Below are 67,316 nucleotides of genomic sequence, written 5' to 3' on the forward strand. Positions count from 1 at the left end.
TTAAAAATAATGTCAAAATTTTACATGAAATTATATTTTTTTCACTACGCTACTAAATATGAAGACAACGTCAATTTTATTTTAGTTTATTTTAATATCAGGCCTACATATTTCTTTTATTTTTTTTTCACTTAATTCACTACTTTACTACTAAATTATGGACGCGTTTAATTTTCTTAAATAACTAAAAAAATATTTTAATTTGACATTACCTCTATATTTCTTCCACCTTAGTCAAAATAAAATAAAGGTCAATGTCATGGCACTAATTAATTATTATCGAATGAACCATCCCCATGCGAGGCCAGGGCAAATTCAACCCCCCTCTCTCTCTCATTCAAATCTCAATCCCACATTTTTATTAATTTTTAATTCGTTTTAGATAGTGTGTATTTATATATATATATATAACCAAAAAAGTATAATACACACACACGAAATTGTCTGGTAAAATGATCATGGTCTTGATAGTATACATGTTTGAAAACCGAACGTATATCTTTCACCAGGTCATCACTATATTTTGAAGCAAATTGCCAGCAGCTTTGCTTCTCGTCCCACTCAATTTTCTTTTACTGTCAAATTACTCGTGTTATCATTGTCCTAGCTTTTGCCCTAACCAAACACCCTTCTTTCTCTTAGGCCATCTCCAACCGATTCGGTCAGAGGATCATTGGGCTAAAAATAGTTCAAAACGACATGAAAGCTGTCTATAACCGAGAACTTGGCCAAATGGCTCGTGGGCCCCACTAGGCCAACACCAAATCAGGCCAACCGGCTGGCTCAAATGAGCCAACCAGCCAGCCCTGGGCTGGCCCGAAATTCAAATGTCAACGGCTAGCTTACGTCATGCTGATGGCAGTAGTTGTTGGATTTGAATTTTATTTTTTTTTGGGTAAAAGTTTTTAAAAAAGTAATAAAAAATTCCAAATGTTGTAGTCTTTAATATTTAAGTTGTAGTTTTTAAATTGAAGTTGTTGTAGTATTTAAATTGAAATAATAAATTATGTTTGACTTATAGCCCTTTGGCCCTCTCGGTTGAAGATGGTATGAAATATGGTACGACACTGTTCATTAAAATATAATTTATTGGAGGACTATAGGGCTAAAGAGAGTCATCTGGCCCTCCTTCGATTGGAGATGGTCTTAATTTAAGTTTCCTTACGCCTTCATAAAATTTAGAGTTTTTATTTTAAACACGACGCGTTGCATAATTCAAAATTTGCATAATTATAAGACTCAATTTATATACGATTAACATATATATGGATAAGCCCATACATGATCTATTGTTCGCATTATGTGGGAAAGTTGGACACAATACGCCATGACTAACTCCACCATACTCGCCATGACTAACTACACTACACCATAGTCATGGCGATGGATCCAACCATGTGAGAATGACATTTTCTAACACAACTTGTAAGGCATCATTTGGACTAGGGTACAATTTTGACCTGGGCTTTGAACTGAAAGCTTAAAACAAAGATCGGTTTATGATTGTATGTTTGGTGTAACAGAAAAATACATGCTCAGAGACTTAGGAAGCTTCCTGAAGAAGAGTTTAGACAAATAATGATATATTAATCTAACCAATTAAAATTAATTAAACATGAAATAATCGCCAGCAAATCCACTAATTGCAGACGTTAAGGGATGTGACATTTGATTTGACCGAGTGCCGCCGCGCATTTTTTCGGAATTGACTCGCCGCCTGCAATTTGTGCTACCTGCCGTTGCAAGCCATACGAATATCGGACCGGTTCTTCCTGCCACGGTCCATGCATGGATATGTATATGGACAACTAGCTAGGGTTTTGCATGTCCACGCATGGAGGAGTATATTTATATCCGTTATATATAATTAATATGATTACCTCCACGTCTGCGAGTTCAACTCTTGATTCTTAAATTATTTTAGCAAGAAAAAACATATTCTTAAAGAGAATATAAAATGCAGATTAATACTTTCAATTAGAATTCAACCCCTCATTTAGAAGACGATTATCAAGTATGTCATATCCCTCTTTTCTGTAGGAAGCATGCAGTTGTCAACTTGGTTGAGTGTGGGTTTAGGTGTTGGTGTTCAGCTGGTGTGGGTTTACTTAGAGTAACAGCTACCTGTATACATATGCCATAAAAGGATTAAAAATTTCAAATCAGATAAATTAGGAACACCTAATCCTTGACTAATTCATAACTTATTGCCTTCTTTTATGCTATATCTGAGTAACGTTATTGATAGAGTTAATTTGTACAACTCACTTTCATATTGGTATTCTCTATGCATTGACCCATATATCCTTCTCCTTTTTAATATATAAAGGGAAAATACATTAGAAATATAGGAAAACAAATGAAAATAGCTTGAAAACTTTGAGTTTTAATCAAAATGACAAAAAATGTGTTGTAAGTGAATAGTATCAGGCGTGACTTTTTAGAGTAAAATTGTATTTTTTTCGTTAAAATGAACAATATCGACAATATTTCGTTAAAACTCCCTAGATTCTTGTTTCTATAATTTCTATAAAAGAAATAGGTTATGGACACTCATTTTGGTTACAAAAGAAAAAGAGCTTGTTTGGTTACAAAAGTTATTGATTTTTTGAGTTCAAAAGTACTTTAAAGTTATTTTTCAGGATTTACTTGTATTTTTATTATGAATTGATTTCAAAAACATTTTCATCAAAACATTTTCAGTCATTTTTAAAACACTTCTAAACGAGCCCCTATTGTGTTGTTTGATACTTCAACAGTTGTACTATTAAATCATATATTATAATACGAGTGAATAATAAATTTATACTTTAGGTTACTCATGCCTTGCTCAAAAGTATTGGAATAGAAGAACAATAGATTATTGAAATAACAAGTGATTGAGTGTTGATATTAGGTTCAAATCCTACTTATCACTTTATACCTAAATAATCAAAAACCCTAAGCATAACCTGCATCAACCACTGCACTGTATATAAATGCATGCGCCAGTTCCTCCTCATCCCAAATAAAAATAATTAGGTTAAAAACGATGGAACAACACTCGGCAATTGTGGCAGGGGAAGCAGCTGCAAATATATCAAAGTTCAAACCAAACCGGTAGTTCTCTCTCTCTCTCTCTCTCTCTCTCTCTCTCTAAAAAAAGAATGGTTTGTGAATCTTGACATTTCCAAGGGAAAAAGTTCATGGTAGATATTTTAGGTTTTGCTACACTTCCTATAGTTTTGGGGTGTTTTTGTACCATACGGAGTGTACTATGTAAAATAACTTTAACAGTATATCAAAATTCTATGTAACTTACTAATTTCAACATTAATGAAAATGCAAAATCGGCACAAATTGCTAAAAATCTAGAATGACATACAAGGTTAGAGAAATAAAAAAAATCCAAATTGGGTAAGAACATTATCACCCTTCCTAATTTGTATTTGGACACAAAAATTTCAATGTGAATTGGGTCTGCATGTTGTGTGATTAGATAGCAAAATACCTCACTCATCTTTTTTATTTTCTTTTTTCCACTTTTCCATATGTGGCATATAATATCATGGTGTTCACTAAAAACAAGTGCACAATATATAATTGAAAATGGATGTAATATCCACATATCTCATTTTACTTCTCACACATCTTTTTAATTTTCGGTCGTCAAATCGGATGAATTGATGAAAATCAACGAACAGAAATTATCAAAGAGTGTGTGAAAAGTAAAATGAAGTGTGTGGATAGCATACCCCATTGAAAAATATATGCCGACAACCAAATATTTTATTTCAAAAATGGACTATTGCACACACAAAAATAAAAAATAAAGAGGTTAAATTTTTAAATAAAAAACTAAACAATATATTATTAATAGAAAATAAATACGTTAATCAACATTTAAATAATTATCTGATTATAAAAAATATATCATTTAATTACATAATTTAATCTAAAAAATATAATCCGATCGTGGATAAAAATATCCATTTATATCGAACGAGAAAAAAGATCTAATGACTTCAAAATAATTGAACGAGAAGCCATATGAGGTGGCATTCCAAAAATCTTATTTTGCATTCTAAACTTTTTATAATTAGAAAGAAATAACATTTGTAAAGAATGTAAAATAAAAATTTTAAAATATAATTAACCGCTAAAAAATAATGAAAATTAATTTGTACACATCATATACCGGGCAAGAACGACAAAGAAAAACAAAAAAAATACTCACTTGAGGAATAAAAAACAAAAGCGGTCCCATTTCACCACCAACCGAAACAAAGGAGAACAAAAATCCAAAGAATTTATAATCCCGGCCGAGTAAAAGACGGAGAAACGCGGGGGCCAATCGTGTAGGGCCCACTGCATAAGTCCACAAGACCAAGCTTCCCACTCGGTGTTTCCATTCTCTCTCTCGCTCTCATCACCCCAAAACCCCGGCTGCTCACTCTCTCTCTCTCCTCCCAGCGCAGTAACAGCTAAAGCACAGACGATGATCTCTCTCTTTCTCTCCTAACCATGTTACTGAGGAATTCTTATTGCTATGAAACAAAAGCAGAAAGAAAAAAAAGCAACAAAAATACCTTCTTTTAATTCCCAAACCAAAAAAGCAAACGCTATCTGTCTGTGTTTCTCTCCCTCTCCCTCCTCTCTACTTTCTCCATTAAAACCACTCAACATTCTCTCTCTGTCTCTCTGTCTCTACTTTTTCTAGAGAGAGAAAGTGGAAAAAGATCGAAGCTTTTGATTCGGCGGAGGCCAAGAGGGCTATTTCCCAGCTATCCATTTTCTTATATTTTATTTTACAAGTACCCATTTCATTAGATTTGTCTGAATTTTACATCGAACAATGTCGGCTCCGGCGCCGTCGACCAACACAACCTCGCCACCACCACCCACCGCTCCGGCGCCTTCTGCGACTCCGAGCGCACCGCCTCCATCGACTCCGAGTGCACCGCCACCAGCGACACCGAGCGCGCCACCACCAGCCACTCCGTCGTCACCACCACCACCGTCTTCGACCACACCCACACCACCATCGACAACTCCACCTCCAGCCTCTTCTGCATCTCCGCCGCCGCCGACATCAACCACTCCCTCTCCTCCACCGCCGAAATCAACCACCCCATCTCCTCCACCGCCGAAATCAACCACACCATCTCCTCCGCCGCCGACTGGTTCGGGTTCTACGCCATCTACCCCGTCAAAGAGTCCTCCGCCTCCGCCACAATCGTCTTCGTCGCCGTCGCCACCATCTTCAGGCTTGGACACGGGGGTTATAATCGGGATTGCCATCGGGGCTGTGGCGATCTTACTGGTGCTGAGTCTTCTCTGCATTTGTTGCAGTAAGAAGAAGAAAAGGAGAAGAAGTGATGAAGAGTATTATATGCCTCCGCCGCCGCCTCCTGGGCCCAAAGGTATCAACTTTCCGTTGGTGTTTTTTTTTACATTTTCGATCTGGGTTTGTTGTTTCTTTTGAGTTGGGTTTAAATTTAATTTCATTTGGAACGTTTTGATTGCTCTGCATGTAAAATTTGATGGATATGATTACTTGATTAGACTTTTTGAGTTTTGAAGTTTCGATTGAGTGAAAATTAAGAACTAAAACCAAAATGGTTATCAAACGGGGCCTTCGTGAAGTGGTTTTTGACTAAGATTTTTCGCGATATTGGATCTGGTCATTGGATTAAAAAATGCTCTTCTGCATTTCTCCCTCAAAGGTTGTCATTGATTTGCATTGTTGTTGATGTTTTTCGGCGAATATCTGAATTCGTGACATCTGCATGTCTGATTTTATGAACTACTATAAAGTACCGGGGAATCTGGTAAAGCATGATTTTATTGTCGTTACCATATCGTGTTAAGTAGCCGACCCCACTTAGTAGAAAAAGGCTTTGTTGTTATTACCATATCGTGTTAAGCATCAATTAGAAACATTTCCAGCCTGTTGTACTCTGACTTGAGTTATGAATTTTAGTCTCAAACTTTATAATATGTTGTGTTCTTTTATGGTTTTTCTTTTGTGGTTTGTCTTGTTGTTTTTGTTTCTGGCACTCATTAACTTATTCGAGTTTGAAAGAATGTGTTTCTGAGGAAGGTTTGCCTTTGACTGCCAATGAATCCTCCGTAAATTATTATTGCTGTGAATTATCCAGCTCGAATTGAATACTGATATCCCAGTGTTTGTTGGTATTTTCCAGTTGACCCATACGGTGGTCCGCCGCATGAGTGGCAACAAAATGCTCCTCCGCCTGGTAATCATGCAGTCACAATGACGCCAAAGCCATCTCCGCCACCACCAGTAGCAGCACGGCCACCACACTCACCACAATATAATCCAAGTCCGGGAGCAGCAGCACCACCACCTTTCACAAGCAGCAGTGGAGGTTCTGGTTCCAATTATTCAGGGGGTGATCTACCCCCACCACCACCTCCACCAGGCTATACCTTGGGATTTTCTAAAAGCACATTCGCATATGAGGAACTAGCATTGGCAACTGAAGGCTTCTCGGATTCCAATCTTCTTGGTCAAGGTGGATTTGGATACGTACACAAAGGAGTCCTTCCAAATGGGAAGGAAGTAGCAGTCAAGCAGCTGAAAGCCGGAAGTGGGCAAGGGGAACGTGAATTCCAGGCAGAAGTTGAAATTATTAGCCGTGTACATCATAGGCATCTTGTTTCACTGGTTGGATATTGCATGACTGGATCCGAGAGACTACTGGTTTATGAGTTTGTTCCCAATAATACTATGGAGTTTCACTTACATGGTACGTTTGTTTTTGCAGCACATAATATTGAATTTGTGATTATAAACAATTAAATACCTTTATAATCAAAATTAAAACAGTGAATCTATTATGTCTTTGTAGTTTGTAGTTAGGGTGCGCACACACACACATATAATATTGAATTTCGCATGTGGTCCAATATCCTAGTGGATAGGGTGTTATAGGGTGTTGGGTTTCCATCCATGTGTTCTGGGTTCGAAACTCCCCTTCCCCTAAATTATTATAATAGTTTCGACCCCTCTCCCCTCCCCTTAATAATAATAATAAATAAAAAAAGGTAGTTGATAGACCGTTGCTTGATTGTTTTTACCATGGCGATGTTGGTGCATACTTCTGGTTACAAGGATCTGATAGAATATTCATACTGCAGGAAAAGGGCGACCTACCATGGATTGGTCAACAAGACTAAAAATTGCTTTAGGATCTGCCAAAGGAATAGCATATCTTCATGAAGACTGTAAGTTATCCATGTTCGTGCACACACACAAGTGCACTTGAAAATAATTACTTTAAATTGGTCCTTGACATCTGAACTCTGGATTTTACATCATAATAATCTGTAAATGTTATGCAGGTCATCCAAAAATCATTCATCGTGATATTAAAGCAGCTAATATACTTTTGGATTTCAAGTTTGAGGCAAAGGTATGGACTGCATCAGTGAGGGACCAGCCATTACTATGCCTCGTCAATTTGACGGTTAAATTATGTTGACTTAGATATATCGTGCTCAGATTTGATCTGTACTATATGATTTATTTTAAGATGATTGGGTGATCATGTGAAGGAATTTTTAGTTCTATATAAACTGAGATTCACTGTCTTTGGCTCAGGTTGCGGATTTTGGACTTGCCAAGCTTTCATCCGATGTTAATACTCACATTTCCACCCGAGTGATGGGAACGTTTGGGTAAGAGTTGTGAAACCCATTCCTTTCATATTGATATTCCCAATGGACTTAGTTATCATAATGATTGTAGTTTAAGATTGACCCAAAGTATGACCAGGATTTTATCAAGATTGAGAGGTCTCAGGTTGAGACTCTTGTAAACGTTGTTTGGTGTGGTAACCAGATATCGTATTATTCATGTTCTTACATGCTTGCTACCTTCAGGTATCTAGCTCCGGAATATGCTTCAAGTGGAAAACTCACTGACAAGTCAGATGTTTACTCCTTTGGTGTTATGCTTTTGGAGTTGATTACTGGACGCCGGCCTGTTGATGCATCTCAAACTTACATGGAGGATAGTTTGGTAGACTGGGTGAGTAATAAGTCACTTTGTCTGTGAATAACTTGTGAACTGTGGTTGGTTTTTTTAGAGAATGACGACTAATGAGAGAGTTGTGGAATTGCAGGCAAGGCCTGTGCTAAATCGAGCGTTGGAAGAAAGAAACTTTGATGAACTGGTTGACCCTAAGCTTCAAAACAGTTACGACCCCAATGAGATGGCTCGCATGGTTGCTTGTGCTGCAGCTTGTGTACGTCATTCTGCACGGCGTCGACCTCGAATGAGTCAGGTAAATTTTCTTAAGTAAGAGCTTAATCTTTCATGTTCCGCAAGTGAATCTTCTAGATGTCATGGATCTTAGTTGATCTGCATCCATTGGACAAGCAAGGTTTTCAAGACCCACCAGCGTTCTGTAATGTGTCATCTGACCATATTTACTTGATACACGCAGGTTGTCCGAGCTTTAGAGGGCGACGTGTCTCTTTCCGATCTCAACGAAGGAATCCGGCCTGGGCAGAGCAATGTCTATAGCTCTTACGGGAGCTCAGACTACGACACAAGCCAATACAAGGAGGACATGAGAAAGTTCAGGAAGATGGCATTGGGAAGCCAGGAGTACGGTGCTAGTAGCGAGTATAGCGCGCCCACAAGTGATTACGGCTTGTATCCATCCGGCTCAAGCAGCGGGGAAGGCCAAAGCCGCCAAACCACCCGAGAAATGGAGTTGGGAAGGATAAAGAAAACCAACCACGGTTTTAGCAGCGGAACCTCTTAACGGCCAGTGCACAATTTTTTTTCCTGTAAAGAGTTACCACTTCCCATATTCTTAACACACCTCTTTATCAACATTGATTTCAAGAACACAGCGTGTTTTAGCGCCAGTTCAATCTATTTTTTCCCCTCTTCGAAATAATCGAGTTTTTGGTTTTCGGTTTTACAGAGTATATAGCAGCGCTTATGCAGCAGTCAACAAAAGATTCTTTACCAATTCTTTTATTTGTGGTTAATCTTCCTTCTTTCACATATTGTTCCCAAACATCTCTTATAACAGTTTCTTAGCATTACAATTTTTCCAGACACCAATGGTTTCAAGTTATGTTCCGAATTTTCCTTGATTACCTTTGTATACTCAATGTCGATGCATATTTAACTGTTGAGTTTGATCTAACGGTATTTTGCCCGTTTCTATTGGATAAAATTCAGTTGTCGAACACTGAGTTTTGTTCTTCAAGATAATTGGGACAATAAAAACCCTACCACCATGAGTTTTGTTGTCGTTCAAGAGAATTGGGACCTTAAAAACCCTACTACAACCATGCGTGCAAGGTTTTGAATGATGGGTTTGGTTTGCTGAATGCCATTCATCATGAAAGTTGAAAGCCGAACCCTAACCCTAAACCCTAGTGGAATCTCGCAGCCCACTGTCCAACAAAGCAAAAAGTTGATCATCTGAACCCATTCAGCCTGGTGGGGACTGGCTAGGTTGTAGGGGCCTCCCTACTTGTATTCGGTATTCCTATAGGGGGCGTTTGTTGCACTGGACTATCTCAGACTAGATTAGCTTCAAGGACTAAGCTAGACTGACTTAAACTAGATTAAGCTAGGCTAACTTAGTGAAGCATTTGGTGCAGTGTCGGATTAAAAAGTAGGATAATGAAAATAATCTTGTAGTTTATTGTCAAAATTAATCTATTATTAATTTCTTCACATAATCTCTCTCTCAGCTTCCCTTCTCGATCTTGAGTCCACCAGCAAGCTGCTCCACTTTCCTCATTAACTTCACAATTTCACCATCTCTCCACTCATCGCCCTCTCAATTTCAAACTTTATCTCACATCATTTGCTCCATCTGGGTCAGAACAAAAACACCACAAACACTCTTCTCCAACTCTAACCCAATATTTTCCTTGCTCTACTCACTCAACTCGCTCACAAGGGGCTCAATCTCCACGGCGGAACCGACTCAGCTCGGACTCCAAATCTGCCTTGCCCTGCACCAGCGACTCCACCTGCTGCTGGCGGTCCTTGGTTTCCTTGAGCAGCAGAAAATTCAGCGACTTGAGGTTCTGGTTCTGGAGCTACACTATCTCGCAAGTCGCAACTAAAGATAGTTGTAACATGATATCTTTAATTATAAAAGAGTACGAATTTTACAAGAGAGCTCTTCTCATATACAAGAGGTTTTTGTCGACGCATAACCACCAGTGTCTCGGTTGTACAAAAATAGGGAGGGAGTCGCGAGTGTAGAGAAATTCTAGAGTCCCGACACTCAACCACGTGTTTGTACAAACCCTAGTCACAAAAAAAATTTACACGTTCACCCGGCCCCACTTTTTGTCACCGCCCTCTCACACCGCACCCACAGCCCACCACATCCGGTGGCCTCACACAAGAAGCTATGTAGCTGTACAGACGTGTTCCAAAGGTCACACGTATATTTTCTGCATTTGAAAGGCAGCTTTCACAAGTTTGGGGTTGGTGTGACCAAAATGCAGGAAATCCCAACAAGAAAGGTTATCAAAATTCTTGCCTAATACTCTTGATTAGCATAAATACAGTCGATTAAAGGAAAGCAAAATTTGTTGTATCAAATTCCTTACAAATACAAAATCATTTCCTGTGATCCGACAAGACTCTTGTATTACTGAATCCATGTCACAAAGAAATTCTTTCGGTAGTGTGACAATATTACAAGAACAACGCCATTGGAGATTCAAGGCCTCCGAAAAAAGGGCTATCGGAAAAGAAAAATCATCTGGAACTACAAATTAGAATACCGACCGGAACCAGATCCTTTCCTTCGCCGCCGTCGTTTCTGTCGGATTCTCCAAAAGCTCAAAAATACCAGAAGACCTATACATAGCAGCCAAGTAATTTAAAAGTAAATGACTATCCGAAAAACCAAAAGAAAAAACATGTATATGCTTCTTTTCAGGAATTGGAGGACTAAATGATCACTTACCAGTTACAAGAATGATCGCAGGAACAAGCCAATGAGTAGGAACTAACACAGGCATGTCAAGCTGCAGGAAGGATTACAGGAAACTTTCAGCATCATGTAACCGTGTGATAGTATGTTGTGACAGTAAAAGGAAGAGCGGAAAATATCGTTTTCTAACCATTCTGGCTTACCTCGTCCCCATAGAACAGGCCCAAGTATCCCAAAGGATCATTTCTACTTTCCACACTCAATTTGGTACGTTTCGAATTGGAAGTATCGGCTGTAGAATTTAAACCTCTATCCAAGTCAACCACGGAATAACCCGGTAATCTTCTGTTTGTTCCCCTGACCTGTGAACTGTAACCTTTTGTTCCCCAGATTTCAAACACGGAGTCACTCCCACACATCAATTCCTTTCCCACAACAGAAGAATATGTAGAGAAATTCACATCAGTTCTACGAGACGGTAATTGGTTCTCTGCTATATGTAAAGGTGAACTTTGTTTAACCGAGTTTGAGAAAAGCACGGGGTCTTTGATGTTTCCACCGGTGAACTCTAATATTTTCCTCAAGAGCCAATAACAATTTGTCACCATATGACTGCTGTCCAAACAGTTAGAGTCTCCATAGACTACAACACGACCTTCGCCCACCTCAACAAGACCAAGAATAGGAGAATCTGCCTGCATTGATCAACAGGCATCATAATTACTATCACATATGAATCATGATTGACTTCAATTATTAAAAAAGTAGGGAAAAAATGAATTAAGTAGCCTTTGAGCTCACCGTGGTCATCTCAGGAGTCCGAAGTATATTTTGAGTGGCCCCACTCTCAGAGCTATCCATGAAAGGGAACTTGTGCACATAACCACCTCGTGGAAACCTCACAATATTCGTTCCAGATGCATATCGACTATGCTCACCATTAATAGAAAAATCACCATTCAGAATCTTATCTCCAAATGCAATCCCAAACGGAGCTAAAAGGTCATTCAATGCTGGAACATTTGCGCCACCAGTGACTGGAGTCCACCAGCTCCGTGTGTTATCATCAAAGAATCTCATCTTCACCATTGTGTCCACATTATACCATTCAGAAAACACCACTAATCCCAGTCCAGAATTAAGAACATCATCTCGCAGCTTTTCAATCTCCTCCTGAAAGTACTCTTCTTCAAGATCTACAAGAAGAAGTGTACCATACCGGAGAGCATCAAAGCAAGTAAATGGCGAACCTAGTGTTTCAACATAATACCCAGCGTCTCGTAACATGTTGAACATAATGTGAAAATTCGTATGCAGGTGATCCCCATGCCAGTCAAGAATGTCATTACGAACATCCAAAGAATCTCTAGGGATATAACCTGGAGGGTATTTAATGCTGTGAAACTGATCCCACAAAACTCGTTTCGATCTTGGTGGAGTTGGGACAATATTCAATTTCAACTGAAGCACACAAGTACTAATCCGAATATCCGTCTCTCCTAGAGCTGGAGGACTATACACCCTAAGAGTAACATTGCCTCCAATCTCTCCAGAAAATTGTGCACCTTCTTCCTTAATTTGCATGTGAAGAGCTAAATAACCAGTCCAAGGCCAAATAACTTCAGAATAAGTAAAGTGAATGCTCAAAAGATTCCCTACATCATCCGAAGGATGCCATGTGGGTGGACTTTCAACGTAGCCTATTACACCCATTCCATTTAGAATGGTAGCATTAAAGATAACAGGCATGGCACCTGCATACAGGGGCTGACGACAGAAGGGCCAAGAGTAAGGGCAATCTGTATAATCTAGAGTGCTAGGGAAGATGCTGGCACGAGGTTGGTAGCTCTTGAGGATTTCGTATGATTCTAACCTGACCAAAAAGTAAAAAAGTAGATTAAAAAACCATAAATGTCAATGCTGGATATTAAGGCAAAAAGCAAGGGGACTATAATTCAGAACTTACAGATCAACCCTGCCTGCACCCTGCTCATACATATTCGGACCAGAAAGCTTTGCAGCACCCTCAACCAGTGCTTGTTTCATGCTTGCTGGATTTAAAATATCCTTCCTATTGCTCACAGGGATAACACTGACAAGAAGACATACCATACCAGCAACCACAGGACTTGCCACACTTGTGCCCGATAAGCTTTTACAGCCTGTACTGATCTTGGATCCCATGATGTCCCGTCCATATGCAACGACATCTGGCTTCACCCGACCATAACTGTATGAAGAAAACTCAAATAGTTCATGCTTTGCACATTCAATGTTATAACAAAGATAGCTTGTACAGCTAAAAGAATAACAAATGATTGGATATGTCTCAAGATCAGTTAAAAACCTTTGGGAAGGAAAAAATAAAGCAATCACAATACGCAGTACGGAAGAAAAGATAAGATTACCCATGAGGCATCTCCCATGTACTCATGCCACGTGACGAGAAAGAAGCAATGTGATCACTGTAGTCAATGCCACCAACGCCAATGACATCACTTTGGTCTGCTGGATTGTTCAGAGTTCCGTAAAGCGGTCCGTCATTTCCAATTGCCGAAACCATAATTATGTTGTTTGCCGTTAATTCCCAAACCTGGTGAGGAAATCAGCAGCAAAAAGCTAAGCAAAATACGTTTCATGACTCAAAAGCAAAAGTATAGTATATGCCCACAATTGTCTGAATGCAATCATTGATGAAGATCAAAAGCCACCACACTAGAGTTCTTTATGCAATATGGAAAACAACAAAGAAGCCTTACCTTCTCTACAAATGGGAGGTCCAAGTAATCAGGTCCACCTATACTGAGATTTAGCACATCCATATTGGTCGCAATTGCATAGTTGAATGCGTCAAGGAACCATGATGTGTATGATACCTGCAATAAGCTGAATACAAGCTTCTCATAATTTTTCTAAATTTGATTAACCAAATGAAACAACATGAAGCCAAGTATTTCAAATTATAGCTTGGCTTGTATATCATAGGCCGAATACAAAGTTTACTGAATCTCGCCTCCAAATCACTTCGTCCAAAACGATATCTTATAAAGTAATATTAATGAATCAACAATGCGTATATGTGCAACGCAAAAACACACTTCACCCACCTATGGGATAAAACGTGAAATATGAACGTAACTTTGTATTTTTCCCTTGGTATGCTATTCTATTCTAGTCATAATGTCATGCCAATAATTCTCCCATTGTCCGATGTCATTACCTGTGCATCTGTAAACACACGAAAAGCATAAATCTCTGTGTCAGGAGCAAAACCGAGACACTCAGCATCTACACCAGCAATAACACCAGCAACAAATGTTCCATGCCCAAGGTTGTCATTCAAAGTATCTTCATTTGTCCAGTTTGTGCGCTCCTGTATAATTGCTCAAAATTTAAAACCAGTATAACACCGTGAAATTTTATTGGAATCAAACAAACTTGTATTAGGGTAAATAATGCCGATTAACCGACTGAAAAAACACACAAGGGAAAAAGACTCCAACCTCTTTTCCCCTAGGAAATTACCTTGATATTACGAAAATGCGGGTGATCTGCTCGAATTCCAGTGTCAAAGATGGCCATTTTAACTTTTGCACCAGCATATCCTTTTTCCCAAAGGGACTCCGCCCCAAACATTGAAGTAACTTGAGATCTCTGCAAGAATAAAATTGACCTAAGAGGGTGAGTTAAGGATAAAACATTAGGGAATTCTCCAAGAATCAAACAAACGAGGAACACAGCTGGAACTGTCTCAAAACTTAATTCCAAAACTGCCTGTTTTCGAGACACATAAAGAATGGTGTCTCCATGTCAATATACAAGTTTCTTTGAAAAAAAAAAAAAAAAAACAAAGTAATGCATTCAATACGTCCTGCAATTATCGAGTTAGAAATCAAAACATGTGCTCTTGGTAGTTTATAAGCTTACACTACAAAACAAAAACAGACCAAAACTCCATTTCGTTTTTGGAATCTTTTACACCCACGAAAACCCAATTAGGAAACACTTCTAACTTACTCAAACTAATACGATAAACAATGATTAATAAACATCAAAATCCCAACTTCAAGTTTCTTACTTTTTCCTAAACTTAACACAAAATCCCCAAAACCCACCTGAGACATGAGCCGCCTTCTCCAGCTAACCGAATAATTACTTGCGGCCGAGTAAAATGCATCCCCGTCGGCTTCACTGAACGACATCGCCGTCAAAATCTTACCCGGCCGCTTCTCCCCATCGACAAAAGCCCCAACTTTGTCCCTCTTTCCCTCAGCAAGCAAACCCCTCCCATACCTCACATCCGCATTCACATCCTTCACCATTCCCAAGCTCCAAATTTCTGAAACCACCGTCTCTCTCGACGATTCTTCAATCCAAACCAAACCGAAATCCGTCGGGTACTTCTTCGCCGGGTTGTTCCTCTCGATCCAATCCCACCCATCGGATCGCACACTCGATTTCAAATACTCTCGGAGCTCCTCCGCCCTCCTGTATTCCACGAATCGAACGACGTAGTTTTGGCGGTTTGTCTCGGAACGCGACGAATTTGGGGGAAGGTTTACGATTAGGGTTGGGGAATTTTGGGGTTTGAAGCGGAGGAGAGAGCTGGAGATGGAAATGGAAACGGCGATGACGACGAAGAGAAGAGAAAGTGATGAAGTAGCGGCGCGAGGAGGAGCGGTCATGGTGACGGCGGTGCTATGGAGATTGGCGGAGCTGAGGATTCATTGATTTGGCGGGAAAGGTCCCGCATCGGAGAAAGAGAATGCCGGTCGGTCCGGAGTCTCTGTTTTTTTGGTCAAAACGGAGAGTCTCTGTTAATCTTCAGTTTAACTTGTCTTGTTTCTTTGTACTTTGTCTACTATACGTAAATAATAAAGATTTTATTATCAATAATTTAATTTCTTTTCATACCACATCTGGCCACCAAGTTCTACTATTTGTTGAACGGCCCATCAAATTTTTTTTTTTTGGTCGAATGGACCTTCACTTTTGATCCTTATGATTTGGTATTCACTTGTAGTTCAAGGCCACATTCAAAATTTCGTCTAATTGCTTGATTAAAATAAAGAGTTAATCTCAGTTTACTATTATGAAGTTTCGTGGTTTTCAATATTTGGTACATAAAGTTTTTTTCGTTCCAGAATCATACGACAAGTCTTAATTTTGAGAGAATCTCATACATCCGTTAAGTTGGTTGTTAAGTCTGTCGTTGATTGATTACGTAGTGCCCACGTGGACAATGATTGGGGGTCACGTGTCAATACATACCAAAGTTGAAAACCACAAAACTTGAGGGGTAATAAGCTGAGATTTACCCTAAAAAAATATGTTTTTCAAATTGAAGGGTATTAATGAATATTTCAGATATCTATTTACTCATTTCTTTTATTTTGACATTACTCTGAAATTTAGCCTATTTATTTTCTGTTGTTAGTGTAAACGCTGCGTTTCGACTACAACGGCTCCGCATACCGCCGCATCCATTTCCAAACGCTATCTGCAAAAAGAGCAAAATCCACTCAAAAGCTTGAAGGTTTGTAAATGGCGCGAGCGGTAATCCTACCCTCGCAAACCAGTACCCAGACCTTACTTTTTGCCATTCCCCGAATACGCCTAACGACATGGAAACTTCCGTTCATGTCCCGCCAAGTTCTCTGCAAGTGCTCGTCAGCCCAAGCAGCCCCGGCCGCCGCAGTCGTCGACATGGCCAAGTACAAGGAAGCTTTCGCAAGACGAATGGCCATGGCCGGCCTCAAACCCCACCACCGCCTCGGTCTGTAATTACTTTTTTCTCCCTGTTCTCTTCAAATTATTATCTTGCTTTTTTTCATTTTATGGGCTCGATGTCGCTTGTTTTGCTCTCCAAAATTCAGTGTTATCTGGGATTTCTTTTGTATGAAGCACTTCTACTTATAAGTGCTGCCGCTAGAAGTTCTTTTATTATAAACATGTAGAGATTTGTGTTCAAAATTAAAGTGCTTTTTGGCATTTGGCACAGAGCACGTGCTTCTCCCGAAGCTGCTTCTATGACCGAGAAGCGCTTTTGAGCTTTCCTGTCAAACGTAATTAGAAGTTCTTTTGGCCACTAGAAATCACTTTTATCCATTTCAGAAGTAATCGCAAACTGGCCCTTTGATTGTTTTTTGAAATAATAGGGGTCTTATTTTGCTTGTTTTGTTGCTTGTAATCTGTAGCTATTGGAGTTTCTGGAGGTCCAGACAGCATGGCCTTGTGCGTTTTATCTGCCCACTGGAAAGCTCAAGACTTTAGTGCGAAATGTGACAATGGTGGCTTCATTGACGGGCTTTTAGCAATAATTGTGGATCATGGGCTGCGCCCTGAGAGCAAAGAGGAGGCCAACACTGTCTCCAATCGGGTCTCGAAAATGGGTACTTTTGGTTGTTGCTGCTGATATGTTGTTTTGGTGCCTTCGGTTTTAACACAGTGAATTCTGTTAAAGATTTTCGGTACAAGAAAGATAAGCCAATTTGAACTTTGTGTAGGAATCAGAAGTTGCATTGCCTGCTGTGATTGGCCAGATGGTCACCCAAAACAAGGTCACTTGCAAGAAGCAGCCCGTGACATGAGGTGTCTTACGGTTCATTACATTTGTGGTTTAACTGGATGATGGAAAATAGTTCATTTACGATTTTGTTAAAATTGGGTTTTGAATGTCAGGTACGAAATGTTTCAGAACATCTGCATCCAGAACCGGATTGGTGTGTTACTTATTGCACATCATGCTGATGACCAGGTTTGTCCAACAACCGTTTAGTCTACCTTTCATTCTGTTGCCGTATCTGTGTTTGCACAATTGTGTGAGGCATTTACAAGTTACTTGTTTTAAAAAAGAGGTTAAAACTACTAGTTTCAAAAATGAAAGTATCTATCAGCTTATGCTATAGTGGTTATGGTATTATTCCTCGTCCGTATTGATTTCAACTTTCCGGGCTTGTTCCAGGCTGAGTTATTTGTTCTCAGACTATCTCGCAATAGCAGTGTTCTTGGACTTGCTGGTATGCCTTTCACATCTCAAATTTTCTCTACGCATACCCATTCTTGTGCCGAAGTTTCCAGAAACCATGGTATTCTTGTTGTACGTCCACTCTTGGATCTTGTGAAAGAAGATATGTACAAGGTTGGTGCTACAGAGCTAGGCATGTATCTATTGATTATACATTTTTCTCGAATTTGTATTTTGAACCAATTTGACTTATTTTCTTGCACAATTTCTGAAGATATGTGAAGGAAGTAATCAGGTCTGGGTGGAAGATCCAACGAATCAAAGCCAGTTATATGCTCGTAACAGAATTCGATTATTCTTAAAGGACTCAACATGTGAGTTATATAATAATTCTCAATTGTTTCTCCGTGCAAAAGTTCCATGGCCACGTTTCTTGTTTGTAAACACGCGTTCATACTATTAATGTCTTTTCCTTTTCTTTTCCTTCCAGGTGCTTTCAGGTCGGAGCTACAAGCAGTTATTGCTGCCTGTCGCAAAATACGCAGATACGTTGATCATATTTGCAGTAATTTGATAAGTCAAGCAGTGACTTTTACGGATGTAAGCATCATTGGAGTGTTCGTATGTTTAACTGTTTCTACCTTCTGATGACTGAGAGCTATTGTAGCCAACTTTTCGTTTGACAATGGTGTAAAGATTTCGGAATACGTTTAAGAAATTTATTTGATACTGCTGCCTGCAGCTCGGATATGCTGTTATTGATTTGGAGATTCTTAACCAATCGGAAATCGAGGACATACGCATGACAAAGTTTATTGCTTTGGTTTTGAAGGTACATCAGATATTACCATACATGTTGTTCGTTGTTATTGTTAGAAACGTATATTCTTTTGATGAATTTATGTTCATGCCGTTTCCAGTTCATCTCACAAAGGAACAGGCCAATTAGAGGTAGCACTTCAAAATTGCTTTTGAATTACATGCGTACTTTACCATGCAAGGTACGTCTGCTTTCTCATTGATACTTACCAACTTGATGTGCATCACAATTCACGGATGTAAAACTACTTCAGTCAGTGTGCAAATGAGTATATGTTATTTAGCAACATGAGAGTTAGCTTTCATAATATGTTTCAACAGCTGTATCTGCTATTACTTTTGGTCTCATTGAAATATCATTCTGTTTTACCTCTTCTGCAGACCTCCTTTACTGCAGCTGGCTGCTACATTTCTCCGGCCCCTGGTTCTAGAGGCATGAAAGCTCTAGTTTGTGTTTCTGTCGATAGTCCTCTACCTTTGAAAATGGGACTATCCCGCTTACACTTTCAGGTTGAACAGGAACTCAGTACTCCAGATGAGATAGAGCAAATTATATCAGATAGCAAATCGTATGCAGATTCGTTGGTTCCAAATAAATCAGATGTACATTTCTTGGAAGGAAATCCTGAATCAATTCTAACCGGAGCCAGGAAACTCGGTATGATTAGCGAGTCAACCCATACAAATATCCTTTTATTGCACCAGGAAGAGATTAAGAATTTCAAGTCTAGTAAAGTCGCAGCTGACTACAAGTCAGAGCATGGAGTCAAATCTGCTAGTACATCACGGAGCGAACAACTTCAACCTGGGCAAATATGTTGCTTCATGGACCGATTCTTTGTCATGTGGAATTTGAGTGAGGAAGATACTGACGATGCAACTTCCGAGGAAGCAAATCTTGACAGGGTTTTGGAGGCAGAAAGTCGCTCCTGTTGTTGCAGATCTTGTGGTTTTGGTCATGACACGGTAGTTGAGGTGCGCAACATGATTGAACCTGATTGGCTGTATCTTGCCAACTTGTCAAAGTGTCAGACCTCGGAAAACTTTCAAGAACAAAGACATTCTCTCGATAACGGGCTAGAGCAAACAGAAGAGAAGACGAACAAGTGTCTAGATTATGCAAGGCTCTCGGCACAAAGAGCTCTTGTATCCCTGAGGTCCATCCCTCTCGCTGCAAGAAGAGGCTTGCCTGTCCTAGTCAACGGTGAAGGACCACTGCTAAGCATCCCAGTAAGTTTTGGTATATCCAAATTCTAAAAGGATAGCCTCTTAGTTTTCGTATATTTATTATGGCGGTCTGTAGTTGCGTAACGAGTAACAACCTTCATCTTGCTTTCAGAGCATTGGCTTCAAACACTGCCCACGCTTAGCAACAACTGCAACATTCAAGCCGAAAGTACCACTTGGCGGAGGTCATACTTCCTTCATCTAGTCATCCAGTCGCTGTACTTTCCAATTCAGCCCCATGTTGGAGTCAATATATGACCCCAGCAAGCTTCAAACCCCAATTTTTGTACTGCATTTAGATATGTTGCAATTTGCATGGTTGGCTTACATGTATTTTACCCCAGCAAGCTTCAAACCCAAAATTTCCATTGGGGAAACATTTTGTACGCTAAAAAAAGTATTTCTTGAGTCAATATACGATGCGTAAATCTACTTATGAAGAAGAATACAGAGAAAAAGGCAGGAAACTGAAAAATTAAACTGTGTTTTTCATTTCATTGTAAAAGTGTTATTGAACACACTCCCACAACCCCAATGTCGAAAACCAGCGGTCGATGGTCACAGGAGGGTTCATGATGCTTTCTGTCTTAAGCACATACTTTTCTCCATCTTGCACTACTCTAAACCAAAGAAGTGAAGGAAAAGAATAGAAAATTGGTGGACATCATAATTTTCCCTGACCTCCTCGTTCCTTAAACGAAGTAAAAGATGTGAACCACTGCTTCCAAGCAGCATCCTTTTGCTGCTCGACCCATGACAAAAAGGCGCTGTCTAACAGGCAGAACATATTTACATAGAGGAGTTGGTACCTCACAGGAACATATCGGAAATTCGCAATCTGAACAATTGGCCACACACCACCCTCCAAAGCAAGGGCTGGTAGGAAATCTCTCTTCAAATCTTCCTTCACTTGAACAGAATTCTTGCCCGTGGAAAATCCCATGTAAGTGAAAAACACCAACAAATCCAAGGGGCCAAAGATAAGGCCATCCATCGCCACTTTAGCAGCAACAAACCGCACTGACTTAGGTTGTAGGTGAAGCTTCAGCTTTATAAACTTGTCCAGGCCTTCGTACCTATAAGCAAGCAACGTTATACCTTTTCATTTTATTTGTATATAACATACAGGTGGCAGACAGATCAGATCAGGTGACCTGGAGGGAAAAGACACGATTAGGTAAAACAAACCAGAAATGCCCAACTGGTCCAACAAAGGCAAACCCAAATGTGCTTGTGATGGCTACGCGTTTCCAGTTAACTTTGAAGTCTGCGTCTCTATCCTGTGACATGAAGTATAGATTTTCATTATATGAGCAGAGAAAGTAGTTGATGGACAAAATACTAATACTATTTCACCGCACACAATAACTTGAACTGAAGCAAACAACAAACACCAAAAACGACTAGAATTAAAAATCATTTAGGTTCCGGTCCAAATTTCAGCTGCATCCTTTGATTTTAAGTCCAACGGTTAACAAAGTTTGGGAACAAATAAGTGGAGAGAAAAAGGGCATCAAGGGTTTGTAGTTACACTCTACGTTATAGAACCGTATAAAAGGAGCCACATTGGAAACCCATACTCATGATCACACATGCACAGGCATTACCACGCACCCACACCAGGATCTATTTCAGGGGTACCTGAACTCCTTAGTTCATTTTTTTCATTTTGAAAGACTCGGTTACCGAAACTGAAAAATATCTTTCCTGCACATAATAAAAGTAGTTCCTTGACTTCCAATCAACAGGGAGACAAATGTATTAAGGAGCATGTACATTATGCACTATCTGAGCAAGAGAACTCTATCAAATAGTAATACAATGTCTTATTCTGTAATGAACCAAGTTCCACTGCGGCTGAAAAGCAAAATAAAGAAGAAGAAAAATGAATCGAACAAGGCTCCTCTATGTAGTTATTACTCAAAGAAGGTGTGAGCAAATACCATGGGTTGAATTATGATGCATTTCTATTACATAATTTTGTCAAGGACATGGTCATAGCTAAAAATAAAGGCTTATTCATCATGAAACAATCAGCTCCTGTTGTGATGACATCCGTTTTCTGTAACGGCATTCATCTATTTGAGTGAAATACAATTTGGCCATTACAGAAAATCCACCACAAGTTGATAGCCAGTCAATCATTCCCTTATCTACACTCCATAGTATCCTTATTCAGGGTGATAAGTGATACCTTGTAAAACTGGTGAAAGTATCGAGTTCTATGAGAATCGAAACAGACCCATAATCAATGCTGTCTAATTCTGAAGACAGATTCATGAGTTCAAACAAACAATTAATCTACTTCTAAACAAAAAAAGTTAATGATTTCGAGCAAATAACATGAAACTTCACTTCCATGGAAGCTAAACAAGTAAATAACAATTCAACAAAGCAATGCAAATTACCCAACTTTTCCGAAAAACCCAACTCAAAAGGAGAAATTTACAGCTACCCAGTTCCCGAAAACAAGAAATTGAATCGAAGAAATGAAATTACGGGTTCCGGTTGCAAAATTAGGGGGGAAAAAAAAACCAACTCACAGAAAGTTGAAGGCGCTTTCTTGCGTTGGAGTGAGTGACGTACTGGGCGGCAATGTCGCCGACGCCCCAGAGGACGCCGGAGCTGATGACCTGGGTTTTGAGTGGGTGGAAGGAGAGGCAGTTCTGGTACCATTTCCAGAGCTTCAACATCATGTGCGGTGGCTGCGACTCTGTGCTCTGTGTCCGTGGGAGTGCGGAGAGGCGGCAAACGGTGGATGAAGTTGGTGGTCTTATTTTATATGAAGGTATGAGCTTTAGTTGGTAAGCCTGATTAAATAAAATAATATCGTTATTTAGTATTATAATTTAGTAGTACTCTTTTAAGAAGTTTTATATTTGATTTTTGACAAAAACAAATTAAATCACATTATTACTCTTCATTAAGATATAAGATAATATCTTTTGTTTCAAAAAAATATATATTATCTAAATATATAATCTAATCTCATCTTCTTGATTTTGTAAACCTTGGAGCGAGGGAGAGTCTTTTGTTTGGGGTTTGATTTATTTTTGCTAATAGTGATTTCTTTGACTTGCCAATATTAAAATCGAATTTTGATAAAAATTGAAGGGAAAAAAAATTATATAAATATACTACCATTGAATCAACATAACCTTCTAAGACCAAACCTAATTCTGGGCTAAATGCTATTTTTTAGGTTTTATTTCCCCCCTCTCAAATATAACTCAACTTATACTAAATGTGTGGGTTAAAAGGTAAAAGTCAAACAAAAGCTAAATTCCTCTTAGGATTTGGCCCAGAAAATCGTGTGGGCACCACCAGCGAGACCCCATCCACATAGACATGTCTTCCAGGATTTATTGAATTCAACGGTTGAGATCGAATATAATCAAATCTAACGGCTCAAATTTATGTCCAACGGTTAAATAATTAAAAAAAATTATTTAACTCAAAATTCACCGAAATGTAGTAATTTTTTAATATTTATATGAAATTAAATTATGATAGTGTACATAATTTTAAAAAAAAAATTACTTTAAAAGAAAAAATTAACCTAAATTTATTGTTTAATAATCTTAGGCTAAAAAATTTAGGCCAAAAGGATTGGAGCAAAAAAACTGTTTCTAAGCTAAAACCTAAACTTTATGGGCTAAAAATGTTAGGTTTTAGCCCAAGGATTGGGGATGGTCTAAGAGAGCAACTTACATAGTAAGACTGTAAGAGTATACGAGTACTTTTGACACGGAACACCGAGAAAAATAATATATGTTGTTAAAAGTTTGATACTCTAGTCTAACTTCACATTCTTGTCTAAATTACTACAAGCCATTTTAATGGTAGTGAACAATAATATGATACTCTAAACTACTCCAATTAACGAGAAAAATGGCGCACACAACCTAGATAAGTAAGCTTTCACCTCTTCTCTTTGGTTATAGGTATTGATTTTGATTTGATATTTGTTAAGAGTTAGATGGGGATACTTGAGTTAAGCGTCAATCAATCTCTCTTCCCCTAAAAATCTTGCAGACAAGGAGGAGGTCTTAGAAAATAGACAATGAAAAATGACCACGTAGGTTTCAACTCAAGTGGTACAAAATAATGTCCAAAAAGAAAAAGAAAAAACTACGAAAGGAAGATAATATTGTGGTCCTTGTAATTTCAACCACTAAATAAATAAATTATAAATTTCTAATATATTTGTCCATGCTTTAAGATCCTCAAAATTTTATCCAGAATTTCTCACTAATATTTGTGGATAAGAATCTCCAGTGGAAGCCACAACACAACACACACACCGCTAGACTACAATTCCAGCCCTTCCACTTTTACACAGGCTTACATGCACATTTAGCAGCCAACCATGCAGCTCCACCTCCCTCTCCAACCTCTGCCACTGTCAGCTCAATAGGTAAATGCTTAATTATTAACTTAATTGGATTTCTAATATATGTTTAATTTTTTTTGTTTTAAAGTTTGTAGCTTTGAGTTTTACTTAATTGCTGTGTGGAGAGCTCAAATTGTACTATTAATGTCCTTAAGCATTGGTTATGATAACTATGATGGTTTTCAGAAACCCTTTTAATTGCATAAATATTTGAAAGATGTGGGTTTGGATGTTTGGGCTGGATTCTTTTCCCCATTTTTGTTTTTCTTTTGTTGGATTTATAGGGTTTATTTTATTTTATGTTTAAGCGTTATTGGGAGCGGAAATTGAACTTGAGACGTCGTTACAGAAATAAATGTTCTTAATCAACTGAACTACAAGCCTGTTGCCTTTGAGATTTCGAATTTCGGACTTTCATTTCATGAAAATGGTTCTTGTTGCCTGGATTTTTGGTTACTGTTCCCTCTTCCCAGCCTTCAGTGGATGCCAGCAGTGGTATATGGATTAGATAGTGGATGTCTCAAAAGCTATGGAAATTTCTGATACAGTGAATGTTCATGCCTTAAACTTGGCCTTTACAGGTATGGACTGGAAGTCAAAATCTGAATTTGATCAAGGAAGTTGCGAAATTGAGGAAGCAGTGGAGAAAAGAACTGGGAGAGTTTGGTGCTGTTAGGGGCTCAGCTCATGGGTAGACGGCAAGAGGTAACGATTCCGTTGGAGGCAACGAACCATCTTTACTCGCGGTATCATATCGTATTAGCTTAGTAGTCAGTTTGCTTGAATGTAGTATGTTTGCTTGATATGTTGCAGCTTATGTAAGTTTATGGTTCAATCAATGTACATTCTGTTTCTTCCTTAATCTGCACTACTAATTAGGCTGACAATGCGTTGTTCTTTCGTAAACCTTTGTTGATGTACATTAGGTGTAGTTTATGCGTGTGTGTGGTTAATTAAACATGGTAAATGGTCTAATTCTGATCAATGTGAACTTCCTAGGAGCCACAGTCGCGCAAGAAGGGATCAACTCCGGGAGATGCAGGGATCCAATCCCGCTGCCTTGTATGTTTGGGCAAGAGTAGTTGCCAAGTTGTTCGTTCAAGAACGAAATTGATGAATGCTTTGATTGCAAAAAGGAAGCCTCATGAGGCCCATTCCGTTTTCAAGAGTCTAGCAGAAGAAGGACACAGGCCAACTCTTATAACGTACACAACTCTTGTAGCTGCCTTGACGCGCCTGAGGCGTTTCAAGTCTATTCCCTCGCTCCTCTCTCAAGTGGAGGAGAATGGTATGAAGCCCGATTCAATACTTTTTAATGCCATGATCAATGCTTCCTCTGAGTCTGGAAATATCGACGATGCCATGAAAATCTTTCAGAAAATGGAGGAGAGTGGATGTAAGCCGACAACCAGCACTTTTAACACTCTTATCAAAGGGTATGGAATTGTCGGTAAGCCTGAAGAAGCTTTAAAACTGCTAGAACTTATGTTGCAGGATGAGAATACAAAACCGAATGACAGGACGTATAATATTATTGTTAGAGCCTGGTGTAGCGAGGGGAAAATGAATCAAGCCTGGAATGTGGTGTATAAGATGGTTGCATCTGGTATTCAACCCGATGTAGTCACTTACAACACATTGGCAAGGGCTTATGCCGAGAATGGAGAGACATGTATGGCTGAAAGGCTGATGTTCGAGATGCAGAACAACAAAGTTAACCCCAATGAGCGAACTTGTGGCATCATTGCAAATGGCTACTGTAAAGAAGGTAGCATGACAGATGCCTTGAGGTTTGTATACAGAATGAAGGATCTTGGTGTGCAGCCGAATCTTGTTGTTTTTAACTCTCTTATCAAGGGATTTCTGGACATTACCGATACTGATGGAGTTGACGAGGTGAGTTTTTACCCTTGATTCTTTAGCACTCAGTTCCTCACTTTCTCACAGAAATTTTACTTACATAAAGAGCTTAACTTCACAGGTACTAACGTCGATGGAAGAATTTGGAATAAAACCAGATGTAATAACATTTAGCACCATAATGGATGGATGGAGCTCAGCAGGACTCATGGAAAAATGCCAGGAGGTCTTCAATGACATGATAAAATCCGACATAGAACCTGACATCCATGCATTCAGCATTCTTGCAAAAGGCTATGTGCGTGCCGGTGAGCCTGAGAAGGCCGAGTCACTTATGACATCCATGGGAAAATATGGCGTGCACCCAAATGTTGTAATCTTCACGACCATCATAAGCGGGTGGTGCACCGCTGGAAAAATGGAGCATGCTTGGAGTGTCTATGAGAAAATGTGCGAAATGGGAATCACCCCGAACTTGAAAACTTTTGAGACCCTTATATGGGGATATGGAGAAGCTAGGCATCCATGGCTAGCAGAAGATTTACTCAATATAATGGAAGAGAAGGGAGTTCATCCTACTAAGAGGACTATCCAGCTCGTGGCTGAAGCTTGGCGTGCGATAGGTTTAGTGACTGAAGCCATGAGAGTCTTAAATGATTCGGACAAAGAAAATAGGAGGGACAAGATACCTGATCAGAGCTTGGAGATCATTAGTAGGAAACAAAACTTAAGTACTTCTTATCCTAATGTTTTGCAGATACCTGGAGTAGTAGTTTCTGATAACGGCGGTTCTGCTGCCAACATACGAGGTCATATGCTTGTGAGAGGGTTTGAGTTTTCAGCTGAAAGTATGCAGCACAGTGCTACCAAAACCATGTGTCTTACGCAAACTACATCGTCCGTGCTTAGAGTCCAGCAACCACTGATTGTATGTAGAAGGCAGTTTCAGTGTCAAGTTGGGATGTTCAGGCATTTCGTACATACATGTCCGGTGGTGTAAATATATAAACGAGGAAACAAAGGCGGTCGCGGTGATCAGTGATCAGGAGGATTCCTTGGTTCTGATTCTTGAATTCAAGAGTGGGGATGATTCTTTTGCTAATCAGAGCTGCTGATTGTGTTATACTTCCATTCCTACTGGTGTTGCTGATGAATTTGTTCTGAAATTGTGTAATTTGCTACATGGGATGTGTAACATATACCATATGTGTTCATAATTCAAGGCAAAAAAATCTACATCTGGATATCTAAACAGACAGAAGCTACTACAAAAAACAAACTAACCTATGTAACAAACCTAAAAATAACGGGTACGAACTTAGGGTATCTCCGAACAGTACTAGTTGAGGTCAAAAACTCGTTTTACACCCCCGTAGGACCAACAAACAAGGAGCCAATTATGTACAAGTTGCAGGATCAAAATTTTCCACACTCAAAACAAAAAATAAAAATAAAAAGAAGAAGAAGAATACCCAAAAGCTACGAAATCTGTAGAGATTGGTTTGAATGAGTAGCTAGCTTTGAAACAAAGCGAGATGCTCTCTCTACACGTCTTCCCTCCATCAACTTACCTCCAAAACCCTAACTTCAACCCTACCCATTCATCCACCCCAATCCAAATCCCTAATTTCAAAGTCCTCAATCTCCACCCAATTTCAAAAACCAACTTCAAAGCCCTTAACTTTCGACGATTTAAGCTCCCAAATTGTAAAACCCATCTCAGAAAACTTTCTTGCAATGCTCTGGAGGACTCCGGCGAGGAAACGAAGGCGGTTTTGGGCAGTGGGGGTGGTGATGGTGGCGGAGGAGGCGGTGGTGATGGCGGAGGGGATGATGAGCAGGTGGAGAAGAAGAGTGGGACTTTTCCGGAATGGGTCAGTATCACTACCGGCGATGCAAAAACGGTGTTTGCGGCGATTGCAGTGTCCCTGGCGTTTCGGAGTTTCATAGCTGAGCCGAGGTTCATTCCTTCGTTGTCAATGTATCCTACTTTGGATGTGGGAGATGGAATTGTAGCAGAAAAGGTCAGATTTTTATTTATTTTTCTGGTGAATGTATTGCTTATGGCTGTATGGTTTCTTTTTAAACCTATTGATTTCGCTTTAGAAGTCTGAATTGTAATGGCAACATTGCTACTTAGCTACATTTTTAGATGAAGCTTGTGTTTGAACTTAATTAGTGATTACAATTCGGATTTCAGAAATTAGAATTTGGATGGAGTCATTGAATTTGGATGACCAGTTTATGCATCGGTCTTGTAGTACCCGGGGAAAAACGGAGTTACCATTTTCTTGATATGCAATGTTTGAGAGGGTGAGGTTACATAAGAAGGATGATAAAGAAGGGGATGACAGATGAGGGTTAAACTTTCAGGGGCCTTGTACTACCTGGGGAAAAACAGAGTTACCATTTTCTTGATATGCAATTTTGAGAGGGTGAGGTTACATAAGAAGGATGATAAAGAAGCGGATGACAGATGAGGGTTAAACTTTCAGGGGCACGAGGTTTAGCAAGAAAAAAAGCTTCCAGGGCACATAGGCAATTGAGAAGATAGTGGTAAGGCATTTTATACAGAGTGACAGATTTCTCATTAAGCTAATGTCAAGCTAGATTGATCAGATTTGTGTGCACTTGAATTGTTTGATTTTTTTGGTCGACAGGCCAAGGGCCCCACTCCAACAACACTGATAGTGTCCCCAACTTGATAATTACCACCTGCCCAATCCATCAAGTGTGGGGTTTTATCACAGAAAGGCCTCGGTATTAGTTAGAGTGGGGTGATCATACTTCAACTCTTTCTTTCTTCTTTCACTCACCGATGTGGGATATCCAACGAGTATGTGATTTTGTTTGATCATCAATGATAACGTATGTTCTGCTTAAAATTGTCAGGTTTCATATTATCTCAGAAAGCCATGTGCGAATGATGTAGTTATCTTTAAAAGTCCACCAGTCCTCCAGCAAGTAGGATATACTGAGGACGATGTCTTCATTAAACGAATTGTTGCCAAGGAAGGTGATACTGTAGAGGTGAGACTGGCATTTTCGCATGTCATAATATGGTGGTGGTACTTTCTGTTTTCTTGCTATTTAATTACATCCCTATGTCAACCAAGAGGTTTATGAGACCAGTATACTTTACATTCCCTACTGTATGACGAGAAATCTAAATTAAGATTTTGTCGAGAACGAGTGCTATGACAATCTAGATATGCAAATTTAATTCCGATTTGCTTTGAAAGTTAGTAGATTTATAATAATACAGTGACGGTTTCTGTATGTCTGTCTAGAAAGTTGTCTTTTATCTGTCGTTGTTGATACCTAAATTTTAGGAACATAACTACAAAAAATTATGGCTGATTGCAGGTGCGCAATGGGAAGCTCATAGTAAATGGAGTGGAGAGAAATGAAAAATTCATCCTTGAACCACCTGCATATAATATGACTCCTATTGTAAGAAATATGTTACGACATTTTATGTACCCATACCTTTTTTTTTCATTTATTTGAGGTGGTATGGTGGTTTCCATGTTTTAGATCTTTTATAAAAGAATGTAACCTTTGCATCTTTTTCTTCTGTGTTTATGTTGCACAGCGTGTGCCAGAGAACTCAGTTTTCGTGATGGGTGACAATCGAAACAACAGCTACGACTCGCACATATGGTAATGTTTCTAAAACCCAAGTGCAGAATTGCGAGATATGTTAGTTTTAAGACCTTTGATTTACCTCTTATCTTTTAGTTCCTCCTGTTGATTGCTTGTTCAAGTTTTGAAAATGTTTAGGGGTCCATTGCCAACCAAGAATATTTTAGGAAGATCCCTGTTTCGGTATTGGCCACCAAAGAGGATCGGTGCCACAGTTCATGAGACCGGCTGTGCTGCTGATAAGCCGGAGAGTATTCCAACGTCTCAGCTAAAGGAAGGTCTGGAAGGCATTCCAGCGTCTCAGCTAAATGAAGGTGTATCATTGAATTAGTAACCCTACGAAGTTTCTTCTGGCTGGTCACATAAAATTGTTTCATTTTTTGCTTTGGATCTCATGTAACATCTCTGTTATAAAGAAACACGCTTACGGGCAAATTTTTGGAAGGCCCTAGTTCATTATAATTAGTGTTACATTGTAAATCGACGCTTGATTTACGTAACTTATTCTCATTTCAAAATGCATAAACGAATAACTTGGACACAAAAAGCAAAATTCTTTTAACTTATCAACTGTCATATAAGATGGATATCGTCGATCCAACAGTCATATAATTTAACTTCCATCACACTCCGATAACCATTATAACTGTAATATGTGCTCGTTCCATGAAGAAACTGCGCAAACAAGACGGAGAGGTTTGCCTTCAGTGCTCATTTATAAGTACATGAACTCGTTTTTAACTTGATGGGTGTGCTAATATGAGAGCCGATTTCCATGGTGCAAGATACGTGCCTTCGGTGCTTTGATCTCACCAGCTTCCCCACCACATTCCCTCGCGACCGGACTTCAAACACCAGCATCATGGGAACTCCTCCGTTGTTATCAGATACTGCTAAGCTTGCCCCAGCCCCGTATAAAGGAACCTTGATCCCTTGGAGGTTCACAGTCACGTTCCGGTAGCTCTTTCTTGGTTGGTAGTATTTCTTCAACTGCATCCGAATTTGCAACCAATAAGCACAAGGTGAAGAAAGGCGCAGGTTCTCAAATCACACCCAAATTGTATGAATTCTTACCTGACCAGTTGCAACTGCAATCTCTGAATACATCAGTTTAATCGGCGTGGAGCTGACATGGATACCGAAGAACGTAGCAGGGTTGTACACAGTCATCCTCACTGAACAGTTCATTGTCAGCATCTTTGTAGGCACACCAGTCATGTCCGATCCTTCCCCGAAATAAAAATTATGGACTGCCAAGCTCTGTAGGAAAAGGGTTTTGAAAACACTTAAATTGAAGATTATTTGAAACATAAGTAGTTACCATTAGACAGTAAAATCAGCAAAAGAAAAATAAAAGTGATCTCGGCACATCCCTTTTCTCTTCATGCCCGCCCGTATTTGATTTTGACCTCTGAATTAAATAAATCAAGGTACAAATAAACAGTTGTGCACACGAGAAGAAAAAGGTTGCGCGGAAATAATTTCCTAATAAAAACTTTAGTTATCTCTCTAAATTGAGAGAATATTTTTCTTTGTGTATATATCTCTAAATCTATTCCTATCTCAATCGTCTTCCGTGGAATGCTGAGTGAGATAAACACAAGAAAATATACAACGTAAAAGAACCCCAACGGGGAGAGTTCACTAGTACTTGCCAGGTTCCAAGTTCACTAACCTAACTAATAACACACATTCCCAAAAGATTACTTTACCCAAAAATCATTAAAATAATCAACCCAACATACCTTAACAGCAACCCTTGCTCTGTTCGGCCTGCTAGCTCCCCAAAGAATTAAGCAAAAAACAGAGAAAATCACAACAAATCCGAACAGAGCAACACAAATCTGGCACCTTCTCGGAATCCCTTTATTCCCATAAAGCCCTCCATAATCTCCATCCTCCTCGATCACATTGCACTCCGGCCACCCCTTGTCGTTGCGCTTCCGGGCACCCTTCTGGCCCGAATTGGAGGACCGGAAAGGGCCCGAGACCCGACTGGCGGAGGAGGCCCGGGAGTGGTGGCCGTAGGAGGGGTGGGAGGGGGACTCCATGGGACTGTTGAAGGCGGGGGTGGCCTGCATTGTGGAGGATTTATCGCCATCGTTGGAGTCCCTGGAGGGGCTTTGAACGTAGTACACCGGGCGCTTGGGTGATCTGGGTGGTGATGGGGATAGACTCGTCACGTCTGAGTCGGATTTCGCGTGCATCATAATTACTGTGGGGGTGTGCAGTATTTAATGTGTGAAGATACTGATTTTGCTTAGAACGCTGTTGGAAACTTTGAAGCTTTTTTGGTAATTTGATTTTGGTTTTGTGAGATTGCTTGGATTTTGATTAAACAGATGAGAATGCCAGAACTGGTGAAAGATGATGAATCAGACCCAGCTGGGAATTTTGAAACTTTATTGGAAATTTGATTTGGGTTTTGTGAATTGATTGGGTTTTAAATAAACGGCACGGCTAAAGCTGAGAAAAATGCCAGAATTGGTAAGAAGATGAAGAACAACTGAGCAAATGGAACAGAAAAAGTAGGCCTTTTGGCTCAGAAAAAACAGAGATTTTGGTGGAAAATGTTAAATTTGATTGAACCCAGGTGGAAATTTGGAAGCTAATCGGAAACTTGATTTGGGTTTTAATTAAAGCAAAACGAAATTACCAGAATTGGAAAGAAGACGAATAGCAAACTTGATCAAATTAAACAGAAAACTAGTATCCTTCAGCTAAGAAACTGAATTCGATTACGCCCAGATGGAAATTCAAAACCTTTTAATGAAATTTGATCTGGGTTTTCGTCAGGTTGCTCGGAATTCAACCGGGTTGGTGGAAAAAACAGACTGAAATGGCAGAATTAGAAATAAGACGAAAGAGCAGAAAATGAACAGAAAAGTTTGTGCCTTCGAGGGGTTCAGAAACTGAGGAGGGATCTAAAGGGACTTTCGGTGTGCTTCTCCCCTCTCTCTCTCTCTCTCTCTCTCTCTAGAGAGTGGCGTTTTAGTGAAGTGGGCACACTGAGTAAAGCAGAGCACTACCACTACCGCAGAACAAGTTGAATAACCACATACTTTTGTTGGTCAGAGAGTGAGAGATACAGACGGAGTTGGGGTGGAAGGAGCCAGAGGAACGTTATCTTAGATACAGCGAGGTTTGGATTTAGGTTCAGAGGTGCCGAAGCTGCAGGTTCGGGAATTAAGTGTCGGCAGTTTTTTAGTCGTCCGTTACTCTAGTTACCCGCGTTAACCATGTGAATTTTTGACGGGGTTAGTTTTGTGACAGTGTTACGTTTGGCGCGCACGAGGTGACGCTGTCCGAGTGGCTGGTACTGATTGACGCCGTTACTTTGCGACGTCTATATCCTCATTTGTCCTTTTATTTCGAAGTCTGAGGTATTTTACACTCCTAAAGACTAATCTTTATGAGGTTCAGAAAGACTAAATGCGTGGCACACCTCATCTCATAACTTTATACCAAAAGATCATCCGTGATTTTGTAAACTGACTTAGAATTCCAAGTTATACGAAGACCACTTGCCGTGATTGATGATCCTCACTAGTCATCGTGTTACAATTTTGGTTAAAGATTTTACAAATTCATACTTCGTAACATTTTCACCACTCCGAAATATGCATTAGATGAGTTTGGTTCAAAATTCATTACAATTGACTTTGAACTTACGCAAGAGAGAGGACGGCCTGCATGAATAAGCCTTGGTAACATTTCATGTCTATAAAACGTATTAGTTTTTTATCTACCATTGATTGCATAGCTGTGTATCAATAATATTACGTGCGAATAAAACGTGTGAGATTTTTATCCACATATGAGAGATGACACTTGCCGGATCCTCCAATGACATGCGTTTCATCATACATCATGCGATCGGTTTTTGTCAGGTACTGTTTACATTTAATTTTAAATAAAAAAAAATTTACAATGATTTCTGACCGCACGATATACGATAAACGAATATGATTAGAGAATTTTCAAAATCCTCATAAGAGGATCCGACGAAGATCCTCCTGGTCCACATATGGTTGTGTAAGTGTGTATGCAAGTTGCTCAAAGAGGGGAGAGACTTCCTTACTGTTACTACATGTCCATCATGAAATTCCATCAATGATAAAATATTTTGGTAGATGGATAAAATATGAGGATATTTTGGTTTTAAGTTTTAGCCTATTAATAGAAATGTCCTCTAAAATTGTTAGTTTGTCTCAATTTATCTCTCGAAACTAATTTTATCTCACTTTGTCCCTTAAATTAATATTTTCAACTCTTGTGATTCCACTTCATTCCATATCGTTAAAGAATTGTTAAATTCAAGGATATTTTAGACCTTTACTTTTTGTATATTTTTTTTCCTCTAGCCTAGACGCATGAGTTAGGACAATTGTTTAAAATAAATTATTCAATCAATAGAAAAATTCCAAGCAACAATGTAAAACTTTTGGATGCAAACTGTGAACATTTGCTTTCGATGATTTTTTTTTGGTTGAGGAAGTTTTTTTGGACAAGATAGCTTAATGATTTTTTTTAGATTATATTTTGTGCAACTAATTTGAAATTATTTTTTGATGGGTGAAACTAGGCCAATTTCGATTAGAAAGATATCTTGAAATATGTTTCCTTTCTGTTGTAATGAGTATTTTTCAAGTGCAAAGTTTCAAGCCATTACATATGGCTTGCAAGTTACTAAAACCCTCTTCGGAAAAATGAACGATAATGAAATTGTGTCGAGTGGATTATTTATTTACATGTTGTGCACAATTTTCGCTCAACTTAATGATTTTTTTTTAGATTATATTTTGTGCAACTAATCTAAATTATTTTTTGATGGGTGAAACTTATGGTTAGGCCAATTTCGATTAGAAGGAAATCTTGAAATAGGTTGATCATGTTTCCTTATTGTTGTAATGAGTACATTTCAAGTGCAAAGTGAGTACACATGCCTTGCAAGTTAAATGACCCTAAAGGTTCTTTAACAAAAGCCAGTTTCATAAGGCAAAGCGAGACAAAACTGATGTTAAAATCAAAACAAAGACTCGTCACTTTGAAACACAAATAACACTATAATGTGGTGCTACCAGCAGCAGCCAGTCACATGTGCAAAAGACAACTTTATTAACCATAAATTTCAATTTAGGTGGACAATAAGCCTACAATCGTGAGCACTACCAACAAATACCATCTATGCTACTCAACCTCATACAATGGCATATCCAGCTACAAACTCATGTGTGCTTCGTTGCTGCAAGTCCTTTCGAATGCCCGGAGTGCCCCGATCACCACGAGACTCGTTCAACAAACATCACAAACGTGACACCTGCAAGAAACAAAATACAAAAATGCCAATACCACAAAAACTTAGAAACACTGCTCGACGAACTGCATATGCTTAAAGGTTTCATGGACTCGGACAATTGATGCAATATCACAGTAGTCGGCAAGGCCAAAGAGGCCACTACGACGAGAGACCAAAACATAAACATCTTGGAATAACGATTGATGCTGCCATAGGTAGTGTGAGATACTCGAGAAAACAAATTCCAAACAATTAAGCAATGTTGATGTTGCAAGATACAGCATCAATCTAACTGCCATAGGTCAACCCAATTCCGCCTTGGGAGGGATCAGATAAGCATTCCACACAGAAGAAATGGATTAAAATTTAGTAGTAAACAATACCGGCACCAACAATCTCAGACATGCTTGCATTCACAAATACAATTAAAAGAACACAACAAACAAATGAGAGCACAATGATGAAGGACAACGCACAACAATGGCAATTGGTACCATGATAATCTCAGGGATTTAACAAAACGTGGGATAGTTGCAGGAGGACGACAGGGGGTGCACAATCAATAAATCAACCAGGAAATCGTGCAACTCCCGCCCCCGCCTGCAACTATTCCTCCACTTTCATCCCACGATAAGCAATTTCTGAATGTTATTGATCAGAGAACATTTGCATAATCCGTATCCACACTCGGCAAACAGGGCAAAAACAAAAGGGAAAAATTGACTGGATGAAAAAATAAGCGCAATTTTGACACAAATATCAAGTTTAAATTCAAAACTAGAGAAACAATCACAAGGGTCGTCAGATAGGAGCGAAAGACATGAAATTTGCTTAATCACAGAGATTCAGTTGAACTATGCGTCAAATCATCACGCGACCCTACTGTTCATAATTGACAAACGATAAAATAATCTACGCTAAATTCATAAAAACGGATGTTATTATTTTCGAAAAAGAGATCAGCCTCAGAAGGAAGGCAGTAGGTATATATGTAATCACAAATTGTCATAAATTACACGAAAACCGTACTATCATCATTGGCAGCCGAGCTCAAATCCTAAACCCTGTTCATTTCTTTTCTGGGAAATAATTTGGTGGGTATTTTCATAAATCCAAAACCAACAAAGAAGATGCCCAGAAAAAATTCAAACAAAATAAAAAGATTAAAAATTTCATCTTCCTAAAATTTGGAAAAAGACTTTGATCAGCCTCATAGAGAAGATTAGGTTGTTCCACATAGAGAAATTCAGACATATGCTTGTCTAAATATTTAATTTAATCATCGGCTGACCTAAAAAGAATCACAAAAAACAGATGTTTTTTTATAACAAAAGGAGATTAGCTATAATTAAACCCTAATTTGGAGAAAATCAAGAACAAAAGATATTAATTTTTTAAGATTTGGAATGAGAGGGACTCAGAATATGGGTGGTGATATAGCAGGATGGTCGGCAAGGCCTTTACGGCCGTTACGACGAACGAGACCTTATATCAATGAATCGTCATTGCCCCAAAATTTGAATTCAAAGCTACAGAAATTGGAAACAAAATAGAAAATAAATGGCGATGGTGATGGCGATGGAAATAGTTGAAAACCCTAACTGCAGAGGAGCTGGAAAGTTGGAAACCCTAATTGCAGAGGAGCTGGAAACCCTAAGCGGCCGAGTAGACATTCATATTTTTGTGTGTTTTGGGTGGAAGAGTTCGCGGGTTTATAAAGAGGTGTGGCGGAGGCTTTGGGGGCTAGGGTTTTGCGTATGGGTAGGGCTTTTGAGTTGGGACTATTGTACGCTACATGTGGGTGTATGGTTATAACATGCGCCTCATCCTGTGACAGATGAAGTTGGGCTCTAACATCAACTGATCCACATCAGGCCAGCCCATGATAAAGCCCTTACAACAGAAAAGGCCCATACCTGAATGAGTTTTTGAAAGGATTTTTATTTTCACTGAGTTCATGGGCATGGACGGCAGTTGATGAAAATAAGAAGTATATACCACCATCTTAGGGCCGTTTTGGGCGGCTATTTTTTGGAAGTGCTTATGCTCAAAAAGTATTTTTTGCTGTAAGGCGTGTTTACAAACCTGTAATTGGAATGAAAATAAAGAATCTAATTCTGATTACGGATTATACTTGTGTTTATTAAAATTGGGATGAATCAAAAGTGTGTGGGACCCACATAAAAAATGAATTTCAATTCCCAGGATTGGAGGAATTAGACTCCTTCTATGGATGTGGTAATTGAATTTTGGGAGGGTGAGGGAATCGAGAATGCATTTGCTCCTCCTATTATGCCCTCGATTACTTTTTTTATTTCTAAGACTATCCTTTATAAACCCATTAACCCTAGTTAAATTATGCACAACTCCTTACTTTTTATTTATTTCTATGCTCATTCACATTATGCACAATTCCATGCATATGCCGAAGAGAAGAAACTACAACTTGAGTGATAAAATTTAAATATTAAAATAAATACTTAAATTTATAAATAAATAAAAAAAACAAAAGCATTTTAGTGTCTATGAAATAAAAAAGCAACTTAATTTTTTTTTCTTACTATTATATATTATATCAAATTTTATTTAAAAAAGTACATAAAATATTTGATTTGGGACAAGGGCATTTTAGTAATCATACTGGTTTATATTCTGATTCTGCTTAATTAGTAAACAGCTTTATAAAATTAGTGTCATTTCTATTCCGATTTCAGAACATTTAAGTAAACAGTTTCAATAGGAATCCGATTCTAACTTCTGTTCATTCCAACTCCCCCTCAATTCAATTCATCATATTTTCATTACGGTTACGTAAACATGCCATTTTATCATAAATTCCAAGTGATATCCATCGATTTTGCCCGAGAATCCATCAATGAGTTGTTTCTTGGTTAACCATTACACCAAATCAGACCAACTTTCTTTCTTGACACAAACTAGATTGGGAGTTTGGGGAAATCGAACACTAAATTTCAAGAGCGCGGGTAAATACAACCACTCGAAGCCCCTACAACAAAATTTTATCTTGGTTTGGCTGAGTCCGTCCTCGATTATACGTACCGTGACCCGTTATATATAGTAGCACAGCAATGATCAAGTTTCCTTAACAAACCAAAGAACCTGCCGTTTCAACCTACAACATTGCTTTAGTATGACAAGAATCAAGAGTTTTAAATTAAAAAGAAAATGGCTATAAATTAGCCTTTAAATATGAAATGTAAAAATAAATAAATAAAAGGCTATAATATGCCTCACTTAATCCATCAAGCTATATTTCAAGCAAACACAGAAACACTAACATTTCTACATTCTAACATCACAACCGATGTTACAAATTTGACCCGAAAAAAACCGATGTTACAAATGTCACCAGAATCTAAGACCTGATAATATAGCACCACATTGATTGCAAGGCCAGTCTGATGACATTCAAGAACCAAAGAAGGTAAACAAATTAAAGAAGCAACTTAGCTAAATCTAACGCCTTCCCTCATCTTTCCACTGGCATGATCCGCGAATCAACCGTTGACAGGATCTGGGGCATTGACATGCCTCCAGACACAACGATTTCTGCATTAAAAAATAAACAAATAAGATACTGCATCAATGGTAAGTACAACTTCATGGAGATAAAGCAACTATTTTCCTCTCTATTTTAACCTTTCACTTTTCGGATGTGGTAGGTAAATTCAAGCTAAGGGCTCAAGTCTATTAATCCCTGCCGCTTTATTTCTATATGAAGTTGAATAATATAAGCTTACTCACCAATTCCCTCCCGTACGGATAAATTTGGTCTGATAACATCCTTGGTGTTGACCAGGAACACATCACCAATGTAAAGATGGTTCGTGGGAACATAAACACAGCACAACTCCTCATCTCCAGAATAACTCTGCAAAATAATTTTGGAGCCAAGGAGAAATAAAGTCACCGTTACAAACAGTCTGAAAAACCAATTATGTTTAAAAGCACAAGCTGCACAACATCATTTCATCCGTTAAGTTCACGTTTTTTACAATGAAAAATTATTACCATACCTGTAGGACAACGGATGAAGTGATGAACCCGAATGCATATTCACCAATACGTGGATGCCTTATTATGGCCACTTCCTTGAAGGCTTGTGTGTTTTGATCTGAAATTATAGAGCTAAAGATTAAAGATTGGCCCCACGTAATTCATTCATTCAAACAAAGAGGATGAAAATTTCTATAGAGCTCACCTGGGGATATGGCAGAACTAATCTGCTTGGAGGCATTGTAGATATGACGAACAAACGGCATTCTTTTGATAAACCACTCACCAAGGCCCAGGACAGATGCACCCAACCATGATGACATGAACACCCCAACGAGAAATATGAATGTTATGGAAGTTACAAATCCAAGACCTAACATGTATATGGAAGTTGAAAGGTCAATTATACATTGTAAAACCAAACCAAAACAGAATCACTGAAAAAGGATGTGTTGACTGTAAACTAGGCATCATATAATGAATCTGAAAAAAGCGTGTTGTGTGTCATATGGTGCATTAGGGGTATATTTTTTTGTCAAACTCCAACATTGACCATACCATATGCGATGCAGGAGCCAAGTTAACACATTAGAGTCCTAGTTTCTTATGTAATAAATGCAGTTTCCACGTACTCTGCGGGTTATAAGTTAGTCTTTACACATGTACTCTCTATGTTACAAGATTAATACAATGTGTCATAAATTAGTCCTTAGAATTCCTAAGTATATTCATGTGGATCTTTCCAAATTCATGTACCAATTAGCCCATAAAAGGATCTACTTTGAAAGCTTTTAAAATCAGATTTAGTGAAAAGTTCTGGAATTTCTGCTTGCGTGTGAAGCACATGTTGACTTGGAGTGAATCCAAGGAATATTCTGGTGTGATGCCAGATTTTTCCTAACTTCTCTTCTGAGGTGATTCCAATACACCTTTGTTGTGATGCCAAAGGCCAGAATTAGTCTGGATTTCTCTTTTATTCCCATCCCTTCTTATTGTCCTACATCATATGGCAACATCCTTTGATTCCTTTGCTTACATACTCTAGATCTGATATATGATCACCAGGGCAATTAAGCACCTGTTTCTAAGAATAGGACAATAAAGCATGCAAGTTAAAGAAAGTCAAACTCTAGCTTCACAGCATCTTGTTTTCATTTATCTAAAGGATATGAACTGTCATTTATCCAATTACCAAATAACTAATGCAAGTTCGAATAATAACAACGAAATAATGGGGATAAAGGGAGTACATTTCTGAATACTACTTACCAAAAATGTTGATTCCAAGTTGAGCATAGATCGGAGAGAAGAAGCCATCCACAAAGTGAATGAACCACCATGTGATATAGAAAGTGATCGCTATTGGAAATAGGATCACACTGTAAAAGAACAAATAGTGAGCAGCCAACATAATTTATACGAGAAAAAAGCAATCTTGAACAAAGAAAATGTTGACAGCAAAGCTAGTATGATATAATATATATGATCTCATTACTACTGCATCAAATGGATGCACCAAGATAAATCAAAACATACATGATGAGCATAAATTTCCATGAAATGGTCTCAGTCTAAAACTTATAAGAAGCTAAGTTGTGCATTTCTTGAATTCATGCGAGAGGGTAGTTCTCTATCTTATCCAACTATTACTTTGCCTGTAACAAAACTCCTAGAGCTCAAACAAATGATATACTTCTACTTTCAGAAAGAGGGAAAAATAGATTATAGATACATGCCAACAATCTAAGTTTAAATTCGTATCACTACCAAAGCATTCCATCCTTCAGAATACCTCATGGCTCAAGCTAATAAACTTAAAAAGTACCTTGAGAACTAAATCTTAACAGTAATCAGAAATCCAAGAACTTGTACAGGTGCAAAAAACTAACGTCACATTTTGATCATTAAAGAAATTTACCCTCCCCACAACATAGAATTGATGGTTTACACACAGGTTCAAATGCAATAGCATATGCACGTGATTTGAACGAAAATAGGAGCCACAAGAAAGAAATATTCACCATCCTGTCATGAACTTTTTTGATGCCCAACTTCTAACAACTTTGGAAAACGTCTGCACAGACATAATTAGAAATCAGAACGATTTTACTGAAGATTAAGAAAAAACGCACAAACGCACTAAACGTGGGCAAACTTATGTGGCAATTTAGGCCATAAAAAATAACAAACTTATGTGTCACCCAATTTCTTATCGAAATGTCTAGATATACCACTATCAATTACTTGGAAGCTGGAGGATAGAAATAAAGTCGTACTCATACCAAAATTTCGAACCAATTAGCACATTTCAAGTCCAAATTAACTGATGAAAATTTGACAAACAAACCAAGACCCAAATCTGAGTTTGCTTCTGCATTAGTCTCATGAAACAGTACATCAAACTAAGTCAAACACAAAATTAGAAATTTAATCACAAGAATCAACCCATGAATCACAATTAACACAAACACACTAACTTCAATTCGCAACCTATGAAAGAATTTCAGAATTTCCCTCGAATTTTCCTCCATTTTCTCAGCAACCAAACATAACATAAAGCAATGAAATTTGAAACAGAAAGCTAAACCCTAGGCCCATAAAACAGCAATCTAAAATCACCTCGCGGCCGGTGTGGTGGGAGGAGGAGGAAGACGAAGAGGAGGGTTTGGACGATGCATCCTCGTCGCCGGAGTCCGCCACGGGAATGAGAAGCTCACGGTCTCGCGGTTCTCTGTCTCTGCTCGCCATTACAATCGATGACGACGACTTCTCATCGCCCATCACCAGCAGACCCCAAATTGATATACGGCGCCGTTCCAACGCCGCAACGCGGGGCCCTTTTTTGCCAGTGAAATTCCAGATGAGCGAAGGACTCTGATTAGAGAGAAGCTCTCCTGATCCTCGTTTTGCTTCCTTTGTATTTCTGGCATTTCAATTTTTTTTGTTTTTATTAATTAATTTAATTAATTTTTTAATTGGGTGAGGATTTTGAAGGAATAAAATAGTTAATCCTTTTTCTCTAATTAGGCGAGTACTTCAAGGAATTTGTTTGTACAGCTAATTAAAAAATGGGCGGATTAATTAATGCGTAATCTCACTTTGTTTCTCAAAATTTTCTGTATATTGATGTTTGATGGGCTGTGTATTCAGATGATTGGATGGCAGCATTTTTGCCCCTCAATTTGGTTTTCTTTTTTGGTAATGAAGTATTGAGATAAGAGAGTTGTTGAATCTCTACTATATATACATACACAATTCTTAATTAGGAGTGTAATTTGGATGGTCTTTGAAATTAAATCTCAAGTTGGACTCCTAAGTGGAGGGGATGAGTAGATGATGAGTTTAACTTGAAAATTGATAAGAGCGTAAAGAAGATGTCAAATTTATGGTGGTATTATTAACGTCTAAAAAAAAACAGTTGAAAACTCACTTTTGTACAAATAAAAAAATATGTGTAGTTCACGTGAAATGACATATTCACTATGTGTTGCCAATTTTAACATTATGAGTTTGACACTTCCGCTTCTACAATTAAATTAAAGTGGAGCTCAATGTAGATGTATAAATAACTTTTCCAAATTAATCTTATCTTATAGGGGATGTCATTAGTACAAGAACAAAGGGAAGCAAAAATAAATGAACTTAATTTGGTTTTTTTGGTAGAGGAAGGAAAGACATAACTTGGCTTGGGACATCGACTTGGTCATCTTATTTTCTTGTGATTGCTACATGTTTTAAAGTCTAAAGCAGTTGAAAAGTATGTTTGAAAGTTTGTGTGTTGAATTTTTAACATCATATAACATAATTGGTCATCATCAACTAAGCTAGCAATACTAACACCAAACACTCTACCGAATATCAAAAGCATTTTTAATGGTGTAAAAGCATCTATTTAGTTGTGTCAAGCAACAAACTGTTTTTTCGTAAAGGGATACTTTGGATGTGGTCCCTAGTTCCTAACACTCTTTGACTAAAACCTTAATGGTATTTAAAGTTTGATCAAAGTCCCTTTACTTTGTACACCTCATTATATTACTATTAATATTTATATTTTTATAGTTTTGACATTAATTGTTTGATATTTTATGAGATTTATAATCCTATAAATTTAAAATCCCTCATTATAATAGTATTATAAACGGCTACAATAAAAAATATTCAAACATTTTGATTGAATAAATGGATAAAAACTATGTAACAATAAGAAATAATAAATGGCAAAAGAATATATCCATAGTGTTAAAAAAATTGGTACATTTCACATATAACAAAGTGGTACATTAATAAAGAAGAATGGGTACATTATAAATAAATTAGGGTCCAAATAAAAGATTAAAAAATTATGAGTACAAATGAATTTTAAAATATATGGGTGCAAAAAGAAATTAATACATGGGTACAAATAAAACTAAAAAGAAAATACTACAAATTTTAGTTGCAAATTAAAAGTTGGTACAAACTAAAAATATAAATATATGATACAAAGTTTAGCCATAAAACATAAATATACCATATGTAATTTTTCTATCTTTGATTAATTATACAATGTCACGTGACGGTAAACACATGGACACAAATACAAATAAAACTTTAAAAAATATGGGCACAAAAAGAAATTAATATATGGGTACAAATTAAAACTGAAAAGAAAATTGGCACAAATTAAAAAAGGTTTGCAAATTAAAAATGGGTACAAACTAAAAATAAAAATATAAAATTTAGTCATAAATATAAATATACTAATTGTAACATTTTTAACACTAAGGGAATATATTTAAAAATAAAAAATATCTATTATTGAAATAATTAAAGATATTAATACCCAAGGACCTTGATCAAAAATTGAAAAGGAATAGGGTTTTAATCAATGAAGCAGTGAAAAGAGGGATGCGAACCTAATTTCTCATTTCGTAAAAGTGTTACGTAAACATATACATTATACATAAGCATTTCCAAATGACCCCTTATTCATCTAGTTATACTTTTCTTCTTGGTATTGAAAATCCCTCCTCGTTGAGAGACTTTTCCAGGTGTCGGGTATTCAGTCGTACTCTACATGACATAATACAAAAGTAAAGAAAATTATATATTTTACTGTGTTATTTACTTGTATTATGACACGTAGAATACCGGACACTTAAAAAAAATTCTCAAATAAAAAACATGTTCAGAAATGAGGCCCAAAATAAAAGGCCAGAAAAGAGAAACCCTAGAAAGGAGGATTTTGGACATGAAACTAGCACCATTGGCCCAATGGAGATTTCTTAATATGTAAGAGATGCAGGCTGCAGGCTTGAAATGGATGTGGATGAAGTCACAGTCCAAGGCGAAATCATGGTTAGTTTCCGCCGATTAGGTTGGTAGTGACCGCCCTTTCTACCAGAGCCTTGCACGTAAGTGGTGCTAGATGACAGACCGTCCTGTAAACTGTAGTTCTTCCACACATGACAACATAACATTACTCCACCTCTTTGAGGTGAACCAATAATTGGCAACATTAGAAGGCGATCGTATTACCATGTTTAAATCATATAACAATTGATTTTGAGTGAAAGTTCTAGAATGGACTGGCCACGAAATACGTAAATGAAAGATTGAATGTGCGGTAAAAGATTAATGGCTAAGCATTTAACAGATAAGGATTTCAGTGCATACTTTTTAAGAAGTTAGATAACTGAAAGAAGTACATAAGAATGCATGATTAACATGTAGTACTATTATCGTGACATCTAATTCGTAATTTATGTGTGATACTACCAGAGACAAAAGGGTCAACTGACACTCCGAATTTCGGTGAATCTCTATGGATGACTTGAATGCTGCTATTTTGAAGGTTGGAGTTGCCCTTCATATAAGCCCTCCAACAACTTGATAAAATGCCTCAAAGAGAAGTTGCCTTATTATTGTGAAAAGTTCATCGTGTAACCGAATGTAAGATCAATGGTTGAATGATAGCGTGGTGGTTTAATTGAGAGCAATGTTTTTTCATTGAAAATGAAGTTATAATGCAGCTTTTTCAAATACGATGAAAACATGTCGTGAACAATTATAACTTGTATTATTATTTGTTCTACAAATTATAAACGATAGAACTATAGTTTAATTTTTGAGTTATTATATGTCCAGTAAATTTTTTACACATGATCCTCTGAATAATTTTTGCTGAATCCGCTGCTGAATATCACCGCGGTCATGATTGAAGGGCATAAAAGTATTTCTCTACATCCACGACTCTATGATCAAGTGGAGATTAGAGCCTAGAAGTTGTAAACGAATAATTGGAGGAATAATCAATCAAGAAAATTTAGATGGACGGAAAAATAGTTGGATTGGGAAGGAAGTGGAAACAAACAAAAAGGTGTACAAAAAAGTTGAGCTACGTGCCAGCTTGAAACTTCTCCTGACTTCGGGCGCACAAAATTAGTCAATCTCGGACCCTATGACTTGTGCTCCGCAATCGCAGCCAGCCAATAGATTCTTGAGTTTCATATAATTAGTTTCTAACATTCGTGGAAGCACTAGCTTGCACAAAGGAATCTATATAACTATCTATCTGGGATTCTAAAGGTAGAGAGAAAGAAGCGGAAAAGAAGAAAGATGCTGGAAGGGAAAGCTACGATAAGGGAAGCAGACATGCCAGAAAAGATGCAGATGCAAGCCATGGCTTGTGCTTCTCAAGCCCTTGATCTCCATGACGTTTTTGATTGCAAATCCATAGCCGCCCACATCAAGAAGGTATATACTTCGCGATTACTGATTTTTCTTAGGGTTGGTTAGATACCTATTTCGTTTTTCAATTTTACTTGAAAATCAATTAAGAAAATATAGCTAAAATAAGGAAATAGACAATCTTCAGATTTCTTTTTCCTAATCAATCAAGTCTGAAGATCCGAACCATTAAAATTTGATTTATCGATTAAAGTTGTTATAACTTTTAAAGTAAATCATGTTTGTTACCGTTGAATCAAATTTTAATGGTCTGAATTTCAGAACTTGATGAATTAGATGGAAGAGATCGGGAGATGATTCCTTTCCCTAAAATAAGTCGAATCTTTGTTCATTTTACAATAATAGTTAATTTTTTTTTCCTTTTTATTTAAAGAAATTTTAACGAAAACATCTCGGTACTTTTCGTTTTAATAAAAAATCACATTTTTACATTAAAAAATCAATTATAGTACTTTTTATTTTATCTTTATAATTAAAATTCAAAATTTTTAAACCATTTTCATTAATTTTTTTTTATTTAATGATATTTGCGTCTTCAGGAATTTGACAAGATGTATGGGAGTGGGTGGCAGTGTGTGGTGGGTTCTAACTTCGGTTGTTTCTTCACTCATTCACCTGGAACTTTCATATATTTTGCTCTGGAGACCCTCAATTTCCTTGTCTTCAAGGCTGCCTCTTCTTGAATTATTTCCACCACTTTCACTATATATATATATATATATATATAGAGAGAGAGAGAGAGAGAGAGAGAGAGAGAGAGAGAGAGAGAGAGAGAGGAGTTTTTGTATAAAATGGTAGTGAAGTAGTTGAGGAGTGTCTCTTTGTAATTCCGAGGAGTGTCTCTTTGTAATTCCTATCTCCTTTTTTTCTTTGTTAATAGTTTGTTTTTTTAATCTGTGGTTGTATGAGTATATGTTTACAAATACCGACCCAAGTTGCATAATGCACTATTGAGAGTTGAATTATAGCTAGCGGTACCGCCAAGAAAGGCATTGCAATTTGCACCCAGTCCAACTAGCCAAGTCATATAAAAAGACACTGTTGGATGTACGTTAGATGCCTCTGGTTGGTTGAGTCAAATATTGGATTAGAGGTTCACGATTTTAAAACTTAATTTGTCTCCTGGTTTGGCTAATTCGTTGAAGTGTTTTAGAGTTGTTAAAAATACTTTTAGATAATTAAAAATTAAAAATGTTTGTGATGATATTGGTAGAAAAAGTTATAAGCGTTTTTAAAGCATTTAGAATTTTACTAAAAAAAATTGACTTGCTTTTAATTAATGAAGTGCTTCAAGTAAAACGCTTATAAAGAAAAGTGGCTTCTAAATAACAAATGCGGTAAATAACATAGAAGTGGTTTCTAAAGTGCTTTTTCATTAGAGACTATTTTTATTTATTTTATATATATTGTATAGCACATGCATAGACTTTGGTGGCTTGTTTGTATGGAATATTTTTACTCATCACCTTCAAATAATGGTAATACTCATCATCCTATTTCTCATCATCAAATGAGTTTAGATTTCGAAATCTGTATAGTGAATAGACACAAATCTCAAAGTTTAAATTCACTCAACGATGATAAATAAGATAGTGATCATTACCAACACTTGAGGATGGTTAGAATAATACACCCTACATTTAAGTATGTTTAAAATATTTGATTTAAGTGACTGTATTATTTCCGAGGTATGAGGGGCCCCAAAAAAGAGACTAAGGCCATCTCCAACCAAGGGCTGGCCAGATGGCTCGTTTTAACCCTCTGGCTTTCAAGATATTAATATTTTAATTAACAATACAGGGCTATATTTGCATCTGTCTCCAACCGAGGGCCAAATGGCCATATGACTTGTTTTAGCCATGTCACAAAAAATCGTCTCCAACCGAAAGCCAAAGGACCAAACATAATTTATTATTTAAATTTAAAAACTACAACAACTTATATTTAAAAACTATAACGGTAACTGGCCCAAAAAACCCAAAAAATTAGAACTTAAATTTAATGAATGGTTTAGGTATTTATAGGGAAAAAAATTAGAATTTTTAAGAATTAAAAAAAAAAGGCCCAAAAAACCGAAAAAAAAAATTGAATACAACGGCTAGTAAGCTAGCCGTTGGATTCAAATTTTTGTTTAAGCATTCCTATCGGTTATAACCGACAGGAATACTCAGCCCTCTAGGCCAGCCCGGGCTGGCTGGCTGGCTGCTTATGGCCAACCCTTTGGCCTTTTCATATTCCGTGGGGCCCACGAGTCATCTGGTCCTCTGGAACCTTCGGTTGGAGATGACCTAAGTGGAGGGCTACATTTGGCCAGCCTAATGCCCATTTGGCCAAATAATGGCCTGATGAGCTCTATAGAATTATAGCACAACCATCATTTAGAAATGAATTTTTTCTACAAATCAAGTCATTTTTTTACTTTTGAACCTTTAGCCCTCTCAATTAAAGATGACCTTAAGGTAGTGAGCAAAAATGTACCCTTGCTTGTATAGTGATTTTTACTAACTAATGATGACTAGTACATAAGTTAAGGGCTCATCTTGTAAGTTGTAACTTTTCATTCTTCAAATACACTATATTTGTTTGATATTCTGAACAAATTATGCAAATGTATGCCTCCTTAATCAATTCGTCTAAAACCAATTTTCTCTGTATCATTCACTACTTTCTCAGCTTCATCTAAAATCAGTTTCTCTGAACTATATCTCTCTCAAACATTGCTTACGTACTATCTGAAATAATCTTCTCACCTCGATCGCAAACAAACTTGTCGAAGCACAAATTATTAACAAATGATGAGTGTTACAAGAATATAGAGATTACAGTTGATTAAAAAAAAGTAAGATATTAATCACAACTAAGTAATTACAACTTGACTTCTAAACTAAAACAAAAATAGTTAATTACAACTGTATAACAAGATTGTTTTATTACATTATTTAATTAGCTTCAATAAGATTTGGGTCGTTACTTACATTCTTTTTTTTGGGGAAAAAAACGATAGTCATTAAGAAGAGAGCACGTACATAAAAATAGAGGATTGGGTGCATAATGGGCCTTGATAAAAACCTTGCCGAAGATTTCAACCCGAACGAAGAAAAAAAGAGTGTCTTGCACATTCAAACAAAAAGAACTAACTTCCTAACAGTACAATCAAATAAATTACTATGTAGGACAATCTTTCAACAAAACATCCATAATTAAATCAGGCGGATCTTCAAACCACACTATATCAGTATCACTACTAATTCTTGCGCGTGCTAAACATGTGCCACCTGATTGGCTTCTCATTGAACATGGGAAGCTCTCACCTTGGGAAATGAAAATAACAGCTGCCTAATGTCATTGATAATTGGTCCCATAATAGACACATCATCTTCTTGTCTCTTCATGGTAACAAGTACAATAGCAGAATCCTCTTCAAAATACACAGGCCTCCATATGGGATCAACTCCTTGGCAAACAATAGAGCCCTTCTAGCTGCCAACAACTCCACTTGCAACAGAGAGGTAGCATGTGCAATGTGGACCAAGACTCTAGCCACAAACTCACCCTTCTGGTTCCTGAAGACGACCTCTACTCCACCCTTCTGTGCACTCTTCACCTAACTTTGCATGCTGCGAGTCCGAGGTTCCTTATGCATTTTATGGCACTGATGATAGGACGCAAACCACTCCTTCGCTCTAAGAGACACCTCCCTATGTGCTGTTTGTGTTCCTTTCCAAATCAAATCATTCCTAACCTTCCATAAACTCCATATAATCATCAACAGTAACTCGAAAATTGAATCAGGAAGAGAATAAGCCGAATGAACAACCCAATCTTTTAGTTTCATACCTCCGAGTTGTCCTACTCTTAACCCAAGTGAAGAAGACCAGACAGTAGCTGCCAAAGAAAAATCCCTTACCGTTTGCTCGACTGTCTCTACTTGGCCCCCGGCACACCAAACATTCCTCTACTACCAAAATACGCCTTTGTTTAAGCTTTCCTCAAGTAGGCAAAGCATCCAAGCAACCAATCCACACATAAATTTTCATTTTCCTAGGAACACATGTATTCCATAGCTTCTTTCATAAAACCATGTCAGCCACATGCGATCTCGATAACCATTTCGTTACCCCCACAACAGTAACATCCTTCCTTGCTAAATGGTATGCGCTTCTAACCGAGAACTTACCATTCTTTTCGAAGTGCCACAATATATGATCTTCCACATTCCATAAGCTTAATGGTGTATTAATTCAGCTTCCTCCAGACAAAACACTTGCTTGACTAGCGGTACATCCCAATACCGTGTGTCCTCCAAAAATAAATTAATAACAGTGGCCTCACTATTCCAGCCCGCCGGGGTCATACCCACAACCGGAAAGAAACTTTCTCGAGGAAGCCAACCATCTTTCCGAATCCTGATAGTAGAATCATTCCCAACTTACCATCTCATGCCCTTACGAATAACGGTTCTTGAAGAGGCGATACTTCACCAACAATAAGATGCGTTCGTAGTAACGCGAGCACCTAAGAAATTCGAATCTGGAAAGTATCTTTCCTTAAAAACTCGATAAGCAAGTGAATCTTGCTTGGGTAGGAACCACCATGCCTGTTTAGCAAGTAGCGTAATGTTAAATGCATTCAAATCCCTAAAGCCCAGGCCGCCTTCAAATTTTGGCTTACAAAGCGTTTTCCAGTTCATCCAATGAACCTTTCTTTGCCACGCGTCCCCATGCCACAAGAACTTGGCCACTAACTTATTTAACTCATCACAAAAAGATTTAGGAATGAGGAAGCATTGCATGGAATAAACCGGCAAGGCTTGGGCAACTGTTTTGAATAATATTTCTCTACCCGCATTACTCAACCACCCCCATCTCTAACCATTTAGCTTTTTCCACAACCTTTCTTTAATATAAGCAAAGGTCGCTTTCTTCGATTTTTGAATGAAGACTGGCAATCCCAAGTACTTGTCATGGAAATCCACTTTACGAACGCACAAACAATTAGCCAACAACTGTTGATCCACTGGAGCTAAGTTAGGGCTGAATGCAACACAACTTTTAGCAAAATTAACTGATTGCCTTGAAGCATTTTCATAGATTCTCAACACATTTTTAATGTTTTGACACTCCTCTAGTGTTCCTCTGGCAAACAAGAAACTTTCATCTGCAAAGAGAAGATGACTAGTACTTGGTACCCGTCGACGCACCTTAATACCTTGAATTTTCCCAAGATGTTCTTCCCGCTGGAAAAGGGAAGGAAGACCTTCGGCACAAATAACAAAAAGGAAGGGTGATTGGTGATCACCTTGCCGTATACCCCTTCAAGGATGAACATAACCCACTGGTTCACCATTAACTTTAAAAGAATAAGTCACGGTACACACGCAATTCATAATCATTTGAATCCAAGTATTTGCAAATTCCATTCACCGCATAACTGCTTCCAGGTAATTCCATTTGATTTTATCGTAGGCCTTACTAATATCAAGCTTGAAAGCCATCACACCATTCCAACCTGAATTACGTTTGTGCATACAATGGGCTATCTCCTCCACAACCAAGCTATTATTTGAAATTAGCCGACTGGGGACAAGGGCACTTTGAGTGGGTGATATAATCTGGGAAAGAATGAATTTCAATCTATTCGTCAAAACCTTTGCCGCGATTTTATACAAAACATTGCAGAGGCTTATAGGACGTAATTGAACATCTCCGTAGGGTCCTTCACTTTAGGGATAAGAGTAACGTGGGTGAAATTAATCTTACGCAAAATACATCTGGAGTGTAGCATAGATCGAATACCATTGCACACATCCGAACAAACGACATCCCAGTGCTTTTGATAGAACCACGGGGACATGCCATCTGCTTCGGGGGCTTGGTTAGGTGCATTTGAAATACCACATATTTTATCTCTTCATCGTATACCAGACGTATTAAATCCGCATTCATCTCCTCAGAAACCACTAGTAGTATATTAGTCAGGACCTCTTCCATTCCATCCTCTCCATGAGACTCAAACAACTTTGAAAAATAATCCACCACTACTTTCTCCATCCCGCTTTTGGACTCTTGTCGCACTCCATGTTGATCATTGAGACCGAATAACCAATTCCTTCGTTGTCTACGGTTAACACGTTGGTGAAAATACTTTGTGTTTCTATCACCAAGTTTTAACCAATTAGCCTTTGCACGTTGACGCCAAAACGATTCCTCTTGTTCCAGGAGCATGTTACGCTTGGACATGAGTGCTTTTTTCTGCCCAATTGTCTCATTCGTAAATGTTGAGCCCAATAAGCTCATTAATTTATCTTCAATTTCCTTAATTTCTTAAGAACCATGACGCACATTTTGTTTTGCCCACTTAAAAATCAGCATTCTCGTTTATTAAATATTATTTTCTCTATTTTAAACACGTTCAAAACATCTTAAAAGGCGTGTAATGCCGGTTATAAAAAAAGTCTTTCACACACGAATAATAATTTGATTAAATTAGTTGTTAAATGATTGTTTTTTTTTTTAACAAACGATATTATCTATACTAAGGGGAAGATGGTGAGTTTAGTCTCACAATGGGCTAGCAATAATGTGATTCAATCAATTGTTTATTAAATATTATTTTCTCTATTCTTAATGTTAATTCTATAAGGACTGATTTTATTATGTAAATTCAGCTACTTTAATTGGTTTATGAGGGGTTTCCTTTAGCATGATCTAAGATTATTCATTTATTTCAAATATTTGACATTCCTTTTGTTAATTTACACATATATATACATTTAAAACATGTAAGTCATACTTAACACATCGTAATTCAAAAAATAAATTCTGCACGCGCTCATGAAGGCTAGTTAAATAATTATGGGCACCAAAATCCCCACCAATATGCCGAGAGTGACGGACGTCCATCCCAAAACTGGTCGGTCCCCCAAGAGAAATCCCCCCGATACTTACTTGTATATAAATATATATATATATATATATATATATATATTATTCTTTTTTCCCTCTTTTTGGACAAGACTTACATATATATAATTAATATCAATTTTATACGTGAAGATTATTATAATATTTTTTTGGTCAATAGAAGATTATTATTTTATTTATTCATTGTAATGGACATATACTCATATAGAGTCTGGAGTTTCCTGCTAGTTTCCTTCCTCTTTCCCCCTTTACCGGCCGGGACTCTGTCGTTTACCAAGTTTCGACGCCAAGTTATTATATTATTATGGACGACTTTCTGTTTTTTTGGACTGCAGAAAGGTTGACTTGGCTTGGGTATTTCAGTATCATCCGTTCGGCAAGACAACCACGCCATTTTTATTTTGCGATCAGAACCACTGCATTGCCAAAAAGTTTATACCATGACAGCCAATCAAGCCTCCTCTTCATCCTCTTCAAAACTTTGGAAGTACGACGTGTTCTTGAGCTTCAGAGGCGAAGACACACGCAAAGGCTTCACCAGCCATCTTTATGCTGCACTAAAAGACAGGGGATACCAGGCTTATATCGACGAGGACGATCTAAAAAGAGGGGAACAAATAAAAGAGGAACTGCTCCGGGCAATCGAAGAGGCGAGGATCTCTATCATTGTCTTCTCAAAGAGGTATGCGGATTCGAGTTGGTGTCTTGACGAGTTAGTGAAGATCATGGAGTGTAGAGAAAAACTCGGGCGAGAGGTTTTGCCAATCTTCTATGATGTCGATCCTTCACTTGTGAGGAAGCAGGAGGGTTGTTTGGCCGAAGCATTTCAGAAGCACGAAGATGGCATCCGTGAAGAGAAAGATGACAAACAACGTGAAGCTAAGGAAAAAAGAGTAAAGCAGTGGAGAGAGGCTCTTACTCAAGCTGCAAATTTGTCTGGCCACCATCTTCAAAACTCGGCTAATGGGTAAGCTTATTTCATCAGACTATATATTTCCCTCTATATCATTGTTAGTTTGATCGGGTTCATATCATACAAGAAATTAGATTATAATCCTTAAATAAGATCGACTTTTCACAAAAGTTGGGTATGAGATTAAATTTTGATTTTGGTTATATACCACCTCAACATTTTTTCATATATCATCTCAAAATCTAGCTAACAGTTATTGACTTTTGATTTGTTTTATTTTGAGTATGAAAAATAGAATATTTTTAATTTAATTTGTATTCAATACCTCAAAATCTAGCTAACAGTTATTGACTTTTGTTTTGTTTTATTTTGAGTATGAAAAATAGAATATTTTTAATTTAATTTGTATTCAATACCGATAAATGATTACCTTGTTCTATTAGTTAGTATCACGTTGCAATAGATTGCATCTCATTCAGTGTAACACTTCTTTGTGTACATATATGTTTAGATGCGCTCGCATGCACACACACATATTATGTGTACTTATACATATGAACCTATCAGTGTATTAAAAGTATGAGGCGTGGACGAGGCGTTCGAGGGATAGCCCGGCGGACCTAAATTTTTTTAATATATACACTGAGCGTACACATTTATTATATTAAAAAAGAAGAAGATTATTAATCAATAATGACCTTGTGCACACACATATATATACATATATTATATAGAGGATGAAAAACACAATGAGCACATATATAGCAATGCACGCAAACAACACACACATCCATTATATAAAAAAATAAAAGGAAAAATTAGTATCTAGTCCCTAGTTACTAATGTTCATTGACTGAAACCTTATTAGTTCTTAGATTTTGATCTAAGTTCCTAACATTAATTTAATAATGAATTTACATATCAGTTACATAATTTTTTTTAAATAAAAATTAATAATTGATTTAGAATTTTAATACTCACACCTTTATTAAACTCCTAACTAATTTTTAATTCAAAACATTTCCAAAATAAAGAATAAGTTTGTACCCATTAGCGTTTTTTAAAAAATATTTTCAATTTTTTAATATTATATGTACCCATTCATGTAATTTTTTTCAAATTTTTAATCTTAAAATGTACTCATTCTTAAATATACCAATTTGTTATATGTAAAATGTACCCTTTTTTATATAAAACCTATTCAATTTTTTTCTAATCCATTTTTAAACTTATATGGGTACATTCTTTTTTCTTTGATTTGAGAATGTATCCATGTCAAGTTTAATCGAAGAAATTTACTAATGTTATTAAGCCTAATATCCATTTTTTTATTATTATTATTTTTAAGAATATACCCATGCTTTGGTACAATAATTTTTTGGTTAATTTTGATGAATGTACCCATGTTTACACACACACACTAGTATATTTATATTTTAATATTTTTAACCCCACAAATTATGGTTTTTTATTTAAAATCATTAATATAAACAACCATAAATTTCAATTTTTAATATAAAAAATATAAGAACGTACATAGAAATAAATTATGACATTAATTTCAAGGACTTCAATAAAAAATTGAAAACCAACAAGGTTTCAATCAAAGAATATTTATAGATAGGGACCGCATCCAAAGTTTCCCAAATAAAAATCAGAAGAAAAAAAAAGGCAGAGAGATGATAGTGCAAGGAAGAGGTATGAGGCAGTTAAAACCCTACCCAAAATTTGGGTTTGGGAGTAACAAATAAAATAAAATAAAATAAAATAAAAAAGAAGCAGCCAAACAAAGATGTCTGGACGCCCTGAGGCACGCCTTCCGCCCACTCCCTCAAAACAGAGGCGGTAACCCTTACTCCCAGCCTCAAAGGCCGCTTAGGCGCGCCCTGAGGCGAGCCTTTTAAAACATTAGAACCTATATATATTTATATACTGACATAAAAATATATAATGACATATATGCTCCTATGTATATATTTGTGTGACTATACATTTTGAACTTGTATATATTTATGTACCGATATATATGCATCTATGTATATATTTTGTGCACCTATACCTATGACCCTGTATATATTTATGATCTTAATTTACCTCCAAAATTGGTTTTATCTCACTTTGCTCCTTGAAACTGTTTTTTTTTTTTTTCAACTATTTTGTCCCACTTCATCCCATTTTGTTAAAGAAACGTTAAATGCAAGGGTATTTTGGATATTTCACTTGTTACACATCTCTTTGTCTTGCCTCCATCTTGCCCTTTAGTTTAGTTCACTGATCTTCTTGGCAAAACAAATTAGGGTTCATGAAAGAAGAGAAAGAAATTTAATGATTTATAGGTTTGACTTTAATGTTTCTTGGGAAAAATTGAAATAGGTCCAATTTTATAGACTACCTTTTGAAATAGGTCCAATTTTTAGTGACTTTTGACTTTTGAAATATGTCCAATTTTTAGTTACTTTGGACCCATTTCAAAAAACTCCTTCTTTCTTTAACGGGATAGGGCAAAGTGAGACCAAATGAGTTGAAAATGACAGTTTTATGGGCAAAATGAGACAAAACTAGTTTTAAGGAGTAAATTGCAACTAAATAGCAGTTTCAGAGGCAATTCAATTAATAAGCCTATAGTTTTATATTCATTAATAATGGTTTTAAAATCGTTCATTTTAAATTGCTAAATTCGATTTGATTAAGTACGAAATTCTAGATGGAAAAATTCAAAATAAATAAATGTAGGCAAAGGTATTATATATGATGTGGTAATAAATGTTGAATTTTGAACTTAAATCAGATCTTTAAATTCATCTATATTATAATAAAAGAATGATCTTATTTAGGCCCTATATTATATCAATGACAAACGTAGGTAAAATCAAATATATATTAACTGAATTTTTTTTCCTTGGCCATGGCACAAATTAATGTCACATTCCGACCCGGGGCGGATCACTTCGCCGGCCCGCTCCACCACCGTAGCACGATATTGTCCGCTTTGGGCTTACCATTCCCTCACGGTTTTGTTTTTGGGAACTCACGAGCAACTTCTCAGTGGGTCACCCATCATGGGATTGCTCTAGCCCCCTTCTCGCTTAACTTCGGAGTTCCTACGGAACCCGAAGCCAGTGAGCTCCCAAAAAGCCTCGTTCTAGGTAAGGATGAGAATATACATTTAAGGATCACTCCCTTGGGCGATGTGGGATGTCACAATTAACCTAAACTAACCTTTTTGTACTCGCTCATGCGCATACAAAATACATTTTTTATATCGCGTCGCCCTACATGCGATGTATAGAATTTTGGAAAGGTAAAATGGTAATTATTTCTGATAGTGGAGCATTGCATGGCCATTTGTATTTATCTCAAATCAACGTCGTCACAAAATATATCATACTTGAAGGACATGGAAGGGGTAGATAAATAAATTGGTATCGAACTCTTTATTCACGAAATTTAGACCTAAGACTTCTATGAACAAGCGATATGATTAATCTAAATTAAATTAATCTAATCCATGGACATAGCTCCAGCTGTGCCTTCATTGAGTCCACTAATGATTATGAATTGAATTTTCAGGCATGAAGCAAAGCTTATCAGGAAAATTGTTGACGAGAATATTAAAGAATGGTTGCCCAGAATAACCCAATTAGATGTGGCCAAGCACCCGATTGGAATTGATTATCGCATTCAAGATATTATCTGTCATCTTATTCATGGTGGTAGACCAGATGACGTTGTCATGGTTGGAATTTGGGGGATGGGTGGATTGGGTAAAACAACAGCTGCCAACGCCATTTATAACAAAATTCATCACAAGTTCCAGTTCAAAAGTTTCCTTGCCGACGTTCGCGATACTGCAAGTAAATATGGTCTGGTTAATGTGCAAGAAAAACTTGTTTCTGACATCTTGCAAGAACCCACCAAGTTCCAGATAAACAATGTCAATGCAGGGATCAGTGTAATAAAACAACATCTTCGACATAGAAAGGTACTTCTTGTTATCGATAATATCGATAAAATGGACCAACTAAATGCAATAGCTGGAAATCATAATTGGTTTGGACCAGGAAGTAGAATTATCATAACAACAAGAGATGAACATTTATTAAAGCGAGCAGACAAGGCATTTTTGGCTCAGAAAATGAATGAAGAAGAAGCTCTTGAGCTCTTTAGTTGGCATGCCTTTGAAAATAGTTATCCTCACGAAGGATATCTTAAACTCTCAAAAAAGGTTGTTTCTTATTGTGGAGGTTTGCCATTAGCACTTATAGTTTTAGGTTCTTTATTGATTGACAGGACCCAAGCACAGTGGGAAAGTCAATTGGAGAAATTGGAAAAAATACCTGAAGAAGAAATTCTAGAAAAGCTCAGAATAAGCTATGACGGGTTAGATGTTACACAGAAGGCTATATTCCTTGATATTTCTTGTTTCTTTATTGGAATGGACTTGATATATGTCACAAAAATATTAGATGGATGTGGCTGTTTTGCAAGAATGGGAATCACTGTTCTTTGGGAACGGTGCCTTGTAACCGTTGAAGATAACAAATTGAAGATGCATGATTTGCTTCGAGAAATGGGCAAAAGAATAATTTCTGAAAAATTTCCTAGTCACCCTGAACAATGGAGTAGATTGTGGGATTTTGAACAAGTAACAGATGTATTGACGGACAAATCTGTAAGTACATTCCCAATACTTTTTTTTTTATTGCTTTACAATTTTTTTTTGGGTCTATCAATGCATACAATTGTTTTTTTTAACAAAAACGTTTATAAAAAGGGGTGTGATATCCACACACTCCATTTTACTTCTCACACACCTTTTAAATTTTCGGGCGTCGGATCGGATGAATTGAAGAAGATCAACGAACATAAATTATCAAATGATGTATGAGAAGTAAAATGGAGTGTGTGAATAGCACACCCCTATAAAAATTTGGCTAACAAATATGTCCTCTATGTGTGTAATCAATTTTCACATGGCTAACAAATATGTCCTTCCATGTGTTTAACCATTTTTCACATGCAAATAAAATAAGCTTCTTCACTGAATAACCTTTCGTTTAACAGGGAACCGGAGAAATTGAAGGACTTACTCTAGATTTGCGAAGTTCTGATAAGGCTAGTTTCAGTACAGAAGCATTTACCAATATGAAGAAACTGAGATTGCTCCAGCTCAATGACGTAGAGCTTACCGGAGAGTACACATGTTTTCCCAAAAAGTTGGTATGGTTGTGCTGGCTTGGATTCCCTTTGAAGTCCATACCAGAGGACCTTTTTGATCAACCAAAACTGGTTGCTATGGACCTCAAGTATAGCAAACTCGTACAAGTTTCGGAGGGTTCCAAGGTACACTTCATGTTCCGTTTCTATTCCTTTTGGATATTTTTTTTTTTTTTTTTTGGTTTGATGAGATCTTCATTTTGGATTTAATTTCCACTTCTTTTTTGCTTTGTGTAACAGTCACTTGAGAAGTTGAGAATCCTTGATCTCAGTTTTTCCGGTGACCTAAAAAAGTCACCGGACTTTTCAAGGCTTCCAAATCTTGAAGAATTGATACTCGAATTCTGTGAGAGTTTATCTGAGATTCACCCATCCATTGGTCATCTTAAAAGGCTTTCTTTGGTAAATCTTAAATACTGCGATGCGCTAATGTATCTTCCAGGAGATTTCTGTAAGTCGAAATCCATTGAGATTCTTCTTCTTAGCCACTGCTCAAGATTTAGAGAACTGCCTGAGGGATTAGGGGAGATGGTATCGTTGAAAAAACTCAATGCAAAATGTACAGACATAAGACAGATACCATCGTCTATAGTAAGACTGAAGAACCTCGTGAATTTAAATTTATGTGGTGTGAGAGTGTCACCGTCGAGTTTACTTGGCTTAAACTCTTTAAGACAACTACATCTCTCAAACAACAATTTAATTGATGGTGCAGTTCTTAAGGATCTTGGGAGTCTGATTTCCTTAGAAAATTTGGATCTTCAAGAAAATAGTTTTTGTAGACTACCTAGCCTCAGTGGTCTTTCAAAGCTTCAAATGTTGTGCTTACATAATTGCCGAAATCTTTGTGAAATCCCCGATTTACCAACAAATTTGAAATTCTTGTATGCACGTAACTGCACTGCATTGGAAACCATGCCCGATTTTTCGGAGATTTCTATGATAGAGTTTGTTCTCAACGATTCTCCCAAACTCACCGAAGTGCCAGGCTTGGACAAGTCATTGAACTCCATGGTAGGGATTCATATGGAAGGGTGCATCAATCTCACTGCGGAGTTTAGGAGGAGCATCCTGCAGGTACCTTTCTCTATCCTTTACATGCTCTTCTTTTTTTGTTTCTATCCCACAAATGCACATTACGTGTATGTGACACTTACATTACATCATACAGGGATGGTCTTCTTGCGGTTATGGTGGCATTTTTCTCAATGGGAATTGTGTTCCTGACTGGTTCGAGTTTGTGGATGAGGGCGAGGAAGTTGAGTTTGTTGTTCCTCAAGGTGACGGCCGTAATTTTAAAGGGTTGACTTTGTTCTTCATTTACTCGCCAATCTATAAATTTGAATTTCATTTTGCTGTTATCGTTATGAATAAAACCAAGCATACTGAATTGCGGGCCTCCATAACGTATGTCTCAGTACCAGATTACTGTGATGGTAAAGACGATTATCTCTGGCAGGGACAATTGTCGCAAGATGTTCTCGATTTGCAAGGTGGGGACAGAGTTAGTATTTACATACAACCTACTCACACTTACGTGAGAGTGAAGAAAACTGGGGTTAATGTAGTATGGGACAAACTTATGACAGAAAATACGCATGATTGGCATTCCCATTTGTATGAATATGATCCACATCCAGATTGGTTTGGGTGGTTGGGTGCTGATGTTGAGGCAGGAGCAAGGGATGACGCATCTGGTGACGATTATTCTGATCCCAGTGATGAAATGTATGATTCTGACCCACATACAGATGAGGAATGGTTGTCGGAAACCGACGACGAGGCAGAACCACGTGACGACCTATCCGATGAAGATGAAGATGAAGACTTAAATGAAGATGAAGACGAAGACGAAGATGAAGATGAAGATGAAGATGAAGATGAAGACCAAGATGAAGATGAAGAGCAGATATCTGACTCAATGGGCGCACGTGATCCGAGCACTAATCAAATCATGAGTAGTACAGAAGAACAACTAGCAGTAGCAGTGCATGATCATGATCCTCTTGGCCTTGCGCATTTACGCCTTTCCTTGTCTCTTGATACTCTTCCTGCAGGCCTTCATATTCAGCCTCGTTTGCGACAGCCTCACTCTCACTCTCAGCCTCAAACTCGTCCTGAGAATCTCCCAGTATTGTTCCAGCCACAGGGTCCAGCGCCCCGTGAAAGTGGAGAGCAGACATCCGACCCAGTGGACGATGATCCTCTTGCGCACCTTTGCATATCTTTTGCACGTCTTTCTTTGTCTCCTGAACATTCATCATCTACTTTCGCAGCCCACATTCAGCCGGACGCCTGACTCTGTTGGTCTTTACCATTTGGAGAGAGTGAAACTAAGAGAGTTGAATAGCTGTACTAGCTAATCAACGCCAAGAAAGTCATTGCATGCAAATTTGCAGCCAGTCCCCAAGTCCAGGTTGTATAAAAAGACACTGTAAATTAGCTCCATTGTCCTTTCAAAATATTGTTTATACATGCATATATGGCATCCATTTGGGTGTATTGTATGGTTCATTTGCCTCGAGTGGCAAAACCAGGAGATTTCCTCAAGAGTCTGTTTGATACCCATTTTGCAATTTACTTTTTAGTTTTATTTATTTATTTAATTTAATTTTTTTAATTTCACTTCCAATTATATATGAAAGCTGTTAAGGAAAGATAGCTAAGAGAAGTTTAATGGGCCTCCCAGTGCACCCCCATATGCCTTCTTGCGGTTCCTAAGAATTATGTTTGAGGACCACCTAATATTACGGTAGATTGTATTTCTTTTTAATCATAAGTGAGAGGTTTTACGTTAAACATCGAATTATTAGTTCAAGAAGTCGTTGTTATAAGATATTTGATAATCTTTGTAGTTTCGTGCTCGTTTCTTTCCTCTTTTCTCTCTTTCCTGTCACCTTTCCAGCCGGCAGTATGTCGTTACTCATCCATACGCTTAGATTATATGATTATATCTTGTTGAAGGAGCTTGAATTGGGTAGGGTATTTCAGAATTACCAGCGTTGCAACAACGCACTGCCATTCAACAGTCGGGACCGGAACCATTAGTGAATATGATGACAGCTCATGAATCCTCCTCTTCATCTTCATTCACCTCCAAATCAAAACTCTGGAAGACGACATGTTCTTGAGCTGTTATAAAATATACCAAGCGTACTGCTTTGGACACCTGGATAGCATGGGCCTCGATACCAACATCCAGGGAATCACTTGAACACAGTTACATCTGGCAGGGACAGTCATCGAATGATAAGCTCAATTTGCCGAGGGCGGACAAAGTTGGTATTTTTGTTGACACTGCAGAAAAATCCGTGAGAGTGAAGAAAATAGGGGTTAAACAAATTTATGAAGGAATATGCATGATGTATCATTTTGACCCACATCCAGATTGGTTGTATGATGAGGCAGGAGCAAGCAATGACTCATCCCAGTAATCATATGAGTGGTACTAAAGATGAAGGTGAACAGTTAGCAGTCCTATACCATCTGTTTAATATGAGTCTCACATTGGGAAATTGAGAAAATAAAATACGATATGTAAGTATATGATTCCACTCCTAATAACACCGAGGTTTTTTGTGATAAAACACACTACCTAGCAATGTGTGGTTAAGTTGGGACAATATCGGTATGGTTAGGAGTGGGCTAATGTCTTGTCTCTCTGAATATCTGACACCATGATCCTCTCGGCCTTGCCAATTTTCACCATTTCCCCAACGGCTGGACCTTTGCGGCTGTTTGGGTTTTTTTGCCTTCAACTTGATGGAAGAGATGACGACAAGGTCAAACCTTGCTTTGTACACCCCATGCAAATCTGTATAAGAATCATGTGCTGATTAGTGGCAAATCATCAAAGAAATTCTCCCAAACCTGCGTGCAATTTACCCTTCTTCCTGCTTTCGAGTATTCTTTTACACTTGAAACCGAACTCTGTTTCGATTATCTAGATGTTTTTGTTGAACTTGAAGCCAAACTCTGTTTCCACAAAGAAAATAAGTAAACTCTCCGGTTATGCTTTGGACAGAGTAGTTAAACGATGCGCCTTGTTCACCCAAAAACCCTCTGCGCTAACACAGAACGCTGTTTATAATTAGGACAATCGGATGCATAAAATATGCAAAACCAGCATATCGATCAGGTACCATATTCTCTTTTAACATAGCCTGCTCTCATTTTATCAATGTGACCATATATACTTGATAGTCAACATTGGACATTGCATAACACGTTGCTTGTAACTCAAGAAGGCCATACCTCCACAAGGTCATGTTAGACGAAGTCAACCCTTAGCTAATCTCTGTGCAACTTGAGGAGTTTGGGTGTACTTCAAACTCTTATCCCGTTGGTTTTTCCATGTTTGTAGGATCTGTTTTTCAAATGTATTTTATTTGTAATCTGTTTGTAATCTTTTCGTCTTTCTGTTTGTATTTTTCAAATTCAAAGTTCCTTGTAATTTGGGTTTTCAAACCCACGATGTAATCTTGAAAGTATTATAAATACATGCAACCCACAGTTGTTTGGGTATGCAGTTGAAGTGAAACACCTGAGTTCCTAAGTTTTACATGGTTTCTAGAGCTTTTTTTGTCTAACGACACTGATCCTCAACCTGTGCTTTTCCCATCAAAGCTTCCATGGCTCAAAACAACGACATTGCTTCCCAAACTTCCAACCCCACCCCCCCCAAACAATCCTTTCCATCAGTTTTCATCCTCCATGACTACCGTAGTTCACATTAAGCTTGATAGGACCAACTACCCACTGTGGTTGGCCCAGATTCTTCCGATCCTCAAAAGTAGGGATTTAATGGGATATGTTGATGGTTCTCTGGTGTGTCCTTCTAAACACCTACCTGGAGATGCAACTGTAAATCCCGCGTACACTGCCTGGGTACAACAGGACCAAATGATCCTGAGTTGGATCAATGGATCTTTGACTGCTTCTGTTTTGTCCGTGGTGGCAAGCAAGCGGACTGCTCGAGCTACCTGGGAAGCTCTAGAGCAAAGATATGAATCTTCTTCACAGAATCGCATTTTGTTTTTGAAGAATGAATTATTGTAGACCAAGAAGGGTGATCTTTCTGTGGCAGATTACCTTGATCGCATGAATACGATAGCTGACAACCTTGCCCTAGCAGGGCAACCCGTGAATGATGATGAACTAGTTCAGATTGTGTTGAACAATCTGGGACCAGCGTTTAAGATGATAGTTAGTGCGGCTCAAGCTCGTGACACACCCATTACTTATCCCACCCTTGAGGCCTTGCTGTTGACAATGGTCCGCAGAATGGCGGACCAAAATCCTCCTGTGGTTGACAATGTTTCAGTGAATGCTTTTGTGGCGACCAGAGGCCACGGTGGTGGGCAAACTCGTGGCTTGGGCAGAGGTGGAGTCCCATCAAACCGTGGTGCATCTCTCAACCAACGAGGTTTTAACCCTAATAACAACATCAACCAACGTAATGCATTAGGTAATACTGAAAAATTTGTTCCAAATGGTGATAGGATTGTGTGTCAAATTTGTGGCAAACCTGGGCACCCCGCACTTGATTGCTACCAAAGGATGAATGGTGCATATGAAGGTAGAATTCCTACCAAGCGTCTCTCAGCAATGGCGTCTTCCTCTCCTATCACTCTCAACAAGCAACCAAATGGAACATGGCTGCTTGACACGGGTGCAAATGCACATATCAAACCTTGCTTTGTACACCCCATGTAAATCTGTATAAGAATCATGTGCTGATTAGTGGCAAATCATCAAAGAAATTCACCCAAACCTGCGTGCAGTTTATCCTTCTTTCTGCTTTTGATTATTCTTTTACAACTTGAAACCAAACTCTGTTTCGATTATCTAGATGTTTTTGTTGAACTTGAAGCCGAACTCTGTTTCCACAAAGAAAATAAGTAAACTCTCCGGTTATGCTTTGGACAGAGTAGTTAAACAGATGCGCCTTGTTCACCAAAAAACCCTCTACGCTAACCCAGAACGCTGTTTATAATTAGGACAATCGGATGCATAAAATATGCAAAACCAGCATATCGATCAGGTACCATATTCTCTTTTAACATAGCCTGCTCTCATTTTATCAACGTGACCATATATACTTGATAGTCAACATTGGACATTGCATAACACGTTGCTTGTAACTCAAGAAGGCCATACCTCCACATCTGTTTCCTTTGCCGTAGGTTTTTCATCTGCATGATCAACGTTTGACATGATTGGCAGAAGCATCACTTATCGTCTATTTGCAAATTATTCTGCAGGCAGAGACTAAATGTTCACAAATTTGGATTCCACCCACCGAACCAACACCAGACGAACTCGTTCTCGAATGTTCAGCAGGGTGATACGGAGCAATATTTCATAAAAGTTGGACGTTATTCCACTGGACGAAAACAGGACCGTCCGGCTAATCAAGCAGGCTATGCTTTTGACCCACATCCTGCTCGGTTCTATGGCGAGGTACGATCAAGGCGGTGATGCATCATCATCATCACATATCTGTCTCAGCGGACTACATATCACCGTCAGCTTCGCCATCGGCCTCTTTCGTATTTTGCTTTCCCAGTTCGTAATGACAAGTCGATATTTCATACTTCTTTTAGATTCTTATGATTTATCAAGGAAGTAGTTTTGAATTTTGACGATAAATTGTATCTAGAAATATTTCAACTTTGATGTAGCATTACAAAAATCAATACATGCGATGCGAGAGATACAACTCGAATTTGCAGAAATATTTTCCCTACTTCACTACAGATACCAGGAAAATTTACTTTTTAGGTTAGAAATCAATGATATTGATAGCTCAAGATTGCAGTCAAAAGTTTCTACTCCCTTTTCAGTAATCTGAGCACTCTTTTTATGTACAGAAATACACTATGCATGTGTCTGATACTGGTAGACCACAAATTATGCAAATACCTCCTCAATCAATCCATCTAAAACCAGTTTCTCGATGTCACTCACTAATTGCTCCACTTCGTATCTCGAAAATCCGTTCCTCCAACCCGAATCCCATGCCCCGTTCACTACTCTGCACATAATGTCGCTCTCCAACATCAAATACAGACTGTCCGCAAGAAGCCTCTCACCGGCAAGCTTGCTGTAGTTTCGCATCTTCTCAATCCCATAACACACTTCCTCCACCAACTGGTCCACAGATATGCAAATTCTTGGCTTGCCTTGACATGTTAGTAGCAGAAGATTGACTGTTTGCGAATCACGAACGCTCTTGCACCTGATGAGCTCGTTTGCGCAATCTAGAAATAGTCTTCTGTCGGATTCCTCAAAATTATAGATGGAAGATGTCTGTAAGATTGTAGGGCTGTTCATGTTAAGATCAAAAAGCTCCTCCGCAAGACTAAGAAATGAGGGATTGCTCAATAGAAAATGTCCGAAATTTTCTCCACTTTCAAATGATTTGCCATTCTCTGCACTCCGACTCATGTGTTCTGAAGCTTCTTCTGCAATTTTGGTTTCTATTTCTTGTTTAGGGCTCAGTGGTGTGGCATCACATACAGAACCTTCGAAATTACTGCAATGTCCTGCGGTTAAAATAGGAAACAGGTTAACTAAAATCAATATTATGATCATCGAACTGATCTGAAATTTTGGTTAACTGAATATAAATGTGTTCATAAACTGGATAATGCAGGCTCGAAATCACCATGCGGATACTAGAGCAGAAATTTATAAACTGGATAATGTTCTCAAACTGATGACTAATTTATCTTCTTCCTGGTCGCATTGAGGTTACAGGATTACTTAGCTAATGTGTGCACCTAGACATTTGGAGTTGTAAAAAATCCTGCAGTTGTGATCCTCCTCGCCCGGTTGCTCCGGCTCCCGCTCCTGTCCCTAAAGTGGTTCGTTCCGGTCGCGGCCGAGAGGCTTTTTCCTCTATCTCTGGTGGAACCTTACGTAAATCCAGAGCTGATAGAAAGCTCTGGGCGCCAGGGCCAGAAAGTCCATTGGACACGAGACGAGTTGGCATGGCCCGTCGAGTTCTGGAACTTAAGTCTTACCGTGAGGTTTCCCCCTATCTCTTAAAGACTTCTCAAAAACTACCTAAACGCCCTTATGCGTTCTTGATGCTTCATGATTTTGTAATTTAAGCAAGTGCTTTTAGTTTTGCTCGTGAATAAGAGATGTTACTCTCTAATTTTCTTGTCAATGTACGTACTAATAAAAGCGCTAACGAGCAAGAAATGATGTGGTAACTCCCAACGTTTTCTTGTCAATGCACGCTCTAATTTTTAACCATACTTAATAGTCAACATTGAACATTATATAATCAAGTTACTTGTTTTTCAAGAAGGCCATACCTCCACTTTGAGATCCATAGGCATCTTTTTCTTCTTCCTTGGGGTTTTC

At 37.9% G+C, this 67,316-nt stretch overlaps 11 protein-coding genes and 3 non-coding genes across 18 annotated transcripts in view; 6 read left to right on the forward strand and 8 right to left on the reverse strand.

Moving 5' to 3' along the window:
• Positions 1 to 4,294: 4,294 nt before the first annotated feature.
• On the forward strand, positions 4,295 to 9,081 carry LOC137732965 (proline-rich receptor-like protein kinase PERK15). Its single transcript, XM_068472196.2, has 8 exons — positions 4,295 to 5,402; positions 6,186 to 6,752; positions 7,144 to 7,230; positions 7,348 to 7,418; positions 7,607 to 7,683; positions 7,888 to 8,035; positions 8,130 to 8,291; positions 8,454 to 9,081. The coding sequence occupies exons 1-8, from the start codon at positions 4,835 to 4,837 to the stop codon at positions 8,775 to 8,777; spliced, it is 2,004 nt and encodes a 667-aa protein (XP_068328297.1). The 5' UTR covers positions 4,295 to 4,834; the 3' UTR covers positions 8,778 to 9,081.
• A 1,464-nt stretch (positions 9,082 to 10,545) lies between these two features.
• Positions 10,546 to 15,843, reverse strand: LOC137732952 (subtilisin-like protease SBT6.1). The gene is made up of 10 exons (XM_068472187.2): positions 15,047 to 15,843; positions 14,457 to 14,585; positions 14,152 to 14,304; positions 13,691 to 13,807; positions 13,340 to 13,524; positions 12,898 to 13,161; positions 11,733 to 12,804; positions 11,135 to 11,626; positions 10,965 to 11,025; positions 10,546 to 10,855 (listed from the first exon to the last, which is right to left on the reverse strand). Exons 1-10 carry the CDS (start codon positions 15,614 to 15,616, stop codon positions 10,764 to 10,766), a joined length of 3,135 nt encoding a protein of 1,044 aa, XP_068328288.1. The 5' UTR covers positions 15,617 to 15,843; the 3' UTR covers positions 10,546 to 10,763.
• Positions 15,844 to 16,377: 534 nt separating this feature from the next.
• RSY3 (Adenine nucleotide alpha hydrolases-like superfamily protein) lies at positions 16,378 to 20,390 on the forward strand. The gene is made up of 11 exons (XM_068478123.2): positions 16,378 to 16,707; positions 17,129 to 17,323; positions 17,438 to 17,522; positions 17,613 to 17,688; positions 17,896 to 18,072; positions 18,173 to 18,272; positions 18,389 to 18,498; positions 18,641 to 18,730; positions 18,819 to 18,899; positions 19,099 to 19,947; positions 20,057 to 20,390. The coding sequence occupies exons 1-11, from the start codon at positions 16,476 to 16,478 to the stop codon at positions 20,147 to 20,149; spliced, it is 2,088 nt and encodes a 695-aa protein (XP_068334224.1). The 5' UTR covers positions 16,378 to 16,475; the 3' UTR covers positions 20,150 to 20,390.
• Positions 20,391 to 20,412: 22 nt separating this feature from the next.
• On the reverse strand, positions 20,413 to 22,757 carry LOC137738653 (uncharacterized). Its single transcript, XM_068478133.2, has 3 exons — positions 22,488 to 22,757; positions 21,133 to 21,224; positions 20,413 to 21,020 (listed from the first exon to the last, which is right to left on the reverse strand). The coding sequence occupies exons 1-3, from the start codon at positions 22,638 to 22,640 to the stop codon at positions 20,609 to 20,611; spliced, it is 657 nt and encodes a 218-aa protein (XP_068334234.1). The 5' UTR covers positions 22,641 to 22,757; the 3' UTR covers positions 20,413 to 20,608.
• A 1,415-nt stretch (positions 22,758 to 24,172) lies between these two features.
• Positions 24,173 to 27,449, forward strand: LOC137731937 (uncharacterized). Of its 3 annotated transcripts, XM_068471203.2 has the most exons (4): positions 24,173 to 24,361; positions 24,919 to 25,042; positions 25,337 to 26,233; positions 26,319 to 27,449. In XM_068471203.2, the coding sequence occupies exons 2-4, from the start codon at positions 25,025 to 25,027 to the stop codon at positions 27,195 to 27,197; spliced, it is 1,794 nt and encodes a 597-aa protein (XP_068327304.1). In that variant the 5' UTR covers positions 24,173 to 24,361; positions 24,919 to 25,024; the 3' UTR covers positions 27,198 to 27,449. The 3 variants fall into 3 exon arrangements, with proteins under 3 accessions (XP_068327304.1, XP_088542952.1, XP_088542953.1); XM_088686826.1 differs by lacking the exon at positions 24,919 to 25,042 and having other exon boundaries at positions 24,222 to 24,361; XM_088686827.1 differs by lacking the exon at positions 24,173 to 24,361 and having other exon boundaries at positions 24,951 to 25,083.
• Positions 27,450 to 27,609: 160 nt separating this feature from the next.
• LOC137731944 (chloroplast processing peptidase) lies at positions 27,610 to 30,360 on the forward strand. 2 transcript variants are annotated; one of them, XM_068471222.2, is made up of 5 exons: positions 27,610 to 28,221; positions 29,090 to 29,227; positions 29,564 to 29,650; positions 29,793 to 29,860; positions 29,965 to 30,360. In XM_068471222.2, exons 1-5 carry the CDS (start codon positions 27,733 to 27,735, stop codon positions 29,978 to 29,980), a joined length of 798 nt encoding a protein of 265 aa, XP_068327323.1. In that variant the 5' UTR covers positions 27,610 to 27,732; the 3' UTR covers positions 29,981 to 30,360. The 2 variants fall into 2 exon arrangements, with proteins under 2 accessions (XP_068327323.1, XP_068327315.1); XM_068471214.2 differs by having other exon boundaries at positions 27,631 to 28,221; positions 29,981 to 30,360.
• A 16-nt stretch (positions 30,361 to 30,376) lies between these two features.
• Positions 30,377 to 32,946, reverse strand: LOC137731960 (uncharacterized). Its single transcript, XM_068471234.2, has 3 exons — positions 31,588 to 32,946; positions 30,917 to 31,102; positions 30,377 to 30,832 (listed from the first exon to the last, which is right to left on the reverse strand). Exons 1-3 carry the CDS (start codon positions 32,050 to 32,052, stop codon positions 30,554 to 30,556), a joined length of 930 nt encoding a protein of 309 aa, XP_068327335.1. The 5' UTR covers positions 32,053 to 32,946; the 3' UTR covers positions 30,377 to 30,553.
• A 2,988-nt stretch (positions 32,947 to 35,934) lies between these two features.
• LOC137720354 (small nucleolar RNA snR60/Z15/Z230/Z193/J17) lies at positions 35,935 to 36,023 on the reverse strand. The gene has a single exon (XR_011066500.1). It is a non-coding gene; the product is annotated as a small nucleolar RNA snR60/Z15/Z230/Z193/J17 (small nucleolar RNA).
• Positions 36,024 to 36,102: 79 nt separating this feature from the next.
• LOC137720403 (small nucleolar RNA U83) lies at positions 36,103 to 36,184 on the reverse strand. Its single transcript, XR_011066511.1, has one exon. It is a non-coding gene; the product is annotated as a small nucleolar RNA U83 (small nucleolar RNA).
• Positions 36,185 to 36,554: 370 nt separating this feature from the next.
• LOC137720378 (small nucleolar RNA Z43) lies at positions 36,555 to 36,652 on the reverse strand. The gene has a single exon (XR_011066507.1). It is a non-coding gene; the product is annotated as a small nucleolar RNA Z43 (small nucleolar RNA).
• Positions 36,653 to 38,350: 1,698 nt separating this feature from the next.
• LOC137742494 (protein CONTINUOUS VASCULAR RING 1) lies at positions 38,351 to 42,085 on the reverse strand. The gene is made up of 7 exons (XM_068482378.2): positions 41,778 to 42,085; positions 41,180 to 41,232; positions 40,428 to 40,537; positions 39,364 to 39,531; positions 39,179 to 39,276; positions 38,907 to 39,033; positions 38,351 to 38,711 (listed from the first exon to the last, which is right to left on the reverse strand). Exons 1-7 carry the CDS (start codon positions 41,937 to 41,939, stop codon positions 38,632 to 38,634), a joined length of 798 nt encoding a protein of 265 aa, XP_068338479.1. The 5' UTR covers positions 41,940 to 42,085; the 3' UTR covers positions 38,351 to 38,631.
• Positions 42,086 to 45,550: 3,465 nt separating this feature from the next.
• On the forward strand, positions 45,551 to 47,001 carry LOC137744086 (uncharacterized). The gene is made up of 2 exons (XM_068483949.2): positions 45,551 to 45,893; positions 46,427 to 47,001. Exons 1-2 carry the CDS (start codon positions 45,756 to 45,758, stop codon positions 46,568 to 46,570), a joined length of 282 nt encoding a protein of 93 aa, XP_068340050.1. The 5' UTR covers positions 45,551 to 45,755; the 3' UTR covers positions 46,571 to 47,001.
• Positions 47,002 to 53,170: 6,169 nt separating this feature from the next.
• LOC137729911 (TMV resistance protein N-like) lies at positions 53,171 to 61,508 on the forward strand. Its single transcript, XM_068468967.2, has 5 exons — positions 53,171 to 53,777; positions 57,294 to 58,395; positions 58,788 to 59,066; positions 59,181 to 60,017; positions 60,112 to 61,508. Exons 1-5 carry the CDS (start codon positions 53,251 to 53,253, stop codon positions 61,237 to 61,239), a joined length of 3,873 nt encoding a protein of 1,290 aa, XP_068325068.1. The 5' UTR covers positions 53,171 to 53,250; the 3' UTR covers positions 61,240 to 61,508.
• A 4,063-nt stretch (positions 61,509 to 65,571) lies between these two features.
• The window catches only part of LOC137747877 (uncharacterized), a 4,560-nt gene continuing 2,815 nt past the window's right edge, over positions 65,572 to 67,316 (reverse strand). For both annotated transcript variants that reach the window (XM_068488015.2, XM_068488017.2), the window contains exons 4-5: positions 67,268 to 67,316; positions 65,572 to 66,487 (exon numbers count right to left, since the gene is read on the reverse strand). The exon at positions 67,268 to 67,316 is cut by the window's right edge and continues 96 nt beyond it. In XM_068488015.2, the coding sequence (XP_068344116.1) occupies positions 65,853 to 66,487; positions 67,268 to 67,316 (684 nt within the window). In that variant the 3' untranslated portion in view covers positions 65,572 to 65,852. The remainder of the gene's footprint in view (positions 66,488 to 67,267) is intronic.

Source organism: Pyrus communis, chromosome 15 (genome assembly GCF_041283825.1).
Source record: "Pyrus communis isolate YQ-2024b chromosome 15, ASM4128382v1, whole genome shotgun sequence".
Lineage (NCBI taxonomy): Eukaryota > Viridiplantae > Streptophyta > Magnoliopsida > Rosales > Rosaceae > Pyrus > Pyrus communis.

Excerpts from the sequence above, each read along its gene's own strand:
- LOC137731944 (XM_068471214.2), top strand. The coding sequence starts at position 27,733 with ATGCTCTCTCTACACGTCTTCCCTCCATCAACTTACCTCCAAAACCCT. Across the intron at positions 28,222-29,089 it reads ATGGAATTGTAGCAGAAAAG|GTTTCATATTATCTCAGAAA; the intron begins GTCAGATTTTTA and ends TAAAATTGTCAG. Across the intron at positions 29,861-29,980 it reads AGCTACGACTCGCACATATG|GGGTCCATTGCCAACCAAGA; the intron begins GTAATGTTTCTA and ends GAAAATGTTTAG.
- LOC137732952 (XM_068472187.2), bottom strand. The coding sequence starts at position 15,616 with ATGACCGCTCCTCCTCGCGCCGCTACTTCATCACTTTCTCTTCTCTTC. Across the intron at positions 14,305-14,456 it reads CGCATTTTCGTAATATCAAG|GAGCGCACAAACTGGACAAA; the intron begins GTAATTTCCTAG and ends GCAATTATACAG. Across the intron at positions 11,026-11,134 it reads GCCTGTTCTATGGGGACGAG|CTTGACATGCCTGTGTTAGT; the intron begins GTAAGCCAGAAT and ends TCCTTCCTGCAG.
- LOC137732965 (XM_068472196.2), top strand. The coding sequence starts at position 4,835 with ATGTCGGCTCCGGCGCCGTCGACCAACACAACCTCGCCACCACCACCC. Across the intron at positions 7,684-7,887 it reads CGAGTGATGGGAACGTTTGG|GTATCTAGCTCCGGAATATG; the intron begins GTAAGAGTTGTG and ends TGCTACCTTCAG. Across the intron at positions 8,036-8,129 it reads AGGATAGTTTGGTAGACTGG|GCAAGGCCTGTGCTAAATCG; the intron begins GTGAGTAATAAG and ends GTGGAATTGCAG.
- RSY3 (XM_068478123.2), top strand. The coding sequence starts at position 16,476 with ATGGCGCGAGCGGTAATCCTACCCTCGCAAACCAGTACCCAGACCTTA. Across the intron at positions 18,073-18,172 it reads TGAAAGAAGATATGTACAAG|ATATGTGAAGGAAGTAATCA; the intron begins GTTGGTGCTACA and ends CAATTTCTGAAG. Across the intron at positions 19,948-20,056 it reads GACCACTGCTAAGCATCCCA|AGCATTGGCTTCAAACACTG; the intron begins GTAAGTTTTGGT and ends TCTTGCTTTCAG.
- LOC137744086 (XM_068483949.2), top strand. The coding sequence starts at position 45,756 with ATGCTGGAAGGGAAAGCTACGATAAGGGAAGCAGACATGCCAGAAAAG. Across the intron at positions 45,894-46,426 it reads TAGCCGCCCACATCAAGAAG|GAATTTGACAAGATGTATGG; the intron begins GTATATACTTCG and ends TTGCGTCTTCAG.
- LOC137742494 (XM_068482378.2), bottom strand. The coding sequence starts at position 41,939 with ATGGGCGATGAGAAGTCGTCGTCATCGATTGTAATGGCGAGCAGAGAC. Across the intron at positions 41,233-41,777 it reads CCCACCACACCGGCCGCGAG|ACGTTTTCCAAAGTTGTTAG; the intron begins GTGATTTTAGAT and ends ATGTCTGTGCAG. Across the intron at positions 39,277-39,363 it reads TAGTTCTGCCATATCCCCAG|ATCAAAACACACAAGCCTTC; the intron begins GTGAGCTCTATA and ends CTATAATTTCAG.
- LOC137729911 (XM_068468967.2), top strand. The coding sequence starts at position 53,251 with ATGACAGCCAATCAAGCCTCCTCTTCATCCTCTTCAAAACTTTGGAAG. Across the intron at positions 58,396-58,787 it reads ATGTATTGACGGACAAATCT|GGAACCGGAGAAATTGAAGG; the intron begins GTAAGTACATTC and ends TTCGTTTAACAG. Across the intron at positions 59,067-59,180 it reads AAGTTTCGGAGGGTTCCAAG|TCACTTGAGAAGTTGAGAAT; the intron begins GTACACTTCATG and ends TTTGTGTAACAG.
- LOC137738653 (XM_068478133.2), bottom strand. The coding sequence starts at position 22,640 with ATGATGTTGAAGCTCTGGAAATGGTACCAGAACTGCCTCTCCTTCCAC. Across the intron at positions 21,225-22,487 it reads GAAAGCGCCTTCAACTTTCT|GATAGAGACGCAGACTTCAA; the intron begins GTGAGTTGGTTT and ends TTCATGTCACAG. Across the intron at positions 21,021-21,132 it reads GGACCAGTTGGGCATTTCTG|GTACGAAGGCCTGGACAAGT; the intron begins GTTTGTTTTACC and ends GCTTGCTTATAG.
- LOC137731960 (XM_068471234.2), bottom strand. The coding sequence starts at position 32,052 with ATGATGCACGCGAAATCCGACTCAGACGTGACGAGTCTATCCCCATCA. Across the intron at positions 31,103-31,587 it reads GAGCAAGGGTTGCTGTTAAG|AGCTTGGCAGTCCATAATTT; the intron begins GTATGTTGGGTT and ends CTTTTCCTACAG. Across the intron at positions 30,833-30,916 it reads TTGCAGTTGCAACTGGTCAG|TTGAAGAAATACTACCAACC; the intron begins GTAAGAATTCAT and ends ATTCGGATGCAG.
- LOC137731937 (XM_068471203.2), top strand. Across the intron at positions 26,234-26,318 it reads ATACTGATGGAGTTGACGAG|GTACTAACGTCGATGGAAGA; the intron begins GTGAGTTTTTAC and ends TTAACTTCACAG.